The sequence below is a fragment of the Eleginops maclovinus genome, chromosome 20, assembly GCF_036324505.1.
Source record: "Eleginops maclovinus isolate JMC-PN-2008 ecotype Puerto Natales chromosome 20, JC_Emac_rtc_rv5, whole genome shotgun sequence".
NCBI classification, from domain to species: Eukaryota; Metazoa; Chordata; class Actinopteri; order Perciformes; family Eleginopidae; genus Eleginops; species Eleginops maclovinus.
The window spans coordinates 1,295,539-1,367,627 of NC_086368.1; the positions used below are offsets into that span (position 1 = coordinate 1,295,539).

At 41.7% G+C, this 72,089-nt stretch overlaps 1 protein-coding gene and 1 long non-coding RNA gene across 2 annotated transcripts; one reads left to right on the top strand and one right to left on the bottom strand.

Annotated features, from left to right (window-relative positions):
• Window positions 1-1,433: 1,433 nt before the first annotated feature.
• Window positions 1,434-25,541, top strand: LOC134883047 (uncharacterized). The gene is given in 9 exon segments (XM_063911153.1): window positions 1,434-1,517; window positions 3,292-3,659; window positions 3,858-3,972; window positions 24,088-24,216; window positions 24,517-24,710; window positions 24,799-24,946; window positions 25,037-25,241; window positions 25,356-25,401; window positions 25,403-25,541. Coding segments are annotated over 9 exon segments (1,428 nt in total).
• A 375-nt stretch (window positions 25,542-25,916) lies between these two features.
• Window positions 25,917-43,111, bottom strand: LOC134882425 (uncharacterized). The gene is made up of 3 exons (XR_010168153.1): window positions 42,968-43,111; window positions 26,245-26,435; window positions 25,917-26,049 (listed from the first exon to the last, which is right to left on the bottom strand). It is a non-coding gene; the product is annotated as an uncharacterized LOC134882425 (long non-coding RNA).
• Between the last annotated feature and the right edge of the window lie 28,978 nt (window positions 43,112-72,089).

Consider the following 72,089-nt stretch of genomic DNA (forward strand, 5'->3'; position numbering starts at 1 on the left):
CAGCCGCCTTGGATCCAGCCTTTCCTCTGCTGTGGGTGGAGCACCATGTACTGGTCAATCGTGACATCAAGGCAGAGGTGGCACAACAAGTTAAAGGTAAATATTATTGACTTCAATGCAACTTTTGTTCTCGTAGTCTGATCTTATTGACAGCATCAATAATTGCATTTTCAGTCTAACACTGTATCACCAACACCAATGGTAATAAGGACTCTTTTGTTTCTGCTGTGGTTAAATGTGTTTCCAGAATTGATCCTGCAAGATGCTGCAGAGACTGAGCAACCTGTGCCTCTGGTTGATGAAAAAGAGCAAGAGGACCTTGGACAAGGAGAAGGGCTGTTTGCTGCATACCATAAGAGGCAGAAGAAGGATGTTGGGACCACTCCAGCACTACAGCTAAGTCACTACCTAGACACAGCCGAAGGACAGAACGCCCTTTTGATCTGGGCACTGAACATGAAGTCTCTTCCTTCACTCTTCCGAGTGGCCACCAGAGTCTTGGCAGTACCTGCCTCTAGTGCTCCAGTGGAGCGAGTTTTCAGCCATGGTGGCATCATACTACGTCCCCATCGTGCACAAATGACTGACAGACTTTTGGCCAATTTGATCTTTTACAAATGCAATGCAGCATAGGGCCCTGACATAGAAAAGCACAACTCTGCTCATTGTCATGTTCATGACACTTCACATCTGGTCCCCTTCCACACACACACACACACACACACACACACACACACACACACACACACACACACACACACACACACACACACACACACACACACACACACACACACTTTTTTGGGAGTGAGGATATCTTGCATAAAGTGGTGACATGTTTGAAAAGGTTAAGGTTCCACTTAGGTTTTGAAATTAGTTAAAAAGACTGAAAACATTTTTTATAAAGTGGTAACACATTTGGAAAAGTTACATTCAACTGTTTTTGTGATCCTCCAAATACCTGTTTGAGGGTGAAGACATGTTTTTTAGTTCAAGGCTAGATTTAAGTTTTAAGGTGAAGAGTGTTTTGCAAACATGAGGATCTTTTGAGACAGTTATAGTGCAATAAGCAATGGAAATACAATGTCAGCACTTTCTGTGGAAATTACATTTGCCTTTGTTTATTTCAAATGTGTTTGAACAATGTTCTTGGTTTGATAAATATATACAGATCTTAACCCATTTGTACCGGCTGCAGCGTAGCGCAGCTTTGAAGCTCCTGCTGGCTGCAGCGTAGCGCAACATTGTTGATTTGTCGTCATTTTTATTAGGCATACAGCATATGCACTGTCATTGGTTCAAATACACATGAGGTGGGTTTTGTTGGGTTTTTTAAACCACGTGACCACCCAAATGTCGTGTGGTTGGCCGAAAATCACGTCAATCAATCAGACATTAACGTGCGTTTGTTTTTAACTTTTTTAAAGGCAAAAATGGCTACGATCGACGAATACTTTGACAGCGACGGCAGCGATTTGGAATTGGGAGAGAATGAGGAGTTTGAGAGGGAGGTGGAAGTAGAAGTTTTTGTACCTGATGATCCTTTGGTAGAGGACTTTCCCACCCCTCCCACTCCTTTCCCACCTCTCTCTCATACCAAGGTGCCTTGGTCTGTGTGTTGGCATGTTTTAAAATGTTATTTGTGATTTGTTATTTTATCATATAAAATATTTTCCTACCAATCTGATTTAGAGATTTTTTATAAAAATGTGTTGGTATGTTATTGCTAAGGGAGCATGTGTTAATACAACCTGTGAGTCTTACCTTTTAATGGAATTTATTTCATGTTTCTATGTGCCTCAGAGGCTTAGATATTAAGGTTTTCATAGACGTTGCCAATTCTTAGTATTTTTTCAGAAAACCCTCAGGAGATAAGGACATTTATATCTATTATACATAGGGTTTTAGAGCCGTTTTTTGCAGGCGTTTTAGGAGTAAATGGGTTAAAAGCATACATGATTTGTGTAAATATTATTTCTCCGTTTTTAAAAGGATTCGAAAGGAGTTGAAACTCAAACGGTAGGACTTGGGACTTGTCGGTCTTGACTTGGGACTTGACTTGAGACTTGTCGGTCTTGACTTGAGACTTGACTCAGGACTTGCTTGTCTTGACTCGGGACTTGAAAGCAAAGACTTGAGACTAACTTGTGACTTGCAAAACAATAACTTGGTCCCACCTTTGGTGTATGTGAGTATAAGGAGAATGACTTGTGGAGTTACATACTAAACACACCGCCTCTAACTCTGACTCATCGACGCTGCATTACTACTAATTAGTATGTGTTTAATGACCAATAAACATCAGAAGAATGGTATAATAAGAGATGCATTACGACTACGTCATCAGAGAGCGACAGATGAAGATGACGAAACAGAATGCGCTTGGACCCGCCCCCGCAAACGTCAGCCAAAGGAAGAAGACTAAATATGAGGGGGAATATATAAAACACGATTTCAGATTGAGGAACGGCTTTTTTATTCATGAAACTGGTAGACAAATAACTGTGGACTGTGGATCAGTGAATTGGATAAGGAACCACCGCTGTGTTCACTTGTAAAGCTACGATACTATTGCATTAATAAATATTGTTATTTTTATTTACAAAAAGCTTCTGGTCTATTTCGGACCAACTATTGATCTTCAAACAAAGAACCTAACAGATGAAAAGCTCAAAAGACTTGATGACATGCACCGGAGTTACTGCCACCTGTGTTGGCCTTGGTTGCATCAAAATGGCAGCCATGCGGGGTGGCTCATTTCTTGTGCAAGACCACCACATCAGCATTTTTTGACATCCATATTTGCTAATTATGGCGTTTTTCTGGTGCTGGCTGCTGACCGGCTGATCCTGTGGCTCATACATTTTTTGGGGGTCTAGCTGATGCTCAATCTCATCCTCTTCTTCGAAGTCACCGTCAGACTCAGAATTTTCAGAAATGTGATCCTCACATTCTGAAACTTCTTCCTCTACATCATCATCAATTGTTCTCTCTCTTCCACTAGCCCCGGGCCAATAGCTCTAGAGAGGTGTGGGGAGGGGTGAGGAAGATCACAGGCTACAAACAGTCAAACACGGCTGTGGAGGGGACCCCTAAATGTGCGAATGAGATAAACCTGTTCTTCGACAAGTTTGATCTTCCCATCACCAGCTCAACAGGACAGCTGGGGTCCTCACTCTCTGGCACCATTTCCCACCTTCCCACCTCTTCTACTTCTTCTCCAACCACAACCAACACCACTCCACAGGGGACAGCAGCATCTCTCCATTCCCCATTGGGTGACACTTTCAGTGGCTTCTCACCTCCGATAATCACCAATGTGAGATAGCCAGGGGGTCAGACAACACCTACTCCTGGGTGCTCAAGGTGTGCGCCGGACAGTTAGCAGGAGCTTTTCAGCACCTCTTCAGTCTCTCTTTGAAGTTGATGAAGGTGCCTGAGATCTGGAAGACTTCCTGCATTGTCCCAGTGCCCAAGAAAACACGCCCCAGCACTCCAGGAGACCACAGGCCTGTGGCTCTGACTTCTGTCATGAAGATCTTTGAGAGACTGATCCTGCAGCATCTCAAACCCCTTGTGTGTGACTCCTCCATCCTCAGCTGCATCACAGATGACAACGAGGAGGAGTACAGGGCCCTGGTGGAGAACTTTGTAGGCTGGTGTGACAACAATCACCTCCAGCTCAACATCAGCAAGACTAAGGAGCTGGTGGTGTACTTCAGGCGGAGCACGAAGAGGTCTCTAACCCCCATCGCCATCAGGGGGGAGGAGGTGGAGGTGGTGAACAGCTACAAGTTCCTGGGAGTGCACTTGAACAATAAACTGGACTGGAGTGACAACACTGATGCTCTCTTCAGGAAGGGACAGAGCAAGCTGTTCTTCCTGAGGAGGCTCAGCTCCTTCAACGTGTGCACAAGGCTGCTGCAGACATTCTACCAGTCTGTGGCGGCCATTGTGATCTTCTTTGCCGTGGTGTGCTGGGGGGGGAAACACCAACAAAAGGGATGCTGACAGGCTGAACAAGCTCGTAAGGAAGGCTAGCTCTGTAGTTAGAGTTAAACTGGACAATCTGAAAGAGGCTGCAGAGGGGGGGACGAGGAGGAAACTGGACAGTATCCTGGAGAACCCCTCCCACTCCCTCCATGCAGAGCTAGTGAAGATGAGGAGTACTTTCAGCCTCAGACTCATCCCACCTCGGCACAGCACTAAGCGCCTGGGAAACTCCTTTGTGCCTGTAGCCATCAGGCTGCACAACAAGGGGTTAACCATGTGACCCACTGATAATAACCCATGCACATCAAGCCTGCACTCTTGCACAAAGACTTTTAGCTGTATCAGTTAATGTAAATATATTTAACAATCTGGATACAGAATGTATATATGTTCGTTGAAGTCCTTCATTCTCATTTTTTTGTCTGAACAGATACTTACCTGTACATCATTTTAATCATTTTATTTTGCTTTTATTATCCTGTGTGAACCACACTGTCCTGTTTTTCACTCTTATTCTGTTGCTGCTTTAACCACTGAATTTCCCCATGGGGATTAGTAAAGGTACATATTATCTTATCTTAACTTATCTTAAAGAATACACAGACTTCCCAGCATTGAATCTCAAATCATCCATGCACCAATGCGAGAAGTGCAACAGAACAGTTTTCAGAGGCAGACAATAGTAGCTCACACGCTGACAGCCCGTTGGTTGATTTAAAATAAACCAACATTTGTATACTGCTTCAAAGTGTTTTTAATAGGGTACTGACATATAGCAGCATGCTATCTATATGATGGATCAGGTGACTTCTCTCAACACGTTTTTTTATATGTGGGTCCACAAAGTATACGTCAGAGCTTGTCTGAGTGATCTTATAGACTGGAGACAGTGGTTTGCAAAATCCTCAGGCAGGTTTGAGTCACACTTTCTAATAATCAACAAAGAGGAATTTCATGCCCTATTACTTGCAAAAACCTTTTAACAAAACAACATTCTAGGTATAACATAAAATAGAAACATAATCTGTGGGATGTTCTTGCTGTTTCAACTACATAATAAATAAATGCATGAAAATGACATGCATTAGTATACTAATGCTCATTTCAACTGTGTAAAATGATGTCATTGGTATCTGAAACAGAAATGGTCCACATCACAATGTGATCCACATTTTAGTACATTGTATTTTCATGAGTTTATTATCTGCCCATGATGTTCCTTAATGGCAGTGATATAGTTCACATGTGTATGTGACAATCTTTGTCCAGAAGGGGGCAGTGTTGCTCCATGTCAAACAATCATATTTGTGAGTTTGTTGAGGATGGCGTTCTTAAAGTGAGGGCAGGAAGGTTCTTACTCTGGTACTCCTGATTCTCAGAAATGGTGCTTGGATGCTCAAAAGTATAAACCTGTGATATTTATGTTGTGTAATTGACACCAAGTATACTAACCTCTAAAGCCTGTTAAAGGTTTATTTCTTTGGTGTGACCATTTTTTGTAATGGTTGTGTTCATTTGGGATATGAGTTGGCTCAGCTCAAATAAGCCTAATGTTTGAGCTGAGAGAAGTTCCTCAGCTCTCTTTGTACAATGCAATGTGAGACATTTCAGGCAACTCAAAAATCTAATTTAATTATTTTTATTTTACAAAGTGACTTCTGAAAAATGTGCTCATAATTTGTGTGCAGTAAATAAGACAACCGTCAAAACCAGGGCTGGATCCCATCCAGCCAGCGGCAGCCTTCCTGTGTGGACTTTAGCAAGTTAGTTCCCAATCTGCATACCAGGCACAGTTCTGCTAAAGCTCCTTTCATGAGAACAGAGGGCAACAAAGCCTCTGCTCTCACATGGTCACCCATTTGGATTCAGGAAGCAATCTCTTCCAGGAATGGATCCCATCTATGACCGCTCCAGCGAAAAGGTCATCGAATTAAAATGAGGTTAAAAAAGTGAAGTTCTCATGACATACTTCTGAGAACTGAGGGTTGGTGCGGGGTCTGCCATGTCTTTTTTCTTCTTCTTACAGCTGAACAGGGTCAATACATTTCAGCTGGAGTGCTCGGGTCAATAAAACAGAAGAAACTTTCACACTTGCCTTTCAGTTGTGGACCTGCAGGGCCATTTCCAGAATGTTAGTCAGGGCTCGTACATTATTCCAATCTTCATGATTTGCATGGTAGGAATTGATTGTGTCGGAGCTATGCTGTCCTCGTGCTGCGTTCTCTAGCTTGCAGAACTAGACAGCTAGCTAACAATTTGTCGTCTAATAAATATAGCTGATGAACTCAAGCGAGGCAAGAAGCGTTGGTTTTCTTCCGTTTACTTTGTTCACCAAGCAAGTATTTATAAAGGACATGGATATTCTTTTTTGTAAAACTGAAACAAACAGAAACAAAGGGATACATAAATCTCACGAAGATAATATTACAGTACATAGCAGGTAGCATGATACCACGAGAGCTAGCATGGCTAAGTGACAAATTATCCTAGAGATGTAGAGACATAAATTCAACATAAACTCTTAATTGTCTACATGGCATTGAATGTGGTAACAAAGAATATGCACTTACAGACTAATAATGTCCAAAGCTCGCGCGTTAAAGGTAAGTCTTTGAAGAGGACTAACTCAAGTCAACTCGACAATGAAAAAGAACTAAACCTGCGCGACTTTGTAAATAGTATTGTCCGCTAGGTGGCAGTATTTCCCCACATATAATACGCAAGCTACCAAATGCTTAAGGAGGGCAGAACAGGAGCTGTCAAACATTAAGTTAGCTGACAGAAATCAGGAGTGTTTATAACCAGAAATGAAAAACACGACATCTGTCGAATAAGGGCTTTTATTTAATAACCATCTCCCCACACTGGCATAATCCACCCTGATCACATGACACATCCTCTGTTCTTATTAATTATATTGTCTTGTTTTTTGTTTTGTGTATCTTGTACAGCTACCTTGAGAGCCTTGAAAGACACCTATGTAAATAAAATAACTTATTATTATTAATAAAGGGAAACATTTTCACATTTATTTCCTTAATAACCCAAGTGATGGGTAACATTTTTACACCTGTGCTGTGTAATAATGCAATGGGTATAATAGTATGTTCCAAAGACACAAGGGGTCACTGGATATTAGATGCAAAATGTCATGGCATGTTTGAAATAATTGAGTGCAAACAGAAAATATTATAGAGCTGTTAACACCGTTAAAACAGCTAATAGTCAGCACTTTAAAGTGAATGACACAATAGTATAAAAGGTGTTTATGGAAAAATATGAAAAGCACTAGTATATTGATGAGTGTTGTTTCAGGCAAAATAAAAAAATGTTGCTTTGCATTTTCTTATGTCCCTGTAGTTTGTTTGCATTCTCTTTGTTGACTGCTATCTCCAAACATACGTCCCCTGCCCCTTTAAAAAAAAAAGTATAACCTTTTGTATCATCAACATAGCATCACTGTAGTTTATTCAGTGGCCACTTCTTCAACACCTCACAGTCCTTGCTAGGCCCAAGTTTGTTCAGTTTCTCGGTCAGATCTGATAGAAAGAACATATTGAATACATTTGAATTAAAGACAGTTTGATGCTAACCTGTTACAGTGACAAAATGAGCAGTTTCAATAAGCCATGCTGTATGTTATGAAGTATACAGATATAAGCATTTACCTTTCAGTGTGCCACAAAACGTTGTGTTCTTGCATTCCCTCAGAAACTTCTGGATCTGTGGAATCTTTTTCCACTGACAAACAGCTTGTTTCCAGAAGAGCTCGGCATCTTTTCAGACCTGCTTCTCGTTCTACCACCTACTACATTGCACTTGTGATGGACGGACAAAAAAAAAATGTGAGGCATGAATACACTAAACACCAGAGGCGGCTGGCCCATAGGGGGCGCTGGGGCTCTGCCCCACCAGCTGTTGAGGGGAACAAATATTTTTTGCATATTTTTTTTTAAATCAATGTCAGTTTTACTTAATAGTGTGTGTGCCTACATGCAATTTAAATCATTTAAACAACATTTCCACCAACTAACACTCATTAAACAGTGAATTTCCACTGACAGACAGTGTATCATTCTCTCATGGGGCGATCGGCAAAGTGCCCCTGACCGGCAGCTAAACAGCCAATCCGGTTATGGTTGCTAGGGAGAAATTATGAATAATTGGCCTATCAATGTCGCCAAATTTAACGCCGGTGGGGCGCTGGAAATTTAGCCCCAACTGCTACGTAAAATGCGTGAAGGTTTAGGATTGCTGTAGCTACATAAGGAGCCAGCGATAGTTTTTTTTCCTAGTGCGACTCCCAGACTCTGTCCTACGCTACGTGGGGAAAAAATACGTGCGACGACGAAGAGAGATGATGGCGATGTAATAGGTAATAATATTATAGTATGTAATTATAATATAGTTGTGGAGAATGCTTTGTTGTTTCTCTCAGGCTGTGACATGCAATGACAACTGTATGGCACTGATGCTGTTTTCTCCAAGTAAATGCATTTTTCCTTGAGAGAGGGTATTAAAATAATCTGTTTATGTAAAAAATTTTGAAAATAACTTGGTTCTAAATTCTTTGTATATGTTACATTTGAATAGGAAAGTTCTGTTTAATTCTCTCTTCTCAACCCACACTCACTCATTCACTCACTCACTGTTGATTTGTATAGATTCAGCTGAAATCATACCCTTGTTGTTCATTTATCCCTTGATTGTATTGTATAGTATTTGATAGCATAAAGTCTAATATAGCTGTAAATTGTTACTTTTTCTGTGAAGCTGGAAACTGTGAAATTAAATTATTATTGTGGAACTGTAGTCATTTTCCGACTGTTCATTTGAATGCTTATGCTAAATTAGGCAGGGAAATCTGTTGGCACACTAGCCCCACCAAGATTTTTTTTCACCAGCCGCCACTGCTAAACACATTTCTACCTGTTCGAGCCTGAGTCAAATTTTTGTTGCAGTTTTGTAAGAAACTTCATTTAGCAAACATTGCTTTCCTTTGTGGACACAAACTGTCCTGCCAGTTCCTACTAGCGTTCAGTTAGTGTACTGCACACGGTACGCTACAAGGTGTCTGTGAACGTAACAACCTAGCCACTCACATTTGTTTTGTAGTACTAAACAAACTGTTTAGTCTCACCCTCCATTCCACACAACCATGGAGTTCCCAGTGTAGAACAATCCATTTCTTCCATTGCTCAGAGCCTGCGCCCTGGCTGCCCTGACCCTGTCAGCACATTTAATTTTTATAGAGGGAAGGAAGGAAAATCATCTACTAAATGACAGGTCTGCTGGGCAGATGGCATCACACAATTTTTTTTATTTTAATTTTAGTTGTTCATAACCCAACCAGTCTATGTTTCCAAAGCTTTTACGTGCAGGTGTCATGGCTGCAGTGTTAATTTCGTTAGCGAAAAATATGACGAAAAATGTTTTTTAACAACCTTTTTTCTATGACTAAGACGAGACATTGACGAGCTAAAAATAGATCTTTGATAATAAAAACTATGACGAAATATATGTTTCGTTTTCGTTGACGAGACAGGACTAAAATGTGAGTGGTGTGCTATTGGACATTCAAAAGCAATGCATCCCTGTCATTGGTTGAATTGGTCGAGGGATGTGCGTGCGCAGCTTGAACGCCATACAGGTGCTGATGTCCCAATTTCTGAACTACGGTGAGTTAATACCCACAACGACGACCACATAATGGCAAGTTCAGCACACAGAGGGTTTGGTCCGAAACAAAGATTAGATATATGGACGCACTTTAGTTATAACTCAACAGAAAGGAAAACTCAATGCACTGTAGGCCTACTAACGGGAGAAGGAGAGACGCCCTGTGGCTTCAAGTTAAGTAGACACTTGAAGGCGCACCACCCTGCCATTTATGACACGGTAAATTAGCTAACTGTAATGCTAAATGATGAAAAGAAAGTCCTGAATGTAAACTAACGTTAAGTCAATGTTGCTGGGCAGTTGCTTTGTCAACTGGCAAATTTTCTAGCAAACCACGTTGGCTTAGCCTGGATGTCAGTCTGTCTCGCAAAAAAAAGCTGTTATTTCCTAGATTACACAGGAATATATTTAGTGTGTATGACTACTCGCTCTAAGGCCAGGTAGGCATAAATAAAGGCTAGTTGTATTGTGTTATCACATCATTTGAATCTTCAAAATCTGTACTTGATGTCTTATTATATTTTAATGATAATACTATTAGCAAAGTAATATCTTAAAGGGATTATCCTACATTTAATTAATTTGAATTCATCTGTAAACCTTTAGGAGGTCTGTGTTAGGAGTAATTGTATCTTTTTCTTTTTCTTCACATAGATCCCAGAGACGAAAAATCCTAAACAGCAAGCTGGTGCAAAAAATATGGGGGTGCAACTGCAATCATTGATCCCAGCAGTGTTCACCTCAATAACAAAATATAAAACTGACTCGCTGGAACAAAGTGTTAAAGAAAAGGTGATTGCCCAATGGATTGGGTGCACCGGTCTACCTGCCCGCACTATTGATGATGAAAATGTCGTCCTCATGATGGAGACATAGACAAGAGGCTGACCATTCTGAAGAAAACTAAAATAAACAACTTGTTCGACCAGCTTTATGATGATGAAAAACTAAAATTCAAAGAAAGACCCGCCACGGCACGCAGAATAACAATTGGCTTGGACATATGGACAAAAAAAGGACTTACAGCGTCATTCTTCGCAATTAGTGCCTGTTACTTTTGTAACCCAGCAACTCTGAGGAGGAATCCCAGGAGAGTGATGAAGACTCTGAGGTTGTCGAGGAACAAAGGTAAATTCTATTAGTTTGTAGATGTTAACATTTTCAGTAGCAGGCTAGATTATGTCTGTTGTTGAGCTATGCTTATTGTCTTTTTGCATTAAAGATGTGTGTTATACATTGTGTATTGCATTGTGCTGCTCATGGCAATTGAATTTCCTCTAGGGGATTAATAAAGTATCTGTCCTTTTCTGTGTTTGTCTTATCTATCTAGGTACGGAGCCATAGAGAGGACCCCCTGTGTTGTACATACACTGCAACTCGTAGTGAACATGATCCAGAAAGAAGTAAGTGTCAAACAACTCCTTGACAAAACTCGAGTACTCGTCAGGCTCTTCCGCAAGTCGTCTGTGGCAATTGAGCAACTGCTGCAGCTGTGTGGACTCACTCTGATCAAAGACTGCCCCACTAGATGGTCCAGCACACACCTGATGATATCACTTCTTGTCCAAGTGAAAGACTCACTTGTTCAGGTAGCTGATGGGATGGGCTGGGACTATCTACTACCAAGTGAGTGGCAGAGGCTGACTGCTCTCAGAGATCTGCTCCTCCCCTTTGCTGAGCACACCAATATGCTCCAGAGTGACACCATGTCCTTATCCCTGGTGCCTGCCCTCCTGGACCTGAGCGCTCACCTGTCTGAGTTCCCAGGGTTCGAGCTACAGGGACCTAGCTTCCCTGGCGCATAAGATGAAGGCAAACATGGACAAATGTTTCAGCTGCTTTCTTGATCCCAGTGATCCAAAGTTCTCACCCCTCACTACTGCTGCATGCTTCCTCGACCCAACAGTCTCACACTCATTGAAAATGATGACAAGCAAATTCAGGAGCTTCTGAGAAAAGCAGAAGATTACATTGCTCAAATGGTGTCACCAATAATACAAGAGGAGGAGGCTGATGAAAATGAGCAGGGAGAAGAAAAAAGAGAGGCACCAGAGGCAATGCAAAGCGGCTCAGATTTAGATTCCTCTCAAAAGCAAGTGCAAGCCGGCCATCTAGATCTAGCCTCTCAAAGCCCTGTGTCAGGCAGGAAATGCAGAAATTCAAGGAACAACTGTCAGAGCTCATAAACGAAGAGACTGCCCTTGACTTTTGGGCTGCACAGGGTTCTGTTTATCAGAGCCTAAAACCTCTTGCCTTAGATCTGCTGGCAATGCCAGCATCTGAAACATTTGCTGAGCGAGTTTTTAGCATTACAGGTGACCTAAAGCAGGAGTCATTTCAGAGAGAAGTACTTTCCTCAAACTGAATCGAGATCAGATTCAGTAGCCTAACTCTGACAGGACTCAAGTTTCTTAATGCTGTTACTGATGTTTGGTTTGGACTGCACTGCAGAGGGGGCCCCCTCTGATTGTTTATTAGGCCGTTTATTCAAGATTTGTCTTCTATTTTACTTTCAACAATAAACTGCAACTGAGCTAAATTCAAGTGTCTGTAATTTTGTGTTACAAGACTTCAAATGTCATGTTTGTTCCATACCATTTCCAAGTATGTTTAACCTTATATAACGAGAATGTATGTGTTTATCTTTCATTGCTCTGCTTTGGGAATATGTGTGTTCATTTTAAAGTCCAGAAAATAAACATAACCACATTAGCCAAATATAGAAAGTGTTGTTTCTTAACTTAGTGGAATGGTCTTTACTTCATGTCACCATGTGTAATGCACTTACTACCTTAGTAGATCAGAAAGGTTAGCACAGCAGCATCTCATAGATGGAAGAGTCTAGTCTACAGATATCCAACTAAGCAGTCTTTCTCAAAGAGTGGTCCGCAGACCACTGGTGGTCCGTGAGCGACCCCTAGTGGTCCGTGAGTATTTTGGTAAAATGTCACATTTGAAATTAATATATTATAAGTTTAAAGTGTTTCTCAAACTGTCTTAAAATGACTAGTATAGAGTGTAGCATAGATGTAGCGTAGCTAAGCAGGTTCGTAGCTACGTAGGTTACGATCTTACGTCATAAATGATTTGCGCGGTCAATTTGAGCTGTCAACTGACAAGATGGATCGATGGCTAAAGACAGGGTCAGTTAAAAGAAAATTAAATGACAAATCTGATGTGACAGTCAAGGTGCATCGTCCTGATGCAGGAGATCCAGTAACTACAAGTGGTTCAGCCGCAGCGACAAGTGATTTTGTGTGCGTTACTGAGTCCCAGGAGAGCGGTTCGCCGTCTAACCACCACCCGGCTGAAAGCTGTGAAACTCGGCTTGATCGCGGAAAGTCCAGCGCTAAAGTGAAGAGAAAACATCACAGCGACTACATAAAATTCTGATTTTTCTGGACTGGAGATGAAGAGGATCCCAATCCACACTGTGTTTTGTGCTACGAGTCGTTGGCTAACGAGGCTATGAAACCCGCCAAGCTCAAGCGTCATTTTGAGAGCAAACACAAGGATCACATCGGGAAACCTTTAGCATTGTTTGAGAGAAAACGTGATGAACTTAAAAAACACATGCCGAAGGCGCCCTCACATTTTTTTGCGACGGGGGAAAATGCGAAGGCTACAGAGGCATCATACAGGGTATCCCTTCTCATCGCAAAAACAGGGAAACCTCATTCGATAGGTGAGAATTTAGTCAAACCAGCTGCCAAGGTTATGGCTAATCTATTGTTTGGGGAGAAAGCAAGCGACGAAATTAACAGGGTCCCCCCTCTCCAATGATACTGTCCAGCGGCGAATAACAGCCATGGCCGAAAATGTGAAAGATCAGCTGATCACACGTTTACGCCAAAGCCAGTTTTTCATACTGCAACTGGACGAGTCAACTGATATCGTGAATGAGGCAAATCTGCTGTGTTTTGTAAGGTACATTTATGATGGCGTTGTGCAGGATGAATTTCTGTTTTGTCGTTCCCTGCCGACCAACACCACAGGGGAAGCCATTTTTGACTCAGTCAACGATTTCATCCTGCAGAATAATATCGACTGGACACGATGTGTTGGTATTTGCACAGATGGTGCAACTGCAATGACTGGGAAACTGAAAATACACAGCAGAAGTTTGTGTCGTACTAAATGCGGTGCATTTTGCGTATCTCTCTGTTTGCTCTGACATAAACTCAGTAATAAATGTAGTCTATGTTTCATATGATGTGTAAAATCTATCAGCATTTACCGTTTAAATCGCATGTGAACGAAATGCTTGTAGAATCCGTAGTTGTATTTGTATTGTTGATTTAATGTGTGAACGAGCGATATAGAGAAGGTCACATAAAGCTGTCATTATTAGGCTGTAATTTGTAATATACTGTTGGAGTAGTAAGCAGGCCCATTGTATTTATTCTAGTTTATATTTAGTTATATTTAGTGTATATTTCTCCTTCGTTCTTTGTATTGAACTGTTGCACCTCAATTTCCCTCGGGATTGATAAAGCTTCTTGAATCTTGAATTGTTGGGATATTGGGGGAGTTAGGTGGTCCGTGAGTATTTTTTTATTGGTTAAGTGGTCTGAAAAAGTTTGAGAAACACTGAACTAAGGTAAGAAGAAGAAGACGACATACTTTTATTAATCCCTTACAGGGAAATTGCTTTCTCTACTCTGTTGTGTTGACACACATTAAACACTCAGAGGATATACATGCACAAACACAGAGGAAATACATGCACACACAACCACATGCAGAGGAGAGGTGGCAGTACCCGGCGCCAAGGGAGCAGATAGAGGTTAGGCACCTCGGCAGTGGCCTAGGAGGAGAACTGGCACCTCTCCAGCTACCAGCTCACTCCATATTTTTTTTGGTCCGATCGAGACGTGAACCGGCGACCCTTCGGTCCCAAGACCAAGTCCCTACTGACTGAGCCACTGCCGCCCCTAAAAGTCCGTATATTACAGGTAAAAGTGTTCAGAGTGAAATCTTGCTTTACGAATTTCAACACTTGATACAACCTGTCACCTTCATTCCAATTCCGACACCTGTATTAGACTAATTGAATTAGTTTAAATAGAGAAAACATTTTGACTAAAAGCAATGACTAAAAGTTGACTAAAATGTAAGGACTTTTTGTCGACTAAAACTTGACTAAAACTACAAAGGAAAACAATGACTAAAATGTGACTAAAACTAATAAGCATTTTCGTCTAAAGACTAAATCTAAAACAGCCGTCAAAATTAACACTGCCTGGCTGTAATATAAATTAATCAAGTTTGAAACATGCCTTCATAACTCGATTGTGTCTCCCCCTATTAATAACAAATCTGGACAAGCATCTCTATTTGTGGACCCCAAATCACTCGAGTATGAAAAGAGTGAGGTTATAGAACCATGCAGACCAACCCATTAAAGTTTATTGCTCTTTAATCCTAAAAAGGTTTTTTAATTTCATATGAAGTCAAAAAAATTAATTACTGAAAGCGTAATGAGATTTTCCTGTGAATAGTGCAAAATGTGAGCACTTTCATCAGCGGAACGGATCACATTGTGTCTCAGGAGGAGTGAATTTCAAAAAGCTCCGTTGTCACGAAGGGTGGAGTATAGTCATAAGAATACTGTATTCAAAATCTTCAAATAGGAAGGTGCAGGCTGAATGATTTTACACTTTGCTGCTTCTCACTTTCACATGTAGTCTAATGAAAATCTCACAGCTAAATAATATATTCATTCCATTAGCTCATGCTTCTGTAGTTTACCGTATTTAAAGTACAAATGGGATGTATGATTTAATTTAATTTTGATGTAATATCATAAAGCAGATGTTTAGGAAAGTCTTAGCATGTAGTGTTGTTTGAGAATGCAAAAATGGAACTGAAAGGTACACACACATAAACACAAACGGACACACACACTTTTATAATTCTCTGACTGTAACTGATGTTGTCTACTTTACATTGTAGAACAAGAACAACAGTAAAAATAACAGTGTGAAGGGTGGACTAAAGTAAAGACCTTTAATCAATGCTATTCACTTTTGACAAGAACTACTTTATTAATCCCAGACTGGGACATTTTTGAACTAAACAGTCAAGTTTAAAGCATTGCACCTCATCCATTAAAGGCCATAATCCTATCGCAATCTGCTGTATTGTCCACTAGTGCTCAATAAGGCGGTGGAAAAGAGTCCGCCCTGCCTGTTGATGGCCACTGCGGTGCGGTTGTCGCTCCTCACCAGCACATGTTTTCCCTGTATTAAGGGTTTGAAGTGCTGTAGGACCATAACTACTGCCTGTAGCTCGAGAAGGTTGATGTGGCGGTTCTTTGCCCGAGGCCAGGCACCACCTATAGCTCTCTCTAGGCAGGTCCCCCCCCATCCTGTCACGGACGCATCTGTGAACACCGTGACGTAGGCGGTTACCCGCCCCTCGTGGAGTCCCCCTCAGCAGATGCTTTGGGGACCCCTAGTGTCTGAGGTTGCCCTGCACTGAGGCTCACCAGGCGTAGTTTGTGTGTGGGGGGGGTTCTGTCATGATCCTTGTTTCGTATCTGTCATGTCTTTGTGTTGTGTGTTTTTATTTTGAAATGTTTCCCCTCTTGTGTCATGTTAAGCTTCACTTCCTGTCTGCGTTTCCCTCCTGTGTCTGATTGCGTCATTGTGTTCACCTGTTGCCCCTGTGTTTCTCCTCCCACTTCCAGCTGTCTCTCGTCTTGTGATTACCCTTGTGTATTCCTTTACCTGCTAACTTCGTTGAGCTAAGTGTTTTCATGACTGTAGTTCCCCATTGCTTCTGTTTTGCAAGCTTTTGAATAAAGTCGCTTTGTTTGGCCCTTACCTGCTCCACTGGATTTACTGCATTGTCTGTCCACCCAGAAAAGACCAGGTACCGCTATATGTCAGAGCTTCACGTCGCCTGTAAATACTGAAGCAGATTCTGACATGCAGAGGCCGACTCGAGCAAATCCAGATACTCCACCTGCTGGGAGTATGAGCTTTTCCAATGCTCGCAACCCAATGGTTAGGTGCAAGATCAATGGCGTGTGTGGAATTGCATTGGAGTGGATGATATGAGGTGTGAGATAGAAGAAATGAGGAAACGAAACCCTGTCTCAAATGTAAATACTCAAATGGTTTAGAACCAACGGTTCATTTCAAAATTTTATTTACATGAAACTTTTTTCAATACCCTGATTCAAGGAAGAAAATGCATTACTTGGAGAAAACAGCATCAGTGCCATACAGTTGTCATTGCATGTCACAGCCTGAGAGAAACAACAAAGCATTCTCCACAACTATATTATAATTACATACTATAATATTATTACCTATTACATCGCCATCATCTCTCTTCGTCGTCGCACGTATTTTTTCCCCACGTAGCGTAGGACAGAGTCTGGGAGTCGCACTACGAAAAAAAACTATCGCTGGCTCCTTATGTAGCTACAGCAATCCTAAACCTTCACGCATTTTACGTAGCAGTTGGGGCTAAATTTCCAGCGCCCCACCGGCGTTAAATTTGGCGACGTTGATAGGCCAATTATTCATAATCTCTCCCTAGCAACCATAACCGGATTGGCTGTTTAGCTGCCGGTCAGGGGCACTTTGCCGATCGCCCCATGAGAGAATGATACACTGTCTGTCAGTGGAAATTCACTGTTTAATGAGTGTTAGTTGGTGGAAATGTTGTTTAAATGATTTAAATTGCATGTAGGCACACACACTATTAAGTAAAACTGACATTGATTTAAAAAAAAATATGCAAAAAATATTTGTTCCCCTCAACAGCTGGTGGGGCAGAGCCCCAGCGCCCCCTATGGGCCAGCCGCCTCTGCCTTGTGTATTTAGTCCCTGTTTCCCTTTTGTCTATTGTTCGGTTGTCGTCATTTCTTCCCTGATCTTGTCCATGATACCTGCCTGTACCTGTCACCCTTCATGTCTGGAGCTAAGTGTTTTTCATGTCCTGTATTCCCCTTGCTTCTTGTTTTCGTCAACAACTTTTGAATAAAGCTCGCTTTTTGTTTGGCCCCTTACCTGCCTCCCCTGGATTTACTGCACTTGGATCCTGTTTCCCCAATCCAGACAAGACCCAGGGTCCGCATGATGGTCAGAGCTGTCACCGTCGCCCCCTGTAAACTACCTGAAGCAGGGATGTCTGTCTGTGGCATGTAGCCTGCCTGCATCGAGCAAAATCCCCAGATACTCCACCTGCTGGTGAAGTATAGGACTGCTCTTCTTCCAATTGATCGCAAACCCCAACTTGGTTAGGTGCAAGATCAATTGGGCTCTGTGGAACATTGCCCATTCCCGGAACGTGGCCATGACTATGAGGTCATCGAGATAAAAGAACACCCTCATGCCACGGTCAAGGAGCGGCTGAAACGCTGTGTCCACACATTTGCTGAATGAAGTCGATGGTTGTGAACCAATCGCCCGGCTGCACCAGTTCCAGTAACCATTTTATGGTTAACATGTGGAACTTTTTGCGGGCAATGCACTGATTCAGGATGCGAAGATCCAGAAAGGGCCTGAATTCTCCTGTCTTCTTGGGAACCAGGAAGTACATGGAGTAAAACCCCTTTTCTCTGTCCTGAGAGTGCATGACAGACACTGATTTTAAATAAACAAAGTCTTGGCTTTCAGAATATGAAACTTTTATTGCCAAATTCACATGATAAATAATTCTTTGAAGCTTGTAAAGGGAAGATGACAAGCACCTGTCAACTCTGCTACTACTCAGAGCCGCTCCACCTCCCTCCCCGCTAAAATTATGAATGAAAGGTTTATAGTATTCATAGATAAAAATGACCCCTCATGTATGCATAATGCTGTGCTATAATTTGACGCTACACCCCGCTTCCAAGCAACGCTTATTGTTTTGGTGTCCTTTGATAAGCAGGCATTCATTCCATTAGCTTGAACTTGCTAGATCTGATCGATATGGACATAAACGCGAGTGAAGTATAATCTGACGAGAGAGAGAGAGGGATCAGTGATCAGGATCAGCTGCTGATGACGGAGAACACGCAGCTCCGCCCGGATCACCTGCAGCTCCGCCGTGGTACTGACCGGTGAGCGGAGCAAAACACACACTTCAAGTTAGGCCCTACACATGTAGCTTTTTTATCTACCTCTGCAACAAAATGAACTACTTATGAATACATGTATTCTTCACTGTCCTGATATCATTAGAAAGTTAGGAATCTCCTCTTTCAAACACTATATAACTCAAAATATGGTTTCGGGTCAATGCAACTGATTTCGATAGAGCAAGTCACATATAACAGCACAGTTCCATCCAGTGGTGGTTCTAGCTGATACGGTGCCCTGGGTGGTGCACCCCCCCTGCATCAAATTCAGAATTAAAAAACTTTATTGCACAAATTTCACCTCCACACACACACACACACACACACACACACACACACACACACACACACACACACACACACACACACACACACACACACACACACACACACACACACACACACACACACACACACACACACACACACACACACACACACACACACACACACACACACACACTTTTTAAAGAGAAAGAATCCTGCTGAGCAGAGGAGGAGGCAAAAAGATCTTCATCTTCAGGATCTGACATACTATGTGAGGGCCAGAGGGTGCTCCAAAATATTTTAGAAAATTCCCTATATTTGCAATTAACAATTCAACATTAGTCTAACGCACCAAGCATCTGTCACACAATCCAGTTGAATAAAGCTTTCATTTCAGCATGGACAATGTAGGCCTATTACTTTTTCAGAATAGGAACTGTTAGAACAATAACACAACTTCCACACACTAATTCTTGGCATAACATATCTCCAAAAAGATGGGCTACAACATATCAGAACTGTAGGCTTATATTACAGATGTCTTTTAATTAAGCCTCCAGTATGGAAAATTACACAAGGGACTTGTTATATGACGGTGACTAGATCAATAACGGTTATGGTGGTTGTTTATAAAGTTTTTATTGCAGGGCTACACCTTATCGTTCTGAAGTAAGTAATATAGCTCAACTAAATAAATGAGATGTTACAGCTCCTTTATCTTTTGAGCTCTTATTCTATTTTCCTTTTATTTCTAAACTAGGCACCTGATGCCCTTTTTTCTCCATCACTGTAGATCCTTAAGAGTCGACCGTCACGCCGGCGTGATCAGATCAGGTGAAATGTTCATGCCGGCGCTGCATAAAAAAAACAGTCTGGACAACATTGCCGCTGCTTCTGTCGAAAGTACTGGCTTGAAACTCTATGCCAGTCTTTTGTACAGTATATTGGCTTGTGTATTTTTAATAATTATCTCTAATGATTAACGTAGTGTGACCAGCACTCTACGTAAGCTATCAACTCGAAATATACCTTTAATAAAATATGTTGATAAAACGATTTAATAAGGTTGGGGCACCACTGTCTAATAAGAGAGAAAATTGATAGCTTTATTACTTTATATCACTCTCAGATTCTGAAAGTCGAAGTTTACTCGGTAAACAGTGGCTGATTTACCTCTCACACAAAACACATAAACAGGTTCTTTATAAATGAAACATTTATTAACTAACTAAGATTATACAACACTAAAGAAAACATATGTATCATAGAATAATATGAATGGCGAATGTAGGAAAGGAAGATTACACAATATAAATACATGGACAGTGAATCAGATGGTTTAGACCAGGGGTTTTAAAATTGGGTGAATGTGAGCCTCCCCTAGAATATGAAAGGACAGCCGAGGCCCCCCTTCCCCAAAATCCCGTCCGCCTGCCCTAAGCCACACACATCTTTGCAGTAAATGCCATCTTTTGTGTGTTCCAGGCAATGACGAGTTTCATTAAAAACTGATCAAATGTAAATATTTTTTAACATTGTATTTGAAGACATTTTATTTTCACAACTTTTTAAAAAGTGCATTCATAAACGATCTTTGCGATCTTTGTGATAATTATCACACTTTCCACTGAGGAGGATCTAAATTAAAATATTTGACCTTGTGCAGGTTGCTAAGGTTGCTACAGATCCGGTGTGCCAGCATGTAGCTACCGCTACACACTCTAGTGTTTGCTAGTGCTAACAATCTAATCAAAGGACGTGTAAATGCAGACATCATCGAATGCCTGCTGGATGGCCCTGGTGTCGCCAACTCGAAATCTGATTAGTCAATGCAGCAGTTTCATTGCCACTTGTTTTAAGCTGCTGAAGGCCTGAGGGCAAACTTTTTTCACCCAGCAACACATCCTGACTTCAATATGATTGGATAAAAAAGGTCCAACATTAACAATCATTACTGGTCGCAATGCAACCGAGCGCAATGCAGAGAACAGCTATAAGATGAAAAGAACAAAATTATTGGAAATAACTGAACACATGTTAATTAAAATCTATATTAAAAGGTTACTCAGTGATTCTGAGGGTTTAGGCCAGCAGAAAAGGCCTTGCTGGCCCTGTCGGCCCGTGACTGATCTCCATGGTTACATTGCCTGTCCGCACTGAACCCACAAAGAGAGGAATAAAAGATGCCCCCGCCCCCGAACCCCCCCCCCCCGCCCCCCCAGTTGTCAGAATCAATATTGGCATGTATGACAAAGACGGAGAGTCTCTAAAGAAAACTGCTCGATTGAATATGGTGCTGGAAATGACAAGTGACAAGTGAGCCGCCGTGTGAGGCTGACAGACGAGCTAACGACCAGAGACCTCCCTGACTGATGCTCCAACACATCAAGGAAAGAGCAGACGCTGGGGAGCAAGATGACAGCCCCCACAACCACATTAATTCCCTTAAAAAACAAAGGACTGTCCCCTGAGGAAAAGGAAACCCACGTTCTTCCCCTCTGGCTCTACACTTAGAGAACAAAGAAGCCTACTGCTTTCATCTCGATGAACCACTTTTTAAAATACGCATGATGTCTACAGCAACTTTTGGAGGCTCGGGAAGTAATACAGATTCCTAAAGGCCATATTTTTTTCTGCTACTGCATAAAGATTTGTTGTCCGACTTTTACTTTCAAAAGACTCAAAACACTGAATAAATACATACAGGGCTCCAGACAGGAAAACAATATCAATATCACGTTGTACAATTGTTACATTTTCAATGTTTTATTCATGTTGTGAAGATGTGTGTAATGGGGAATTTTTTATTTTAATGTTCCGTTAATATTTTAGGAAATAGGCTGACGCAATCTATTACATTATATGATTGCATTGGAGCATGTGGTCAATTAGATTTGGAGCCAGAAAAGGCTAATGAGATGAAATGGACAGATATCCTTTGGGGAGCATGATGAGGTTTCAAAATGCAAGGTTCGACATCTATTGCTGTTTATTGTCATAACATACAAAGCTACGGTGTAATAATGTAAACACTTAGATTGCAGGTTCCTCTTATTGCCTGTGGAATGAAACTGTCTCTCAATATCTACATACATAACATATGATATTATGCATGTAGATATTAACCAAAATCATTGTGTGTATAAAGTAGGATGGATTAAGGCCATGCAGTTGCAAAATAATACTTTAGAATGTTATATCTAGATCTATGCAATGGCGGCTACTGAAAAAAATCTCAGGGCGGGCAATTTTTTTCTGACAATGATTAAGGTGACCCATTCTATAGGTACATTAAGCAAGACCATATCAATTTGTTGTTAGATGATTAACTCAGACAGAGATCCCTTTTGTGTCCACTAGATGGCATCACACAACAGAAATATTTCCCCTATAGCTACATACGTTACAGGTGGAAAGCTATGGAAGAAAGTTGCATCCAGGAGTCCTGGATGCAACTTTCTTTTGGAGAGATTGAACTTCAGTCTCTCCAAAAGCACATTGGCGATTGAGATTGACGTCGACTCCATGAGAGGGATGAACTCAAAAAAACCTTCCTGGACTACGTGGTTGCTGTCGATATTATCTCAGCACAAGCACCAGCTGTGTCTGTGTGGAGACGTCTGTAGTCTCATCAGCTTGGATGGCTACATAGTTCGCTGACTTCACCTCCTCCACAATGCGTTCCCTCAGGACCGCTAGCATACACTCCAGTAGCTTGTTTTGAACAGTCTTTGATGTGCCCCTAAACACCGTAGCATGTTTTAGATGCTCATCAAAAACTTCATCTAGCTGTGCCACGAGGACGACCAGTCCTAGAAAAATGCCAGGGTTGGTGGAGCCCTCAGTTTCATCTTTGCCTCGCATAGCTAGCTCAAACACCCCGCAGAATTTCACACACTGGACAAGGCGGTTGAGGATGTGGCGGTTCTTGCTCACCTCATCATTGTGGCAACGAACAGTTAGCCTGTATCCCTCATCCAGTTGAGTGGCAATGTTCACCCTCCCAAAAGACGAAAATCTCAAGCAGCTATCCATGTGGCTCTTCGACAGCTCATGTTTCTTTATTTTTTCAGAGAGATGCTGCATAGCTGTTACACCAGTCGACGTCCAAGCATTGCTGTCTGCCGTGCCAGCTTCAGGATGAAACAGTAGGCAGGGATAGCAGAAGACTGCGTTGGCTACTTCACAGCCATCTTGTGAGGTACGCACTGTTTGTTTACCTGTGCCTGCGTTACAGCTGTTGTGTTTGCATGGTTACAAAGTGTTGTTTGGTAAAAAAAATTGACGGAGAAGGGAAGAGATGGAGAAGGGGAAAGTGAAAGAAAACCGACCGTACTGGGAGAAATTAAATGTTCGCAACGGTATTTGGACATACAAACACATTGTTACTAGGCAACGTAACTTCACATTCTATAGGCTACCCTATTATAACGCCTACAGATGAAAGGAAAACGGAGGTTAATGAGATGACGTTAGTATGTTGATGTTTATTTACCTAGCCTAGTCTACAGAACTATGGGCAAGAGGAGGTATCCACTATAACAATAATAAACCCACTACTAGTAAATCTAGCCCATTATAGACCCGTTCATTGTTTGTACACAAAGAGAACTGAGGGACGTTGCGCACGCTGCATGGGGTCAAAATAATAGTTCTGCTCATACACCTGCATGTAGCACTGTCCAAGTAATACACTATCACTGCCAACCCCACTGCTTAATAAATTAGTCTTAACTAATGGCGATTGTCTGCCCAATCCTGGGACGATAACAGAATGGCTACACAACATTATCAAGTGGCAAAAATTATATTACCTCCATATAGCCTAGGCTGGCATGCTACTGTGTTTGATTGAGAAGCCCTGTATATTTAGCACTAGCCTACTGGTGGAAAAAAATATGCGCCTGCAGATCGCGAGACAGACAGGTACAATTGTGTAGCCTAGTCTGTGGACATGTTCAGGCAAAAACTTTTGCATGCTAAAAGCAGACGTTTTGCATGCTTTAAATATATGCACCTTTAATAAGTAGCCTAATAATAACCATAATAATTTCAAAAACTTCCTTCAGAACGGACCATCCTTCGGAAGGAAGCTGATGACCGGCTACCTCTCAACAAAGGGGGTCAAGGCTTCGGAGGGCAGAGTGGGAAGAGTCTTGCGGGACACCTATCAGCCTTACCATGCCGCAAGACAAACAGTAAGCCACCAGTAGGCCTCCACTGCATTGTTCTTGTGACATTGACAATAGCCAATTGGAACTTTGGCTGATTGTGTTGACCATGTCTAAATGCAAAAAATGCACTGAAGTTGCTGGCAAGTGAATGACTGATTTGATATTTGAATTAAGGAGTTATTCAACAGCTGTACCTAATTTTTTCGTAGATGAGTGTATACCCCAGAGATGCATAGCTTTCAGAAAAAATATAGTGAGAATTTGCCCCAAGTGGTAGTGACGACCCCATGTGGCTCATGGACTAATATACTTGAACTTCCCTAGAACTCCAGGAACCTAAACCCCGTGCCATACCACGCAGAATATGTGGGACACAAGATGCACATGGACCTAAATGAAAAGTTGGTCATGTTTGGTGTGACCCATGTCATGGCAATTGACGGGTACAGCAAGAAGGTGGTGGGACTCTGCACCATGCCTGTGAAAAACAACCTACGCATCTACGAGGAAGTGTACAGGTAAAGAATTTTACTATAAATATTTTTTATATGAGTATTTCTCAGCATGATGGGTTTTGCTTAGTGTTCCTCTGTTAACTGTCCTCAGACCTGCTGTAATTTCTTATGGCATGTGGGACCAAATCCGAGTGGATTGTGGACGGGAGTTTTACCTGACCCTGTGCGTTCAGGAGAAGCTGGCTGCCAACCGATACAATCAGGACAGGCAGCCATATCTGCAAACTCCCTCTACAAGGGTAAGGGTATGAAAAGATAATCAATAACCAATAATTATTTCTCATTTGTGACGATGGTTGTAAATTGAACTTGTGGACCTTTCAAAACAGAATCATGTCATTGAGCGCATGTGGGTGGAGATTAATGAGAGGGTCAATTATCCCCTCAAGAGAGCCCTCATCCAGATGACAGACAATGAGGAGCTTGACATAGAGGACAACCTCACAAGATATTGTGTCTCCAGCCTTACCTGCCAGATGGCCAGAATTGGCATGGAGAATGTAGTTAATACATGGAATGCCCACATAATCCCTGGTAGGATTTAGCCTTGAAACTTCATGTGAATCTTCACTGTATTGGTTGTACTACAATGTTTAACTTTTTATCTATTATGTAGCCTACAATGATGCATTTTCCTTTTGCATACAGGAAAGGGGATTCCAAACCAGCTCTGTGGGCAAGGGTCCCCAGCTAAAAGACCTTCTTCCTCTTGGTGAGGTGGCAGCCAACCGCTACGATGAAGAATTTGGAGTGTCACTTGTGCGGGAGTCGCATTTCGCTACAGACCCCTTCCCCAACATTGAAGACCAGCAACGGGCTGAGCATGAGTTCTGATCACATTTGGCAGACCTGCGGGCTATTCCCCAGCAAGTGGTGAACAAAAACTTTGCCTCCTTTCAGGGTGCACTTTGGTGTCTGATAGACGTCACGAGGCGAAATGTAGTGTAGGTGAATAAAAAGGTATCACTCTTACCTTTTCTTGTGTGTGCATTTGTCAACAAAGTAGATAACACGTGTTTTTGCCCAATAGCTACATTAGTACAGCAACAGGAGCAAAAGGTGGAAATAACCAGCGCCGACCAAATCTAATCAAGGTTTTATTAAACCAAATTGAAGAACAAAAAAAAACTGACTAATAATAAAACTAATAAAAGAATCTAATCAAAGTGTTTTAAAAAATACAACATTTCAGTCAGGCCCGTGACTGGATGGACTTTGTCGGCGAAACTGATTGCCCGACACTTGAGGCAGGTGTCTGCTGTTTCACACCACTGGTCGATGCAGGTCCTGCATCCCACCAAGGACCCGCAGCAGGTGGCAAACACTGGGTCCTCCATTACAGCTGCCGGGGTTTAGAAAAATGATTTGTACAATAAAAAGTGCCCAAACAGGGGGTGTGACTATACATACAGTTGAACCTGAAATTATTCAACCACTTCTAATTTTTTAAAACCTGCGTTCATAGTTTAAGTATATTTTAAGTGTTCTTTCTGAAAACTCAGTCGACACTACTAATACGCGTTGAATACATACATACCTTTGCACACAAGGCAGGCTATTGCCTCCTTGGCGCGCTGCAGGCCTGGTCTGGCCAAATGGCTTTGTGCCACCTCAGACAGGTGGTGTGCGGTGGTTGCGATGGTTTGGAGGCCTTCAGCAGCCTGCTTCAGGTCCTCCACCTTCTCCAGCTGCACGTCTTGGGCTGCTGTGCTGTCTTCGGCCTTCCGACTGAAAAAGACACAAATCGTTAGAAGGAATTCGGCAAGTTGTGATTGAACCATTGTACAATTACTCTTCAAAGTACTTCCACATCCATAGTAATATACAGTATTAGCTACTGCTATATGTGCTGTATCAACCTACAACCTACCAATTACAGGCTGGCAATAATGCCCTCCACACTGGCCTCGATCTCCATGAACCCAGGCTGGGACTCTCTATATTGGTTTATTTTTTACTATATGTGACTTGTATTTATATTGTTTAAAGATTTAAGTTAATACTGAGTTCAATTTGGCCCTGGAAATAAAAGGGTATTGCTTTTTGACAATTGTGTGTGAGTTTTCGTTTTTTTAAGTACCGGGGTACCGAGAACCGTTTCGGCACCGTTTCAAAAATACCGAGTAGGCACCGGTATCGGATAAAACCCAACCCTACCTGTTATGCATGGATATTTTACATTATTGATATAATTTCTTTCATATATTTATTTACAAAGCGACATCACCTGAAAAATACGCCCAATTTGATCTACAGTCATGTCCACGTCCCGAATGACAAGTGGTTTCCCCCCACGAAAAAGAGTGAGCGAGTCCATTTTTTGTATCTTTTTTTTGGTACAAGAAATGGCGGTAATACGTGTATGTGAGAGGCTCATATGTACATTTCTGTGAATATGTAAATTTGCGGATGAAATACCTTAATGCAAAATCGGGAATGAAAAAACGACCCAGGTGATCATATTCCCTATTTCCATTCATAAACTCAGCAAAGACAATCAGATAATGGATATCGATTAGTTTCCCGTTTTTCATTTTCTGATTTCCAAAACGAAAATCGGGAAACGAGTCGTTGTCGATTTTGGATTTTCCACCTCAGAACGGAAATCGAATGGCGGCGACGCAAATTTCCGTCTCGTAAACAGACGTTGCCTTTCAGAACGGTCGTTGCCATTTCGCAGAATGGTCGTTGCTATTTTGAATGGTCGATGCCATATCTGAGCGACCGATCTTGAATGCTCGTGGAATGTTCGTGAAGTTTTCGTAACTTCTCAGAATTCTTCGAATTATGGGTAATCACATTTCTCGACTCTACTCTACAAAAAAGCTCCTACCTAACCGAAGACTCTACTCTACTCACTCTTACTAGGTCTTACTAACTCTACATACACTATACACATTACATTATTAACATGTCAACTTAATAACAACATATATTCCACGACTCGGTTCTAAACAAAAGAAATAAAAGTACCCGGGATTTTAGTCAGTTATGGTACCCTTGTTGGCACAGTAGATGGAGCTCATATTCCCTCCACACGGCAGATCCATAGACGTATCTCCCCGATGAAACAATCCCGCGTAGTCCTCCTGTTGGCCCGATGTCCTTCTTCTGTCAACGGGCAGCAGGCAGGCACACGAGTCTCTTAAGATTACGTCTATACTGTTCAACTTCTAAAACAATAAACCCGAACAGCGCAGCTAAACACGAGGCTTAGCCGTTGCTACAGTTAGCATACAGTCTTAGTTTTGCAAAGTCTTGTGAGTATAGTCTTCTCCCAGGCACTCGAACACACAACAGTAATTCTATCTTATTTTAACATTGGTAACCCCAAAATAAATAAAGACGTTTTCCTCCAGTCTTAACGAATGACTGGAAATGTAAACAGAAATGAGTAGGGCACCACACTAAGAATTCCGAGAAGTTACGAAAACTTCACGAACATTTCACGAGCATTCAGAATTCAACATCGGTCGCTCAGATATGGCATCGACCATTCAAAATGGCAACGACTGTTCTGCGAAATGGCAACGACCGTTCACGAGACGGAAATCTGCGGCGGCGACGTAAACGGACCCAGTTAGCTGTCTCCCAGCAGCGTGGAGGAAAGGAGAGCGACCTCCTCTTTACATCAGGCACCTTTACTGTGTGTTCTTTCCGGTTTCGTCTTCTCTCATTGGTTGGCAGCGGGGCCGGATCCTGTTGGCCCCTTGTCGTCACATGGGTGTTTCCCAGTCTTTTCTATTGGCTGACGTCGTCTGAGGCTTGCCCTCTTATGATGTCACCATCGCTATTTTGTTAGCGTAGCCATGTCCAGCAGTGGCACAGTCAGTAGGGGCTTGGACTGGGAATCGTAGGGTCGCCGAACAGACTTGAAATATGGAAGGTGGACTGCTACTTGGAGAGGTCCCAGTTCACCTCCTAGGCCCCCTCAACCCATTGCTCCCCGGGCGCTGTACAATAACTGCCCACTGCTCCTAGCACTAGGATGGGTTAAATGCAGAGGACCAATTTCACTGTGTGTGCATGTATGTGACTAATAAAGAGGGTTTCATCCTCAGATTCTATCTTCTATGAAGCTTCCACCTACGATATTCTATTATGCAATCCTACTGAGGTTTATTGGTTATTAAACACGTAATAGTATTATTGCAGTTTCAATGAGTGAGAGATAGAGGCGGTGTGTTTAGTATGTAACTCCACGCGTCCTTCTCCCTCTACTCATATATACAATACAATATTAGCTACATGCTATCTTAGGCTAAAAACAACATCCAGTAGAACTACCGGAAGTCCAAAAATATGGTCCGTCCAGAAACAGTGAATTAAGTCTTTTAGGTTCCGTCACAATATATTGATTATTCTTACAGAAGCACGACTTCAGTCTGATTGGACAATGACGTTTTTGCCAGATCTAACGTCTAGAACAGTGTTTCCCAACCACTGTGCCGCGGCACACTAGTGTGCCGTGACAAATCATCAGGTGTGCCGTGGAAAATTATCCAATTTCACCTGATTGGTTCTAAGTGAGCGGCATGTAGTGACAGCAAAACAATTCGATGCTCTTCCAATAGAGGGCAGTGTATCGATATGTCGTGACGGTAATGCTAGTTGTTGCTGGTTTGGTTGCCAACGGTCTTAAAAAATACAAAGAAGAAGAGTGATATGTCCCGCAGCAGCCGGAAGTTCATAGCCATGCTTCGAGTGAGACAGTGCAGGTGATAACTATGGAAAAATATTTGAAAAGAAAAAGTACTCAATCTGACCTGGGTCCTGAAGAAAATTCCGACCCAGATGAAAGCCCTAGCACGAGTACTGGTCAGAAGAAAACAAAAAAGGTGAGCCCAAGACAGTACAGTGAAAGTTATCTTGCCTTTGGATTTACCTTTACCGGGGAACCAAGTGCTCCAACTCCGCTATGCCTGGTGTGCGGGGAAAAGTTGTCCAACAGTGCCATGGTTCCAGGTAAACTCAAACGCCATTTAGAGACAAAACACCCGTCACTTCAAAACAAGAATACAGACTATTTTGTTAAACTGCGTGAACAGACTGGGAAACAGGCAGCGTTATTGAGGAAAACCACCAAGACGGGTGAAAAAGCTCTTAAAGCTAGCTACCAAGTTGCTGAACTCATCGCCAAATCAAAACAACCACACACCGTGGCAGAGACATTAATAATGCCTGCATGCAAAATTATCTTGCAAGAGATGCTCGGCCCTGGCGCCATTAAAGAATTAGCCCAAGTCCCTCTTTCAAATAATACAATTTCCAGACGTATTCAAGACATGTCTGCAGACATTGAAAAGATAGTTTTGGAAAAGTTGCGCATCAGTGCTAAATTTGCATTACAACTTGATGAATCTACGGATATCAGTGGACATGCGCAACTTATGGCAAATGTGCGCTTTGTAGACGGAGACACCATCAGAGAACAGTTTCTGTTTTGCAAGGAATTGCCAGAAAGAACAACAGGAGAAGAAATTTTTCGAGTTGTGTCAGAGTACATTGAACAAGGAGGACTGAAGTGGCAAGACTGCGTAAGTGTGTGCACCGATGGAGCAGCTGCCATGGTCGGGCGCACCAAAGGATTTGTTAACAGGGTGAAAGAACAACATCCAGATGTCATCGCGACGCATTGTTTTCTGCACCGGGAAGCACTCGTTGCCAAAACATTGCCAGAAGACCTAGTTCCTGTACTGGGAGATGTTGTGCGCATGATAAATTTTGTGAAAACGAGGCCTGTGAAAAGCTGCATGTTCGCATCATTGTGTGAGGAAATGGGAGCGGAGCATAAAGTGTTATTGCTGCACACGGAGGTCCGGTGGCTGTCCCGTGGCAAAATTTTAGCTCGTGTGTATGAGCTGCGGGAGGAACTTAAAGTGTTTTTGACAAATGAGAAGTATGATGACGCTAAGTTGCTCTCAAGTGATGAGTGGTGTGCAAGACTAGCATATCTGGCAGATATATTTCAACATCTGAATGACCTGAACACACGAATGCAAGGCCGAAATGAAAACCTGCTCACAAGTACAGATAAAATACAGGGATTTCGTTCAAAGGTGCTGCTCTGGAAACAACATGTGGAAAGTGCCAATCTTGAAATGTTCCAAAACACACAGAAATGGCAAGAGAAATGGCCGAGTGTCAACAGTGCTGCACTGTGTGAGACAATAGGTAAACATCTGCAAAGTCTTGAGCAGAGGTTGTCATTTTATTTCCCTTCACTTTCCACTGATTGCCTTGACTGGGTGAGGAACCCATATAGCTCAACTGCAGTTGGAAGGGACATGACATTGCAGGAGCAGGAAGAAATAACTGAACTGAGACAGAATCGTGGTCTAAAGCTGAGCTTTGCTGATCTACCTTTGGACAGTTTTTGGCTGACTGCTGCCAAGGAGTTTCCTATTCTGGGAAACAAAGCAATTTCAGCTCTTCTCCCTTTCTCCACCACCTATCTGTGTGAGCTGGGCTTTTCAAGCATGACTACTTTAAAGACTAAGAAAAGAGAGAGACTCAGAGCTGTTGAGGAAGATCTTCGTGTTTGCCTTTCTTCAATTCCTGCAAGAATATCAGATTTGTGTTCAACTAAACAAGCCCAGGTTTCACATTGAGTAAGTAAAATGAGACTACATTTTCATTATATTTCATTATATAAACTTTTTGTGACATTTTTATTTGGTGGTGTGCCGTGGGATTTTTCTAACGTGAAATATGTGCCATGGCTCAAAAAAGGTTGGGAAACACTGTGCTAGAATACTGATTACAACTACTGCTGTGTTAGAAAAAACAAATCCCTGTTTTTCCCGTTGGTAGTGCGCCTAATACACAAATCGCCCCTGAATCTATGTCAATACTTGTAAACAATATTTAGAGATTTGTATATGTGCAGGCTTGAATATTTTAGTGTTGATAGACAAGATGTAGAGTGTCAGTGTGATTTCTTTAAGTTATCTAAAAAATGATTTGCATTAACAAATACACTAATATTATAGTCAATATGATGTTTTGTGTTTCCCTCTTCGATTACCGTCCCTTCCACATACTGTGTGTATCCTGTCAAAACATGGTGTTTAGAAATGTATTAATGTGAGTGCTGGTAAATCTCTGCAATGAAATGTCTGCACCCTGAATTGTAGAGTGGCAATCACTTTCAACTTGCTAAATAGGTTTAACCTAGGAGAAGCAGCATTTATATTCAATTCCAAACTGGCTCAGCAATTTTAACTGAAGGAGGGCTGTTATCTGGAGTTGGCTTTTTAGAGGAAAAAAAAAACCAAATGCTTTGTGATTCCTCACGAGATGGTTGAGTGAATAGTACATACTTAATCAAATATATCAAGTCAAAGTCCAAAAAATGTGTTGAGCTAAAGAGTGAAGATTTCTGTATTCCCTTAGATTGTGGTTGTTAGCAAGTATTTTCAAATTGATATACTGTAGTTATCTGTATAAATGAAAAAAAAAGAGAAGCAATCAAACAATCAAGAGCAGTCATCTGAGTTCTGCAAAGAGTGTTAAATTAAACGGCCGTGGCCTACACATTCCATCTGTATTATCTGAGCAGCAACACTTCCTTTGGCTCCTTTGGTAACAGATACACAAGAGGGCCATGGCCAAAGTTGATGCATTGAAAGTGGGCTCCACAAACCAGTGTGTCTTTTATACAGTCTATGATTCCTCCCATAAAGCACCTTGTTGCATTATACACCAAGCAGTTATTGATCAAATATTAGCCAAAGTTTTGCCAACATTTTCAGCATGCAGACCCAGCAGCATAGCCAGGGATGGCAAAGTAAGTCTGTCAGTCAAAACAATGACTTGGATTTATTGCCACAAATTTTTTTTGTTATGGTTTAAAGAAACATCTACTGTTCAGCTTTGCTTTACTTCTTCTTCTGCTTATTTCCCTGCTTACATAATGATAGGGTCTAATCGGCAAGACTCAAATTAAACAAGTTTCTGAATGGAATCTATAATGTCAAAGCCGCACATCCTTACCTAAATCTTTGATAGTTTCCCAAAAAATGTATTATATAAAAAATAAAAAAAATGGCAGGTTGACATGAATCTATTACTTCACGATGTATCCTCAATCCACGTACTCCATTTGTGGAACCTTTGGAGTGTGCAGCGTTTAAATGCGGCGGTGAGGCTGCAGTGATAATGACACCTGACAGGGCAGATAAATATTTGAGAACGTAGGAAAGGATTGTAACAGTCAGTAAACATTATGCGCAATGTCTCAAAAATTCATACATTTGAGGCGAGTTGAGTAAGTTGAATTCGCACTTGAGGAAAAAGGAGGCATTTTCCCCTCTCAATGCAAAGATGAAGGTCAGGGAAATGGCACATATGAAATTCACTTAGTATGCTGATTTGTCTGCATCCTTTCAGGCAAGGCCTTTAACAGCTTTCCTCTTCCTCCTATAAAGAAATTCAAAGCCTGGGCAGACAGGCGCTAGGGGCCGGCAATAATCATGCTGCTTCTGAAGCCCTTAAGCTCATGTGATGATGAAGGCAAACTGTCAAGTGCTAAATAGAAAAACATTATGGTCTCTCTTTTCGGAAATGCAACTGTCATTCTATATTGGTTTCATGCATATCCTGGAACACGCTGGAAACATTATCTGTCACTTTTATTCTCCCAGCACATATCTCTTAAAAGGTGGAGAAATAAAGCAGTGCATTAAATGGTAGAATGGGGGGGTCACAACTCCTAACCAGCATCGAGCATATTCTTTCTGCCTCCCAGCTGCCACTGGGAAAAGGGCTTTGAGTACAATTTATGATTACAAGGATTAGATTGGCTGCTTAAACCTGAAGGGTGAGTCTTAAATTGTTTCAGATTACAATAAATGGTGTTTCCAAAGCAAACTGCACAGACCAAGAGGCAAAGGGGTGAAGAAATGTGACAAATAGCATAATGGATTTCCCTGTGATACAGCCAGGTCAACAGTAGGGTTGGGTATCGGTTGGGTTTTATCCGATACCGGTGCCTACTCGGTATTTTTGAAACGGTTCCGGTGCCGAAACGGTTCTCGAACCAGTACTTAAAAAAACGAAAACACACACACGTTGTCAAAAAACAATACCCTTTTATTTCCAGGGCCAAATTGAACTCAGTATTAACTTAAATCTTTAAACAATATAAAGTAACATATAGTAATAAATAAACCAATATAGAGAGTCCCAGCCTGGGACTCTTCTATTTGTCCGACACTGGCTGCTGCCGTTGAAGTGCTTGGCCTTTCGTCACGTAATTTATCAAACACGGTGCATTGATCGGCTTTTAAATAAACTCCATGCACCGTCAGATGTTTCATTAAATTAGAAGTGATACCTCCCTTGCATGCTATTGCTTAAGACATGTGTTGCATGTCGTAGAATCTGCATCCTTAGATGTGAAATGAATCCAAACCTTGGAGCGTTTTACTTTCGGCATCTTTATTGATCCTCTCACTCAGTTCTGATCAACAAGTGTGCTGAGTAGCGGCACTGACGTCAGGTTCAACAACTTCAAGTTGACGCCGGAACACCAGGGGGTAGTATAAAAAAAAAGTCTGGCACCGAAATGAGGCACCGAAATGTTCGTTCTTATTCGGTCTTGTTACTACCGTTTATGGCGCCCAACCCTACTTATAATGTTCCTTGTTCATGTTCACTAAATAAATGTTCATTTATTACACTGTTGTGTTCCTTTTCATGTTGCATTTTACAGTAGTAAAATTAATTTACCTCTAAATCGGTCTGTCAGCTCTCCAAGCTGCCACGAGTCGAGTTTTTCTCTAACAAAACTATCCATTGAGACACAAACATGAACCAGAAAAAAAGCCTGGAAGATCAACAAGACATTAAATCATGTATGAATATACATATCTAAATGTATCTTGTAATGATATGTGGCATGCCTTATGGTATGTAAGACCCTCTAGCTCACAGCATGTTATATTCATGCTTTAGTTGACTTTGTTAGGTAACAATTCAAGGTAAATTCAACAAAACATTGTTGTGGCACACTCAGAACTTCATATGCAAAGGTTTATGTATTGTATGGAGGAAGATAGGAAATGTCTAAATGAATGTTATAATACATCTAGAGGGTATATGCAACCTTGAGCCTCTAGATATTATATAACATCAACTGAGACTTGCAACATCTTTCGCCATGTCGTGCTCAATATATAGATTCTAATTTTATATAGGTGAAGCAGATGAACAGCCTATTTTTCAACCTTCTTCTATGTCATTATCATGATCAACACTGGTAAGTTCAGTTGCTTCCCTAACGCAAATCAAAATATTGCTGCATGGATGGCCATTTCTTTAACAAGGTAAGGTTAGCCGTAGCAAAGGCTAGCTAAGGTAAAGCTACTGACTAGCTGCGAGGTGGTTTAACAGTAAACATAACTTACTTTTGTATCGGCTATAATGGAAATCGGGACACTAGATTCTTGTAAACATTTGCAGCTAACTATATTATTTTAATAGACGTCATGGTTATTTTCAGCTGTAGTTAGTTACTTTTACTTATCATAATGCTGGACACAAACCTGTAATGTTTCCCGGTCTTGAGGAGTCAAAAAGACTGCTCAATGCCTGACAACCTCTTATGTATTATACATTAACTGCTCGGTACAATGCAATCAATGGGCGACTAGCTATCTTCAAGCTTGCTAACTGGCCTTGGATGGTAACGCAATGTCATGCATGTATCAGATAACTCCATCTCGTTTTATCAACTCAGCAGCTGGGTAGAAGTTAGGTACCCAACATTACCCAGCAGTTGGGTTGAGAAAAAAACCCAGCATTTTGTGTGTAATAGCAGTAAAATCATATGACTACACGTATGCCAATTTACATCTTAGTGATCTGTTTACATGCTCTGCTGGGTTTTACAGTTTGAGTAACAGTGGGATTTTAACCTTTTGGAGAAAACATTGGAATGTTCTTATTGCGGAGGAAAAGAAAAGGCCAGAGAACAGAGGCCGTACAAAGGTAATGTGTGAAAATATGGTTCCTGGATGTGAATTTATGGAAGAAAACTGTTCCCTAAAGGAGTTCATTTGAACACATTTGAGTGATAAGTTATTAGGAGACATTAATTTAGTTGATTACAGTAGATGGGATTTAACAAGCAAGACAGATGGTATGTTAAGAGGAAACAGTGAAAAGTAAGTGGATTTATTTAACCAGTGTGTTGAGCTTTCTAGGTTAAGTGTGCTGCAATCTGGACTGTCCCTCTGCAATCTGGTGGAGACAAGACCCCCGACCATCTACTCATCACCAGTCCCTCTGATAAGAGCACAGAGATCCAGAGCCACAAGTGCTGGCTAAGAGCACAGATGGTGGTGGACAATAATGAGGCACATGAAAGCGGGTTCCGCCCCCCATGAAAGACATCCAGAGACTGATTGAGCAGACTAAAGCTGAAATATAAAGCAGTACAAGGAGAGAAGCTTGAAGTGGACTACAGGTTCAACTGGGCCAATCAAAAGTCAAAGACTGTCAATAACCACAATCAGAGGAAGTGGCAATAAGGTCAACAGGCCGAATGTGAGGAGGTCGGGGTCATCAAGCTAGAGAAGCAGAGGAGGCAGAAAAGGGATGTGGAGATTAGTGAATTTGTACAAACACATTCTCTCACACACGCCCATAAGTGGACAAAATTTAAAGAATTTAAATTGGCTTTTTTTAAAATATATAAAATTAGATATAAAAATGTTTTGGGCAATGGGTTCACAACCATCGACTTAAAGGACGGTTACTTTGATGTTGAAATTGCTCTAAAACACAGAAAGTATTTCCATTGTGCCTTCCAGGGGATAGCCTACGAGTACAACAGGCTACCGTTCGGCTACACCCTGTCCCCACGCACATTCAGCAAATATGTGGACTCAGCGCTTCAGCCGCTTTGCGACCATGGCATGAGAGTGTTCTTTTATCTCGATGACCTCATAGTCATGGCCAAGTCCAGGGAATGACCAATGTTCCGCACAGCCCAATTGATCCTGCAGCTAACCAAGTCGGATCGCGATTAATTGTAAGAAGAGCAGTTCCATACCTCACCAGTAGGTGAAGTATCGGGGGTTGTTGCTCAAAGCAGGCAGGCTGCATGCCACTCTGTCAGAGAACAGACAGACAGACACCCCTGCTTCAGGCAGTCTGCAAACTATGACGGGGCGACGGTGACAGCATCATGCAGACCTGGGTCCCATGGCGGTTGCTCACCACGTGGAACCGCTGGGACATACGTTGCCTGCAGAGGTGGTTTGCCAGCCTTCGTTTCAGGAGAAGCGAACGACTCCTGCTGACCATCCGCAACCTCAAATACTGGGAGTCCCCAAAGCATCTGCAAAGGGGGACTCCACGGGGGTGGGTGACCTCCTACGTCACGGTTTTCTCAGATGCGTCTGTGACAGGATGAAAGGGGGGGACCAGCCTAGGGAAAGCTCTAGGTGGATCCTGGGCTGGGGCAGAGACCCACCCAGGGTGCGATTTGACAAAAAAACAGAGGGGGGGATGTTTTTTTAAATTTATTCATAGACAAGAACATTGGACTTTTAACTTGCATAACTAGGGAGAAAAAAACGCAAAAAGTAGACATGCCCTTTTTTCGGGTCCGTGGATTAGTCCCCATCACAACATGGCAAAACTTTTAATAACCCATACATGGATTTCTATTCAACGTCACAAAAACATGCGTACGCACTAACAGGCAGAAAGCACCATTGAACAGCATCAATGCTCTCCATGAAAAGACCCTCCAATTAACTTAAATCAAACACTCAAAATAATTCACTAAATAGCACAACGTGCTGTCAACACTCAGGGACAGGTCTGGAAAACTAGACAAAGTAAACAGTCGGCTCTGGTGACAAATTTGTGGTGGCTTTTTCGTTTTTCCTATCGGGGCATTGTCTGCAGCATTTCGGCCCTCTTCTATCCACAATTCTGCAAATGGGTCCTGTAAAGTAAGATGATATGCTGCTCTGAACGCGTTTCATGTTTGGTTCAGCGCTGTTTTTCCTGCGAAGTTCCCGCACAAAAATGTTACAATGTTTTTGTGTTCGATGACGTTCAGAAATATGCACCGTCTGCCAGAAGGCTGCTGAATAGCCTACTCTGATGTAAAGACACTGAAGATCGTTAGATTTCAAGAGTTTAAGTAGGCTAGCAGTTAAGTTGCATTCATCGCTATCAAGGGGGGGAAATCCTTGTCCCCACCGGAGATAAAAATAATTTAGCAGAGGTAGGGATAGGAAAACCAGAGGGGGGGAAATCCTCACCATCCCCCCCTACAAATCGCACCCTGGACCCACCACAGACAACCTTATCGAGCTGAAGGCAGTATTCCTAGAGCACTGCAAACCGTTAATACAGGGGAAACATGTGCTGGTGAGGAGCGGCAACCGCACCACAGTGGCCATCAACAGGCAGGTGAGAGTATCTGACCCCCCTTTGTGTTTAACGTAATACACTTACTTTTTGCCAGGCCCCTTTGGGACCCGGGAAAGGTGGTGTGCAATGTGTTTTATCAGTTGCTCCAACATCTGCAGGGATCAGCTAGGGGCTTACCCAGGCCAATTAGGCTGTACCCAGACAGGTGAGCTATGGCCCGACTTCGCTACGGTCACAAATGGAGAGTAAGAATTAGGGTGTGGCGGCTGTCAACCAAAGGCCGATCAGGAGCAGTGTGGTGGGACGATGTTGTGAGGCGACAGGGCGTGCATGCATCGGGGCTCCAGCCACTGTACCCATAGAGTCCAGTAGAGGGCGGAGCCTCTGTGAAATAGAACGAAGGTTATGTATTGTAACCCTAGTTCTATAAGTACAGGGGGAGCCCTCTACCTAGGGCCCCCGTCTTTCCTATGCCGGTCGCTGAAGAGGGTGTAGAATGACAGACAGCGGTGTAGCTGCGTTATATACTTTGATGCCTACGCGTGCATTTGGGTAGGTTCGTCCTGATTGGCCGACTACGTTGACTTAAATTCAGTCTGTGAATGCTTGCGTGTCATTAGTGAAGGGTAGTACCCATAGAGTCCAGTAGAGGGCTCTGCCTGTGCTTATAGAACTAGGGTTACAATACATAACCTTTGTTATTTTTCATGCATACCTTTTCAGGAAGAACACCCAGGAAATGCATTCATTATGGCTGCATCATGGTTTCATTGGTTTCATTCCATCCACATCATTAGTGTTTTCTTCTCTAGAAATGACAGTAGTTGTTAACTATTACATTTGGATTTTTAATTGGGATTTTTTCTAGATCTAGGAATAACGTAGACACTCATTAGGAATTCAGAGTTAATGAAATATGTAACATAATTCACCGAAAGATGTTGGAGTTTTATTTTGTTTGTATTTATGGCACAAGCCAATTAATAACATTTCTGAAGCTACGTTAGACCATAAGGAAGTTTTTCAATGACAGGAAGAAATGTTAAATTAGAGATAATAATAGACTGGGATTAAAAATGATGAGCACAACATTCATCATTTAATTATTTAGTGTTTTGACACACATAAGATTAGATGACCTAATGAAAATTGCAGGGCTATAACTCAATTTAAATTTGACCGGTGAAGTAAGTTCAACACTCTACATAAACATTTGGGTAAAATAAATGATTTGGAAACAAGCTTTAGAGAGTTTAAAGAAGTTTTAAACTCAGATAATTCTTAATGTTAACCCTTCAGTAAATAGCTCAAGGACACATTTGACCTAAGGGGGGTTGCATAGTTTTAAAATGTTTTGATTTGATATCAGTTTTTGATATACTTGTTGTGTGTTTTATTTTAACATGTATGGGAGCTTTACTTTACAGCTTAATAAGAGGATTAGTAAGACAGTAACACCCATTTGGCAAAACTATGTACAGTGGGGCAAAAAAGTATTTAGTCAGCCACCAATTGTGCAAGTTCTCCCATTTAAAAAGATGAGAGAGGCCTGTAATTTTTATCATAGGTATACCTCAACTATGAGAGACAAGATGAGAAAAAAAAATCCAGGAAATCACATTGTAGGATTTTTAAAGGATTAATTGGTAAATTCCTCGGTAAAATAAGTATTTGGTCACCTACAAACAAGCAGGATTTCTGGCTCTCACAGACCTGTAACTTCTTCTTTAAGAGGCTCCTCTGTCCTCCACTCGTTACCTGTATTAATGGCACCTTTTTGAACTCGTTATCAGTATAAAAGACACCTGTCCACAACCTCAAACAGTCATACTCCAAACTCCACTATGGCCAAGACCAAAGAGCTGTCAAAAGAGACCAGAGACAAAATTGTAGACCTGCACCAGGCTGGGAAAACTGAATCTGCAAAAGGTAAGCAGCTTGGTGTGAAGAAATCAACTGTGGGAGCAATTATTAGAAAATGGAAGACATACAAGACCACTGCTAATCTCCCTCGATCTGGGGCTCCACGCAAGATCTCACCCCGTGGGGTCAAAATGATCACAAGAGCGGTGAGCAAAAATCCCAGAACCACACGGGGGGGACCTAGTGAATGACCTGCAGAGAGCTGGGACCAAAGTAACAGAGTGGACAGGTGTCTTTTATACTGATAACGAGTTCAAAAAGGTGCCATTAATACAGGTAACGAGTGGAGGACAGAGGAGCCTCTTAAAGAAGAAGTTACAGGTCTGTGAGAGCCAGAAATCCTGCTTGTTTGTAGGTGACCAAATACTTATTTTACCGAGGAATTTACCAATTAATCATTAAAAATCCTACAATGTGATTTCCTGGATTTTCTTTTCTCATTCTGTCTCTCATAGTTGAGGATTACCTATGATAAAAATTACAGGCCTCTCTCATCTTTTTAAATGGGAGAACTTGCACAATTGGTGGCTGACTAAATACTTTTTTGCCCCACTGTATCTGTGAGGATGGAGAGTGACAGGGCATTTAGATGATATAGAACATAGTTCACTAACAGGCAGACCGCGGACCCTGACGCCGCCCTATATGGACCCGGACCTATAGTCAATATATTAATAAGGGATTTTCATTTTGACGGGGCAGTTCCATTTTAACCGGCGCCAACAGGGGGCCAAAGAGACCAGTGAGCGATACAGAGAGATACACACAAAAGAAGAGACAAGCAAACGGGACACAGAGAGAGAGAAGGCGGAGAGAAGAGTGAGTGAAGAGATGAGTTAGCGGGAGAGAGAAGATGGGGAGAAGAGTGAGGGGAGAGACGAGTTAGCGGGAGACAGAGAGAAGAGTGAGGGGAGAGACGAGTTAGCGGGAGTCAGAGAGAGAAGACTGAGAGAAGAGTGAGTGGAGAGACAAGTTAGCGGGAGAGAGAAGACAGAGAGAAGAGTGAGGGGAGAGACGAGTTAGCGGGAGACAGAGAGAGAAGGCGGTGAGTGGAGCACCAATGAGCACCTTCACATGTGTATGAGATGGCCCTGACACCATTTCCAAATCCTGGCCGGACAGGCTAGAGCTCAGTTCTCTCACTGAACTAAAGACAGGCAGTGATGGAGTGGGATATAAGAGGGACAGAAAGACAAACCTTAAAACTGTTCCATTGTTATGATGTGTTCGGACTGATATCTTATATAATTGGCTGAAACTGTTAAGATGTGAAACAGTTAACAAAGAGAAAGGGAAACTCAAGCTGCTGCTACTTTATTTAATCTTTCTAAAATTAAATAACATGCATTAAAAATATCTACAGTATTATTCTGCATAGCTGTATATTTCAAGTGACAATAAATGTTGTTGTTTTTGAATTGTACTTTGTTTGAGACAGTCAGTTGTTGATTCCATGCAGACGTTGATACAGCTACTAGGTCACAGCTAATGTATATCACATTCATTCATAACGCCAGTTAGACATTTTGATATTTTTCCGGACCTTTGATGAGGACATTTTCTCTGACTGGACCTCGTTGAATACCCCTGATATAGAACATAATAACACAGACACACAGGAGGGAGAATAACTTTTCAAAATTCTAATTTAGACTGAAAGAAGTTTGATCAATGTTAACTTTAATACTAAATTCTGATTAATGATTAATAAAGGAACAATCCCAATTATTGATGTGGTGGCAAGATGATCCACCCTCTTATTCCGATCAGGAAGAAGATGAACTTGTTTGAATAAAGAACTTCAGATTATGTATTTTCTTTCATATTCTATAATTTATCACAGTGTCACAGATTATGTATTTTAATAGTTAACCACGTGTAGTATTCACATCATTAATGATGTGAAAGGAGGGATTGAAGGATATTATTGAATTATTATTGCTTGCCCATAAAGACATGTGTGGCAGCCGGGTGTGGTTAGAGCGCCGGCTGCTGGGATGAGGGGAGTGGCTCGGCCGGAGACCAGACAGCTGATCGGAATCAGGTAATCAGTCAGTTAACATAAAGCATGTTGGTAACCTGGTTCTGGTCTGTCTTGCAGTAGGCTGGGTCCTGGGAAGCCGACACACCCCGTCCTGGCCTTGCCCGTCCTGGAAGTGCCGCGGAGCTCTCTTTTGTTTCCACGTTTCTGACGAAATAAACGCTATTGTTTTTGCCCAACCCCGAACCCTTCCGTCTCTTGCCTTCTACCTGAGCGATACTGCTCACAACATGTTTATGTATAAATGCTACCAGAGAGGGTTTTAAACTATGAAGAGAAGTGAGCTCCATGACAGAGCTAAAGGTGAGCTAAAAACAGGAACTGCATTCTGCTACTTTATTCACAGTGAATACTAACGGCACATTCCAGAATTGTGGGAGGAGGCCTAGAGGCCGAAGAGAGGGCAGAAGGAGATAGTGGTGCCATGCACTTGGGTGCTGCATGTGATAGGTAATAAAAGTGTAGAGAAGGATTAGGTGATAGGATGCAGACCCGGAACCCAATGGATCCAGGAGGCGAGGACATCTGCCCGTCCTCCAACAAGAAACCAACACGCACCACCCTCAAAAATATACATCTAATATGTAATAAGGGACTGCCCCTTTTCTCTTTCACAAAGTATAAATATTATGTGATGTCACATGTCGAGGCTCTGGGTGGAAGGAAAGACAGAACCTGCTTGCAGTCTGTGGCTCACTAAACCCAGAAACCTCAATACAGAGAATGTATATCTTCATCACAACTGAAAATAAATCAGCTTTATTATAACCTTACTACTTCGTTTGGACTCTTTGCTTCGTAGAGAAATTCTAGAACACAACACCATATAACTGCATTTTTAAAAATGTACCAGTAATCTTATTTCATATTTTTTTGTGTAAGTGAAAGGGAATGCACTTACCCGTTTTTGTATCCTGTTATCCCATCACATGGAATCCCAGATCAGAGTTAGAAATTGCAAATAAACAATGTCTTGTTTATTTATTTCTTGCTGAGTGAATGGCAGTTAAGAAATCATTTGTAGGCAGCTGATACTCTGACAGGTGTAGCCAGTGCCGGCGCTAAGGGGGGGCATTCGAGGGCCGTGCCCCCCCTAGCGGTCATTGATGCCCCTCCTACCAGCTGTGAAGCATATTCTCGATCTGTCACAATCGACTATAATTGACGCTGAGTTCGAAGTTGCTAAAGAGTTTTTAATGTCACAAAAGCAAGCAAGCCCCCCCCCCCCCCCCCGCCGCCAATGACCCAATGCCCCTCCAGTAGATCTGCTATGGCGCCGACTCTGGGTGTAGCCTGCTGGTGACTTTAACATATTCAGCACTGTGGAACACCTGAGGCCTGTACGACGGAGCCAGTCCAACAAACCCTGGATATGTTTGAGTTGTCTGGCTTAACTAAACCTAACAAACGGGATCTCGCTAAGCGGTCCTACGACACTGGTTATCAACTCGGTAAATCAACCCAGGGTTTTTCTGTCCGGCTGATAGCACGTTCAAGTGAAAGGGGAGGGGTTAGCAACATTTGACCCATCACAAACCTGGTGAAGCATCCTGACAGCGGAGCGTCATACTTCATGACTGAAAAGTAAACTATCATGTTAGACAAATAAGAAGTTAAACTTAAAAAATCCATGAATTAAACACTTAATCCAGGATAAAAGCCACATAGTTGAAGCTGCAAGGTGCAGGAAGACCAGCTAGTAAAATGAATGCACAATTTTACAGGTTTATGATATCACTACCCCCCTTGCTCTGGAAATGGACAGAGATTCTATTAATTTTCATGTTCACACAGTCAGTGATTTTGGCCGGCTGTCTTTCACGCATACGGCAGTTTAAACTTTGTTTCCCTTACCCTCTTGTTAATGCAATCTAAGTTCAATGTATTGAATTATATAAAACTAAAGTTATTCCGAAAGTTTCTGTAGCAACAGGTCTAAAAGTACGCACCATATGTCTGCAATTCCTCAAACATCTTTGACATGTATGACCTTAAAAGATAGTAAGGCGGACCTGTCGCCTCCCTAGGTCAAAAGACAGAGATCTATGCATCTATTAATATGTTAACTGAGCAGGCTTGAGGATTGGAGGCTTGTGTGTGCGTTGAAGCCAGGGAGTTCTAACCTGTTCAATTCTTCCAAGCCGGGGAGACCCCACGCGTTTCACTGCTGGAAGCAACGTGGTGTTTTTACATATTATGTTTGTTACGTAACAATATAATATTTAACCTCATCCATTTCTGTGTCCATGTCTTAATGTGTTTCTATTGATTAATGTTGTGAGTGTTAAGATCTCGGATCCACGACACTATTATAACATTCATGGCTTCAAACTCTGCAAACACAGCTGATTGGTCAGCAGGTGGTAGGCTCTGATTGCTCTGCAGGTTATGCATTCAGCATAAGTTACCTTGGAGATGTACCCTGGCAAGAAGTGAACCGGTGTCATAGGACTGAAAACACAGAGTTAACCCTGAAGTTACCTTGCTAACCCAAATCCTGATTCATCGTACAGACCTCTGTACCATCACGACCAGTGTTGGGTGTATCACGTAACAAAAGTAGCGGAGTTACAGTAATGTGTTACTTTTTGCTGTAACGCAGTAATATAATGCATTACTTCTGAAATGTGGGTAATATAATACCAGTTACAATTCTCAGTAACGCAGTTACAACACATTTTAACCTGAAATGATGTGTTTTGTTTCTAAGAAATCACAAACATCGCAAGACATTCTGACACCAGAGAAATAATTGTGCAGGTAGAATAGTAACGCAGTAAGTCTGTTTACTATCGGTTAAGAGGGCTGCAGAAACAGATTCACAATGCAGAGCTGCAGGCTCACAATGCAGAGCTGCAGGCTCACAATGCAGAGCTGCAGGCTCACAATGCAGAGCTGCAGGCTCAGAGAAAAGAAACAGACAGGAGTGTGCGCAGGCCGAAGCAACAGAAGGTCACTTTCTCTGGTTTGCCTCTTGAACCCCGAGAAGTTCAGAGACTCGTGGCAGAGTGTTGAAGATCTGCAGTCTCTGTCCTCTGTGGAATCGCTGGCTTTTAGAAAGCTAGTCATCCAAATCCCCGTTAACACACTAATGACCAGGTGAGCTAACGTTGAATAGAGACTCGTTCATATACAGCAGGTCACAGGGCCGTGCAGAGGCTCCACTAACATGTGATTAATAACACACAGAGACGTAATGTTACCGGTATCACATATTATTCAGCCCACTTAAACGGGGCATGAGTTTAATTTCTAGGTATTTCCTAATGTTCAGCATGTACTGATAGATAGCTTTAATTAATGAGCTGCAATAAACTACATTTCAGCATTTAAAGCCATACTTTTGTAGTTATTTTGGTGAAAGTAACTCAAAGTAACACAAAGTAGTGTAACGCATTACAGTTCAGAGACAGTAATAATGTAATGTAACTTATTACTTTAAAAACACAGTAATAAGTAATATGTACTGTATTACATCTTGGAAGTGACTTGCCCAACACTGCTTACTACTGACTCTGGATTCTGACAGTCAAAATCAATCATCAATCATTTGAGTCCACAAGCAGTTGATACAATCTGCTGTCCCTGTTTTTATTAGTAATGCAGTAATTAAAATCACACACAAACACACACACACAAACACACACACACACACACACACACACACACACACACACACACACACACACACACACACACACACACACACACACACACACACACACACACACACACACACACACAGACACTGATTCATTCCCTGCAGTATTTGACCTTAGAGGACTGGACTGTCTAAATTAATAATCAAAACAAGAGAGGAATAAAAGAGTTCAAGATCTTTACAACAGATCCTGTCATTTCTCATTTATGAGCATGGTGGGGGTAGGTTCTGCTCATCAACCCCTATTATATTTATTTTAACATATTTCTCTGCAGAGAACAGCTTTGTGTTGTAACTCTAAGTGATGAACACACTGAAGAGTGTCATTATCCCTGTTGAGTTCCTCGCTGCCTCTTATGTAGGGTTGGGTATCGGTTGGGTTTTATCCGATACCGGTGCCTACTCTGTATTTTTGAAACGGTTTCGGTGCCGAAACGGTTCTCGAACCGGTACTTAAAAAAACGAAAACACACACACGTTGTCAAAAAACAATACCCTTTTATTTCCAGGGCCAAATTGAACTCAGTATTAACTTAAATCTTTAAACAATATAAAGTAACATATAGTAATAAATAAACCAATATAGAGAGGCCCAGCCTGGGACTCTCTTCTATTTGTCCGACACTGGCTGCTGCCGTTGAAGTGTTTGGCCTTTCGTCACGTAATTTATCAAACACGGTGCATTGATCGGCTTTTAAATAAACTCCATGCACCGTCAGATGTTTCATTAAATTAGAAGTGATACCTCCCTTGCATGCTATTGCTTAAGACATGTGTTGCATGTCGCAGAATCTGCATCCTTAGATGTGAAATGAAGCCAAACCTTGGAGCGTTTTACTTTCGGCATCTTTATTGATCCTCTCACTCAGTTCTGATCAACAAGTGTGCTGAGTAGCGGCACTGACGTCAGGTTCAACAACCTCAAGTTGACGCCGGAACACCAGGGGGTAGTATAAAATAAAAGTCTGGCACCGAAATGAGGCACCGAAATGTTCGTTCTTATTCGGCCTCGTTACTACCGTTTATGTCGGAACCGGTGCCCTATTGGCACCGCGTTTCGGTGCCCATCCCTAATTATAAGTGGGAAATAACAGAGATTCATTTTGATCTCGCTAATTAAAAATCACATCTGACATTAAATTACAGAATTAAATTCAAACTAAGATCTGGCAATAGGTAATAACATTTTTACAACGGATTTAAACAGTATCTCACTTTCTTTGTCTTTCCTGAATATTTTGTCTTACAGATGAGGTGATAGATACAGAAAGCTTTTTCCTTTTAAACGAGGCATCCATTGAAGCCCTTATTCCCAGAATTGGTCTGAGGCTTAAATTCACAAGGTGCTTCAGAGAATTAGTAAGTCTTATTAACTAAGAGTAGTCAGGACCCATTTTCAGTATGGCACTTAAATGCTTCAAATGCAAACGCCAAATTGCATGACATTCTAAACAATTAATTATACGGGGGGCTTGCTTGCTTTTGTGACATTAAAAACTCTTTAGCAACTTCGAACTCAGCGTCAATTATAGTCGATTGTGACAGATCGAGAATATGCTTCACAGCTGGTAGGAGGGGCATCAATGACCGCTAGGGGGGGCACGGCCCTCGAATGCCCCGCCTTAGCGCCGGCACTGGGAGGGGTACTGGGATGATCTTGATGAAGATGGAATAAGTGGGAGGGTTGCGCTTTTTATAGCGAATCTCAGATCCAGGTCAAATTTAACATTCTCTAATATGAAATTCGTTGTCAGTAAAACAGCAGACCTGAGTGGTGACATTGTGGAGCGCCTCCAAACAAAAACCATTAAATTACTCAGTACATTAGGGTACGCACACGGTCCAGAGGTATAACCTCAAACAAGAATTCCTGTCTTGCTGTACTCCATTCAATGGCCTTGATACAGCCTACAAACAAATGGAGTACTAATTACCAGCCTCAAAGTTCAAAATTCAGCTTGGTAAACAAATTGTGGGAATTAGCCTGTTCACCGACTTTTCCTCAAATTTGCCATCAGGACTTTTACAAATGTTTTCTAGAGAGCTGCTCTCCCTCTATTATACTCAAATACTGAGTGAGCTAACACAACAAAACTCTTCAGTGCAAACTGCCATGGAGTGCAGGAAAACTACAGCTAAAGACAGGGCCACCGCTCCCATTACTCAGACTGCTGCGCAGGGCACAAAAGTTCCGAGGGGGCACCAAAACTTACCTCCAAATAGGAGTAGCTGAAGTTCATTTAGGCTCATTGTTTTGCTAATTACTCTACATTAATTTTAGCCAGTAATTTACTAAATTACTCATTAATATCAACAATTGCATGACTGAGTACTATTGCATCATTGAAAGTCTTGGAACAGGGCTTTTCCCAACTGTTTCACAACTGTTCTTACACTTTTAACAGGTTGAAAAGAGCCGCTTTCAATTTTGTATTGGATGATTGTACAAATACTATTAATACATAATATTAGAAATTACATTAGTACTGGTGGGCAGCTGTTTGCTATGAAGTAGATCTGTCACATACAGTACACGCCATTAAAGCACAATTCTGTTTTTTTTAAAATATAGAAACCAAGACATTCTTGTGTCTAAGGATACTCCCAGCCTTAGTTCCAACAGCAGTGTACAGAGTTGGGAGTAAGACCATGAGGCACACATCCGAAGAGGCCCGGAGAGCCTTCCTGGATGTCCAACCAGTAAGTTCTTTCACTCCTTTTTTTAACATGCGCTACTGTTTTAGTTAATATTCCTTTGTAACTGTATTATGTCCTCATACTTAAAACTATTTCTGCCTTCTCCGCCTTTCTTTCCCGTTCTTTAGATTGGAATCAACATGGTGGAATACTTCAAGGAGGCTGCAGCAGCAAGAGCCTATCCCTATATGCTGGTTCTCGGGGAGGAGGAAACATGCCACCAGGCATTTGTGATTTTTGTGGGGAAGGCACTGGAGCAGCGCACACTCCTTGGGGCTCTAGACTTGTAAATGACTGCGTATTTCACTGTCATTTGTTTAATTTGTATTTGTAAGTACTGCAGACATTTGCACATGTTTTAGTTTATTACAACGATATGGTTTCCTATTTGGCATGTAAAACGCAGAAGAGATTTTATTTTGAAATTCCTTTAGCGGAAGAAAAAGACAACAGTATCCTGGCGGCAACAGCAGTGTTGGCTACACGTGAAGAGACGGTTCGCGCGTAGATGTATATTCTATTTTACTTCTCCGATTAGGGTTTAATACTTAACAACGTAAAACATCTACTGCGCGTGAACAAAGAACAAAATGACATCAAACTAAAGGCAGTCTGCCAGAGCTGTGCGTTACGGGAATGAACACTTTATTTTCTTCGTCTTAACATCAGTTAAAAAATGCAGTTGCAAATGTCAGGACTACAGTGAAGAAGATACTATAAGTCCATAATATAAGGATGTAGCGCCTCAGTTGGAGAGAGAACAAGGTACGAATGTGTAGTTTAATTTCATGGTTTATTATTTTCTTTGACACTAGATTGACTGTTTGACGGCTGCTAGCGTAATTACTACATAACTTGAATCAAGGTTTTGAGGCTGTTTGTTTACATGTATTGTGCACTTTGATTCCTATATGTGTAAATGGGTTGTCATTTGTAAACGTATATTGCATTAATGTTTATTGTGTGTTTCACTCAGCTCTTACGGTGTGGATGGATTTTAATAAATTTGTGAAACATCAGTCCAAGAGTCCCACCATCGTTTTCTGGGGATGCTACAAGACTTATGTTTCAAGACATTTTATGATATGGACATTAATTACCCCAAGGAGTGTGGTCATGTTTGGGAGCTGCTCCAGACCGCAATTTACAGATCTGAGGGAGTCATTGCCCCCGCAGTCTCCCTTATAGTGACACAGTTGGCAGCTCACTAGCTACAGGGGTTTATTATTGCATAAACGTAGCTACTGATTATTATTGATTGGTTATTGATGTATGTAGGTTTGATTGATTGGATTGTCTGTTGAAGTTGATTGTTGTTTGATTGTTATTGTTAAGTTATCCTTTATTGTCCCTTTTTGGGGGAAATTCTTTACCATACCATATAAACACGTTATCTCTCTCTCTCTCTCTCTCATATTGTGTGTATGGATTGTTTTTAATGATTGTTTTGAACTGATTTGTACATAATAAAATGTTTTAAAGAAAATAAGTGAATTTAGGATAATCACTGAATTCTAATGACATTAGATTAAGGAGAAAATACGCAAATAGACATAACTCATAAATTGAGTCAATTTAACCCAACTAGGTTGACCAGTTAACCCAATTATGTAGCCAATACAACCCAAGTACCGGGTTAGCACAGTTACTCAACTGTAGTGTTAATGCAACTAACAGCTTAGTTAAAACAACCCAGTGTTCTGGGTAAACCGGTAACCCAACAAGTTGGGTAAAAATGGCAACCCATTTAGTTGAGTTATCTTTACTAAATGCTGGGCCGGTCCTATATTAAACCAGCAGTTGGGTTATGGTTGGGTTCTTTTCAACCCAATGTTTTTTAGAGAGTATAATTACTAGTGTTAACAATATATATATATAAAATAATATAAGATAAGATTCCTTGGGGAAACTCAGTGGTTTAAGCAGCAACAGAATACGAGTGAAAAACAGGACAGTGTGGTTCACACAGAATAATAAAACAAACAAAATATATATATATAATATAATATTTGCTAAATGTATTATTCTAATGTAGTACCTCAACTATTCACTGGGGGCCCTATATTATTTCTTAAATGTAGTATCTTGACTATCCTCTGGGGGGCCAAATTAATTTTCAACTATAATACCTAATCTATCCACTGGGGGTGAATGAATTTGAGTGGGTTTTACTTTTACTTGTATTACTGGCTTGTCCACAAGGTCTAAAAATATTTCACTTTGTTCTTAGTTGGTGCATTATCTCCCTTTGCCTTATTTAATTTTGCTCTTCCACCTTCCTCCGTTATCTCTATCTCGGCCTCGCCCTTTTATTTTATTTAATAAATCTGCACTTATAACTCTATTCAACACCTATGCACTTCTCCTTTTACTAATATTCCCACAGTTTTAACAGCGTTAGCGACACACATTCGCCTGGGTATGCTGCACTTCTGACTATTTTCACTCCATTCAGCATCACACGCACACATCACACAACAGACTCACCATTAACTGTATCTCAACTCTTTTAACGTTGCCCTTTAAGCTATCCCAGGCAACCGCTATCTACCTCAATCATTCAACATTCCTTCACTCTTACATTTTTTAAGCTGCGCATACCCCACATTCGCAGTTTCCACTCGTTAAAAAAAGTTCTCCACTGAGCTCTATGTCTTTGTTTTTTGAGACTATATTGGCGACTATAGTGAGCAGTCGCGTCCCTTCTTTCAACAAGCTACGTAATTCCTGCAGTATTAAACTCTCCATGGTATTAACACTGGCTCTAACGGACTTTGTCGAAGTGTCTCACTAACGTTTTAACCCAGCTGGCTCCGGTTACTTTTCCTAAGGCTTTTCTCTTTTATTTTTCTTTCACACCACAAATAAAGCGGCCAGACAGCACCGGTGCCTCAGCGAGGACATCTTTCTATCTAAACTATGCAGAATTTGGTTTTAATAAACAACAGGTTTCTGCTTACCTATTATATGGCGCCTGTGTGAGTGAAGAGGGGGTTTCCTCAGAGGGGTCCAGCCAAGTGCTGACCAGGTCAAATGCCTCCTCTGCTCGGCCTCGCAGAGAAATCACGTCGGTGGTCACACATTGTTGTGTTTCAGAATTTGTCTATGAGGCAAGGAGTCCAAACGAAGTAGTAAGGTGATAATAAAGCTGATTTTTTTTCAGTTGTGATGAAGATATACATTCTCTGTATTGAGGTTTCTGGGTTTAGTGAGCCACAGACTGCAAGCAGGTTCTGTCTTTCCTTCCACCCAGAGCCTCGACATGTGACATCACACAATATTTATACTTTGTGAAAGAGAAAAGGGGCAGTCCCTTACTAAATATTAGATGTATATTTTTGAGGGTGGTGGGTGTTGGTGTTTCTTGTTGGAGGACAGGCAGATGTCCTCGCCTCCTGGATCCATTGGGTTCCGGGTCTGCATCCTATCACCTAATCCTTCTCTAAACTTTTATTACCTATCACGTGCAGCACCCAAGTGCATGGCACCACAATCTCCTTCTGCCCTCTCTTGGGCCTCTAGGCCTCCTCCGACAATTCTGGAATGTATAGTTACTGTTCACTGTGAATAAAGTAGCAGGATGCAGTTCCTTTCCGTTTTAGCTCACCATGAACTCTGTATGAAGCTCACTTCTCTTCATAGTTTAAAACCCTCTCTGGAGCTTTTATACATAAAGATGTCTTTATGAGCAAGCAATACAAATTCAATAATATCCTTCAATGGTAATATATGATATGATATAAGTCACTATTTAAGGAGAATACATCTAATTTAAAGATAAACATAATGGCTTTGTAGGTGATACTTAATATCTAGTTTTTTTACTCTTTAAGATAACATCGTTCAATAAGTTTATGTATATAAATATTAGTTTTTCCTTTATTTATTGGCATTGCATTTGATAACAATCCAAACCTAACAGAAATGAATCATTTTACATTACTTTACTGTACTTAGCAAATACATTAATGGAAAGAAAAAACAATGACAATGTGTTTCATTTGTATGAGCTGACATGCCCCTATGGAATAAGATGGCAGTTGAGCGGGGGATAAAAGGCACCAAAGGAACATTTCTGCATCAAATGTGTGGCTCACCAGCAGCCTCTGTATGATCCACCTCTCCCTTCACTGGGTGGGATGAGACAAACTGGCCGGTCATGCATCAAATCTCCCCATGGCAAATCTTGGAGTTAAGTGGACGAAGCAGTATTTCCACTTCCACCCCCCCAGGGGCAGCTGTCAATATGAAGGACAAGGCCGATCAGTCACTGCAGTTTCCGGCCGATTCTGGGCTGCCAGCTCATCTTTAGTAACATCACAGGTTCTGTTATAAGCTTTGTGGAGGAGCATTTCTCTCACTCTTAGCAGCCCCAGTTATTTTCCACAGTTCACAGTTTATCTGGCTTTGGGTTGGCTTCCTTTCTGGAGTGCTGATCTCCTGTAGACCCTCGCCTGGAGGGGACTTATTGCACCTGTCAGTAAAGGGCCCCGGGCTGTGCCAACAGTCCTCACCGAGTCTGAGACGCCCAGTTGTCATTGGTCAAATTGTACTGCAGAGGTGTAAGAAGTACTGTGTGGTCAAAACCATTGAAAGGAAGATCTGGCTCCAGTCCAGCAGGGGGTGACAGGGATAAAATCTGTGTTTCAACAGAAAATGTGGCTCAAAGAACACACATTTCATGAGATGGATGCAAAGCAGCTGCACTCTCTCAGTGTGAACACAGAGGAAAAAGACAAACATTTCACTGTGAGTGACAGAAAGGAGAGGATTGACTTTAAGGATTCACCCAAAGACGCTACTGGGTTTCAACCTAAAACTGTAGCTGGAGCTCACCCTGATCTCTTTGAGGAACTGAAGATGACAACATATACGTCTGAAACACACTGCTTGCTCCATGCGTACAGCCGCAGTGAAATATGAGGAAAACCTCAGAGCTGAAGAGGTTCAGGCTGAAACAAAAAGCACAGTTGTTGACAGAGTTTCTGGACTGGTGGAAGTGGGACAGTATTGGAGCAGCCTGTGAACCAAAGTGTGGAGGATGTCGGTGTTGTCATTGTCAGCCTGGAGGAAAAGAAATGACATTAATTGAGGAGAAAGAGTTGGAAATCATAAAACAAGGCCTTACCTATGTTACAGTGGATGCTCACATCAATTCTCCACACTGGGATACAAACTCCCTTGGATTGAAGAATCAATATCTCTTCCCAACAACAGGACTACAGTGGAGGCAACTTTTCTGAGGACAGAAAAACAACTCAAGAGGGGGCCAGATTGGCAAGCACAGGTACTGTACATGAAATGGTGGAGAGAGCAGCAAAGAAATTCACTAAAGAGATAACGAACAGTTGGACAGGACCAGTATGGTATGTGAGCCACTTGGTGGCACCAAATTCTTACACTGTGACAACACCAGTAAGACTTGTGTGGAACAGCAGCCAAAAGTTTAAAGGGTTCAGTATAAACAATCTTCTACTGAAGAGGCCTCTTGTATTGAATCCAATCCAAGCAGTTCTACTCCGGTTCAGAAGAGGAGTACATCCAGCTTTCGGGGACATCAGGAAGATGTATAATTCTGTGTGCTTTGAAGACCTGGAAATGCATCTACACTGAAGGACAGAAGGATTGCTACGTGGATGACATCCTGACATCCAACAATGAACAAACAATGTTAGAAGAGTGTACTAATGGGGTTGAGGAAATCCTGAAAGATGGACGATTCTTTCTCGAACCTTGGGTCCACTAAGGGCAAAGTGGGAGACAGGTGCAGGAGAACCAAAACCAAGTGACATCAGCAGGAGAAGATACAGTCTTGATACTTCCCAATCACATGAAGGAAGAAGACAATAAGGCCCAGGTCAGTTACCTCGTGGAGGAGGACAAATGATGCTGTCCTCCATCAACTTCTCAGGGAGAAAGAGGAAAACGAGAGTAGGCCAAAACCTCCTGGACCGGTAAACCTTGGGGAATAACATTCTCAGACAGAAGTGACAAAAGCTTTGGAGTTGTGGTATACTTCAGGTGGGAGACAGAAGAAGGTATCCAAATCAGACTGGTTGAATCGAAGGCAAAACTCAGACCACTGAACCAAAAAGGCGATCCTGTAAGGCAGTAATCTGTAGTGCCGTTTTTGCAGCTCGTCTGAGAACGCACATTGAAAAGGTGTTTGGTTTCGCCTCCTGGACAGTCAAACTGTGTTGGGAGCAATCCAATGTGACAGTTATGGATATCAGACATTCTTTGTCAACAGAGTACACTGTACATTATTACTATGATTTCAAAATATTATATTTAGCTGTAATATTTTACAATACATTACTGTTTTACCACTTTACATCCCTACCTGTAATGTTCCCAATATAATACTGTGATTTTGAATTTTACAGGGAAATCCATGCAGGCACAGTTAATTATTGTGAAATTTACAAGATAAATTATTACCAGGATTTCACAAGATGTTACTGTATTATTTCCCAGTAAAATACTATATTTCGACTTCCGGTTATTGCGGCCACGTGAGAAGACGTATATCAGACAGGTCAAATTCAAGCTGTGACAATTTCTACTAAAAAAACTCTAATTTGCAATGTAAAACATTAAATAGAGTTGGTGTGGGGGTTGTGATGTCGAGAGCTGGTAATTAAGCAAAGAAAAGAGCAAAGTGACTAGGCAACCGAAGCTGACAGACTACCACACTCGTGGTGAAAAGCAGAAAGCTAGCGAAGACATGGCGGCGGAGGTGGCCAGCGGAGAATGTGGACTTGGAGGAAAGAATGGGGGTGCAATACTGGCAGCTTTAAGCTCCTTAAAAACAGAGTTGTCATCAAGATTTGATGGAATAATGTCAGCTATCGAGAATATGAAGAAAGAGATCGTGAAGTGATTGTGCTGAATGAGTCTCGCAGTCTCGAGTCTCGCAGGCGGAGTTGCGGATATCAAGCGCAGAGGATGAGGTAGTTAGCTTGCAAGCTAAAATACACACACTGGAGTCAAAAAGTAATACTGTGGAGCAGGGGTGCCCAACCTTTTTTGAACCAAGATCTACTTTTAAAGTTGATAGTGTGTCGAGATCTACCAAGCCATATCAAAAGCCATAGCGAGCCACAATTAATTGTGCACCTATATAATAACACAATGTTCTGACACAAAGATCAAGTTTTAACAATAATGATACATTTATTGAAGTAAATGTACGTCATGCAAAGAATAAGCAAAGTAGGCCTGGGACGGGCCCGTAACAACACAACAACATACAACCCAATTAATACATTACAATTCAAGTTGGAAAAGTGGTTCTCTACCTTAGTGGGACTTCTGGCACTGAGAGGAGGAAGCTAGTCTCTCATAGTCCGGACAGTAGGAGCTCAGTGCCAGCCGTAAGCAGGCCGCACGGTGGTCATCAGTCATGGTGGATCTGTATTTTGACTTAATGATTTTCATATGTGAAAAGGCAGACTCACACAAATATGTTGATCCAAAAAGTCAGTCAAATTCTTTGCAGTTTGTCTGAGGTTGGAGTACTTCTCTTTCTGCATTAGATTCCAGAATTGGACATTTGTGTCAGGTGTAGCTCTTGATTTGAGCTCAATGTCATTATTTAGTGTGAGGATCTCATTCTCAATAGCAGCGCTATCCAGGTTGAAGAGTGATGCCACTTTGGACGTTATACAATCCACATCTATATTTTCCCCAAATGGAAAACTGAGAAAACTGACAACAGGCTCAATGGATGCAAAGTCAGTAAGGCGCCTGTCAAATTCTGACAAGATGCTTTGCACTTGATCATCATAACGTGCACTCTCAAGCTCCGCACAGTCTTTGCCCTGATGCTTAAGTTCTGTGTCCATGTGTGGAAAGTTCCGCAGATCACACTGTTGCAACCTGCTTGATAGCAGCTGTAACTTGCTTTTAAAGGTGTTCACGGAGCTGATCATGTTGATGATGTGTTTGTTCTTACCCTGCAGCTCTAGATTCAAGTTATTGAGCTTGTCAGTCAGATCAGTAAGAAAGGCTAAATCCAAGAGCCACTGACTGTCTTCTAGCTGTGCATGTTCAGCATGGTTTGAACGTTTCAGAAATTCCTTAATTTCGGGCAACAATTTAGAAAACAGTTCCAGAAATGTACCTCTGCTGAGCCACCTTACGTCTGTGTGCAGCAGCAGATCTGTGTGTTCTGCACCGGTCTCCTCCAGTTGCGCACGGAATAATCGCCTCTGCAGACTCCTGGCCCGAACAGAACAGGCAATCTTGTTAGCCACATCCATCACGTCTTTCATATTTAAAATCTTCCCGCAGCACCCTTGCTGGTGAATTATACAATGGCGATTCAGACTGTTTGCACAATCCAATGAACCCAACAGTACGACCAATCATTGCTGGAGCCCCATCGGTTGTAATGGAGATGAGTTTGAAGAGGGGCAACTTGCTCTTACTAACGAATTCCATAAAAACCTGAAAAATATCTGTGCCTCTTGTGTGCCCTTTCAAAGGCCAAATGGTCAGCATCTCTTCTTTTATACTCATATTGTCGAAAACCATTCTAATGAACACACATAGCTGAGCCACATCCACAGCATCGGTGGATTCATCGACTTGCAGAGAAAAACACTCACATGAGTCAATATCATTCCTCAATTGCAGTTCAACATCCTCCGCCATTCCCTCGCATCGCCGTGTAACAGAATTTCTTGATAGCTGCACATCCTGAATAGCAGACACAATCTCCTTTCGATTTTAAGATCGTCAAACAGCGCATCTGCGGCTTCCATGAACGCTTCTTTCACAATCTCACCCTCCTTGAAAGATTTCTTTCCTTTTGCAAGAACACGACAGACACGATAAGAAGCTATGGTTGCAGCCTTACTCGTGGTATTGCTGGTAAAAATGGACTGTTGTGCTGCTAGCTGACTTTTCAATTCCTTGACTTTTCGGGCGCGCAGTGGAGATTTAGCTGGGAAGTTTGTATCGTAGCTCTTGTGGACCGTCTTGAAATGCCGCTCCAAATTCCCTTTCTGTGGTAAAGCCACATTTGCATTGCAGATAAGACAGATGGACTTGGCATTCGAATACACGAAAAAATAATCCTCCTCCCACTCTGAATGAAAATGATAGATGTTTTAGCTTCTGCTGCCATGGTAGTATCCACTCGCTCTAGTCAAGGTTCTCGCGCCCTTCCGAGTCCTTAGTTAGAACCTAGCAACCATCCCCTGCGCGCACAGATAGAAAGAAGTGCGTGAGATTTTTTATTTGATTATGCCTGATCTACTTTACTATAGCTGTACAAATCTACACACTGCTTCACGCGATCAGCAGTTCATTTTGCCTATTTAAGAAGTTTTAATTTAGGCCTATTTTACACAACAGTAGGAGGATAGCTTACACACAACATTTTCTCGCGATCGACTGGAACTCAGCCCGCGATCGACTGGTAGACCACGATCGACTGGTTGGGCACCCCTGCTCTGGAGGATAAACTCCTGGACTTGGAAACCAGATCTCGATTGAACAACATGAGACTGGTAAATCTGCCGGAGGGGGCTGAAGAACGGGACCCGTCTGCTGTTTTCGAAAAGTGGATTCCGGAGGTGCTGAACATTACGACTCGACAGTCCTCCGTGGTGATTGAAAGGGCGCACCGTATTGGACCGATGAGGGATACCAAGGTGCCTCCAAGGACTCTAATCATGAAGTTTCTCAACAACAAGGACAAGCAGGCAGTCATAGCTGCTACACAGGCTAAAAAAGACATTCGGTACAAGGACCAGCAAGTACGGATTTATTCCGACTTTGCTACAGGAATACACCAACTGAGGAAAAAATTTGACACGGTCCGCCAGGAATTACGCAACCTAGGGATCCGACATGGAGGGACTCACCCAGCCAGAATGTTGGTAACTCACAAGGAGCGAGTCTACACCTTCAACACCCCTGGCGAGGTACAAGAGTTTAACAAGAAGATTCAGAAGGACGCTGGTGGGGACTAAACAACTCTCACATGCATACACATCCATAGACAGACAGACATGCACACGTATGAAGAATCACACACCTACTATTATTGGGTCAGATCAATCTCATAATACAGAAATGCACACAGAAGGATTCCCACTTGTATTTCATGATCCACAAAAGCATTCACACTTGTATTTTCAAAGCACACACAAATGTGTTCCGTTTCACATACATGTAAATAAAATCCCAATACAGAAAAAAGTTGTACATGTGTATTTTTGATCCACACATATTTGTTTTCCGTGTCAAACCGCTGAACCTGCATACACAAAGCGCTTTCTGTGCATGGATCGCTGTGCATTCGTGTGTGGGTTTCTTGAGACTCCCCTGACGCTCACCCGATTCGTACTTGTAATGTTTCCCATCTATAGCCAATCAGATGTCTCCTCCATTCTAAGCCAATCACATGAGCGCGGCCCCACGAGGGTATGATTTCTTGCGTTTGTGACGTAGCGCTTCATATACGCATTTTGTGCTGTCCGGAGCTGACAGGTCAACTTCAATATGGCGTCTAGCACAGTGTTGTGCCAGTTCACAGCTTTTCTGAACTAGTTCAAGTTCAGTTCATACATGCTCAAAGTGAACAGTTCACGTTCAAAGTTCACAATTTTAATTCTGAACTAGTTCAAAGTTCAGTTCATTTCACTTTTTTCGTGAGATATTCAAATAAATACTTTTTTTCACACTACGAGCTAGAAATCACTATACGTTCTTTGAAACTGTTCATTGTAGACATTTGCGCATAACACTGCTATTGTGGGTTTCTTAACAGGTGCTGAAACTTGTAGCAATACAGACAAGATAGACCAGTTCTATACTTAGTGCAATGAAATCTACTAGCATTCAATTAAATAAAGAATATATAATATGAAATATGAATATATTATTTGATATATATGATATTATATAGACCTATGTGTGTGTATGAAATGAGCAAAACTCTTGAATGAAGGTAATGAAGGCAAATCTCAAAGGCACAACAAACTTTATTTTTAAGGAAACTGCGTATCTTTATTTGATACAATGATTTTTAAGATGTAACTTTGTGTAAGATGGAACTTAAAGCAACTTTAGGTAGGTAACTTCAACTTTCATGCACATGGTTCATGGGTCAGGAACATGGTTAGGCCTACACTATAGTACGAACTGAAAACTGAACCCCACCCCCCCTGGATACTTCTTTGTTCTTTCTCCCCTCAGGTCAGTCCAAAGAGTTTTTTGTTGGCATTTAACACCAACTGTTTTTCAAAGTTGGCATCTCCCAATCTGTTTGTCCTGGGCCTAAATATCTGGCCACCAGTACTGAACAATCTCTCCACTGGAGCACTTGAGGGAATTGCTGTGTTGTATTTCACAAACAGCTTTTTCAGCTTGGGTAGGACTGTGTACTCATGGAAGTTGTCAGCAGTTGGGGCATCCAAGTACATGTCCACCTCGGACTTGGTGACTGTTGCTGGGCTTCGAGTGAATTTAAAAAAGGAAGAAGGACTGCTTTTCTTCTCTGTTGCAGAGGTTTGCGCTTGTTCAGACTCCACCACAGAGATTGATTGCACTTCTTGCTTCAGCATCACTCTGTACTGCAAGCGCTGAATGTCATCCGACACCCAGTCCAACTTGACCATTGGGAGTAGCACAGCTGCCAGGATGCTCTCTTTTTCTTCAAGCCTGCCATCCAATCTTTTGCAGATTGCCTGAATCATGGTTTGGATGAGAAGACGACATGCAGCCAGACCTTCTGTAGCTGTAGGCTTTGAGCTCTCATCCAGCAGCCCTCTCAAGTCATTTTTCAGCTGCACAATTGTAGGTACCAGGTATCCAAGGAATGTGTTTTTCTCCCCTTGAAGAATGTTTAGTGCAGCGGCTAAGGGATGCATCACATTCACAAAGTTATGGATGAAATCAATCTCCTGTGGGGAAAACCGCCGAAGGCCAAACTCATCACAGACGGAGTGCAGAAGCAGCCGGTCATATTCAGGAGCTGGATCTTCACCTGGCGCTATCAGGTCGCTGGCCTGTGGAGTCAATGTGGCTATGTGGCTCAGGCGCTGCATGGAGAGGAACATTGAGTTCCATCGTGTGTCATTTGGAGTGACAAAGCCAATCTTTAGCTTTTCCTCAACCAAATCTGAGGCTTTTGAGCTCCGTTTTACTCTGTTCCACAGAGCGCATGCTTGGAAAACACAGGCCTCGCCAGTGTGTTGTACTGCCTGTCAGTTACATTCTTTGTGTCTGCAGCAACAAGATTTAAGGTGTGGGCCATGCACCTTCTGTGAGGGGGGAGGCAGGGATCCTCTAAGGCTGAGAGGGGTGCTGGCTCAAGCCCATCATCATCATCACCATCATCCAAACGGTCAATTGCCTGGACAGAAGCCTCTTCCACTGTGTCATCAGCAGCTGCAGCCGCAGCTGTAATAGCAACACCCTCTCCAAAACAGTTAAATGCCTTAACAAAATTTGAGGCATTGTCTGTCACTGTGCACACAATTTTGTTCTGAATTTTAAATTCTTTGTACACCTCTGCCAGTACTTTTGCCAGTACATCATATGTGTGTGACCCCCTGACACGACGGCATGCAAGTGCAGCTGATTTCCTGAGTGATGGATCATGTTTGTCAAGCCAATGAACTGTAATGCCCATGAATCCCTTGTTGACAGCAGACCAGCAATCAGCTGTTGTGCAAACAAAATCAAGCTCGGCAAGTTCACTTTTTAATTTATTGATAACCTCCTGAAATTCTCTAATCAGTAGTCCTGCACTTGTTTTCTTGAAGGCACATGTCTGGTTGGTTGCAAACCTGTCACTAGTCTGATGAAGGAGGGTTTCTCAACTTTGCTTAGAGGTTGTAAATCTTCCACAATGTAGTCGATTATCAGTTTATCTACCGTCTCCTGTGAGACCACGGACCTCTTGAAGGCTGCTGACAGTGTCATTTGCGTCTGGGGTTGGCAGGGGGTCTTTTTTCCCTTTCCTCCCTTATGACCCTCGAGGGCTTGCATATATGCATTCACACTGGATGGATGTTTTAATGCATTGCGTATACAGTGCCAACACTATTTCTGCGTTGATACATGATTTAAGCAGCACCTACAGGAGGGAGGAACTTTCTCGTTGCGTTTCAAAAGAGAAAACAGATGTCACTCAGTTTTCAATGGAAAACAAATGCCAACGTTCATTTACAGTGATGTCTGCCGTTCATGACACATAATGTGAACTAATTCACGTTCAAGTTCTTTATTGAAAAACGTGTTGCGTTCAGTTCAACGTTCACGAAAAAATGAGCATGTTCAATGAACGCGTTCTTTTGAACTCGTTCACGCACAACACTGGTCTAGCACAGGTGTAAGTGATGAGTGTCTCTGCGTGAATGATTCAATATGCTTTAGGTATGAATCCGTTTGATACGCATACATCCATCAAAAAGTACAAAATATGTCACAATTATTACATAACTATACATTATTACTTCCCCCAATTCTAAGGGGTCTTAATTTTTCTTGAAACTGTCGTTAATTTACAAAATAAAAGGACAAATAAATATATATTTACTTGTTCTTTTACTTGTGTCATTCTGTTTCTATTCAACTGCTCAGTAAACTTGCACGCGTCACTCGCTCTCTTTTCTTGATCGCCCACCAGTGATGTCGGTAACGCGCTACTCTAATCTGACCACTTTTTTCAGTAACAAGTAATCTAACGTGTTACTATTTCCAAACCAGTAATCAGATTAAAGTTACTTATCCAAGTCACTGCATTACTATTTTTTTCATTTTCCTTAGTAAAGAGGTATATTTTTGCTTTCTTCTTGTGTCTCGGGGGGTGACGTCTATGCGACAAGGACCACTCACGTGTAATACCACGCAGAGAGACAAACTTAAGCAACAATGGATGGAGGAGAGAGATGCGCATTTTTTAGCTGCAAATACAGTCACTATTTTTCAGTTTGTGTCAGCTAAAGATGACAATATTAAGGTTCGTTGTTCTCTCTGTGCTGGAGACAAAGTGCTATCTAGCTTCAAACACTACATCAAATCTGAAGAAACATTTGGAGTAGCAGCATGGCACAGTCAAACTTACAGAGCAAGTCCCACCAGGTGGTGTGAAGCAGAGCGCTGTGACTAAAGCAGGAGGTCCCCCACCACCCAAACAACAAAACCTGGACTGGTGCAAAACCAGTAAGTGGGGGAGAGTTGAAGAGGTTGGTCGGGTTTGGACTCATTTTTATGTTGAGGCAGCTGCTGTTGGCAGCTGCTGAATGTAACTAATAAAGTAACTTGTAATCTAACTTAGTTACTTTTAAAATCAAGTAATCAGTAAAGTAACTAAGTTACTTTTTAAAGTAGTAATCAGTAATCAGATTACTTTTTCAAGGTAACTGTGGCAACACTGTTGCCCACACATGTACCTGAGAGCACTTCATGCCCCACTCAACTGTATGAATTATGCTTTCTGCCGCTTTGACACATTTACATTGACGTTGATTTTTCAATACTGTATTTAGCACTGTGACGTTCTAGGTGATTTATCTTTTGTGATTTGATTAATAAATATTTTAAATGTTGAAAGTTGAAAGTACGAATCGGGTGATGTATTTGGATTTTATTTACATGTATGTGAAATGGAACACATTTATGTGTGCATTGAAAATACAAGTGTGAATGCTCTTGCGGATCATGAAATACAAGTGTGAATCCTTCTGTGTGCATTTGTGTATCATGAGACTGATCTGACCCCATATACTATATTCTCCCACCTCGCGTTCCCCTGTCCTTTTGCCAAAGAAACTTTGGTCTTTCCTCTTTGAATGGTAATGGCATTTTGTGTGACCATTGCTTTTTTGTGTGATGGTTTCTATCATCGTCGACAGAAACTTGAGATCTTCTTGAGAAACAGGATCAGCTTCTCTGGCTCTTTCTGAGAAGTCTGATTCTAGGACCTTTATGATGTCTGAGGGAGTAACTTATTTTACTTTAGTTAGGCTCACATAGTGTACTTCAGTTTTGAGATTAACAGAAAGCTTCTCATCTGGTGTCACTTGTCTCACTACTATGCGATGGCTGATTCAGATGGTGTCTCCGTAGTCTACACTGGGATTCCCTTGGCCAATAATACTCCATCCAAGGTCTGTACGCTGAGCATAAGGCTGCTTTTCTTTGCCAGATACAACTTGTCTTGGAAGTAGGGCTTGTGAGCAATTGTATCCAATGAGCAGACCTGCTTTACAGTCCTTCAGAGGTGCTACCTCTTCTTGGAGGTGCTCTAGATGGGACCACACCTTTGCAGTTTCATCGGCTGGTATGTGAGTTCTGTTGACTGGAATAAACTCATGCGTGTAGACTGTTGGTAAGGAGATCCTTTTACTGGAGTAAAAGCCTCTGACTTGTAGGTCGTTTACTCTTTGAGAACTTACTATTGTGTTTCTTGTGGTCATGGTAGAGATCTTTAGCTTGAGCTGTTCTTTGTTTGTTTCCAGAGCTTCAGCTACTTCACTTAGAACAAAGATTGTGTCGCTTTGAGAATCTAACAAAGCATATACAAGGACTTCTTGTGCTGGTTGAGTTGTGGATGAAAGCCAGACAGGAATTTTTGCAGCTGTTTGCAGGTTAACTTTATCAAGTATCACTCTATTTGAAGTAGTGGCTGTGGTTGTTTCATTGTGTTGTGTTGTGTTGTGTTGTGTTGTGTAGCTTGAGGTCTTTCTTTGTTCTTTTCTTGATTTGTACTTGGCTTTTCTTGACGTGGATTTTGCTTAGCTTGTGGTGGTCTTTGTTCTTCTTTGGCTCGCTCTTTATGCAGACAGCTAGGATGCCGCTTGTGGCACATGTCGCAAACACTCCTACAGTTGCAGCTCTTTGAGAAGTGACCAGACTTTAGACAACCAAAGCATAGCTTTTTGGCTTGAACAAATTTGATTCTGTCTGAGACTGCTTTCTCCATGAACTTCCTGCATTTGTGCAAAGTACGCCCGGTGTTCTTACAGAAAATGCATGATGTGACTGTCTCTTCATTGGAACTTGTAGTCAGTGTCTTTGCTCTGATGCTTTGATGTCTTTGGCGGTTTGGGTTTTCAGCCTCCCCTTCTTTCAGTGACTGCAATGATGTGACAGGGTTGCAGGCAATTTTTGCTTCTCTTGTCAGAAATTTGACAAATTGACTGAAGGAGGGGAATTGGTTACTCTCTTCTTCGGCCTCGATAACCTTCCTGTTCCATCTAATAGCGAATCTGGTAACTTCGAAAGGATTTTCCTGTTTTCATTACAGTCATTCAAGATTTCCAATGCTTGGATGTGGACCATGGCAGCCTCGCAACACGGAGAAAATCGACTTACTCTCTGAGCTCAAAGCTGTCCTTAGATCCCTTCTTGGGCCACGCTTGGAGCTTGTCTCTGTATGCTTTCGCAATTGTAAATGGGTTTCCGTATCTCTCCTCCAAAATCTCCCATGCAGCAACATAGGCAGATTCAGTTCCAAGTAGAAAATAGCCATCGGGTGCGTTCTTAGCTTGCCCAATGTCATATCTACGGAGTTAATATAGCTTCTCCTTGTCTTGAATGTTTTTCTGGCCGATCAGTGTTTCAAAGGAGAGCTTCCAGTCGTTGTACTTCAATGGATCCCCACTGAATACTGAACGCTTAGGAACTGGAATTCTGTTGTTACTTAAAGCACCTGCTAGCACCTTAACAAGCTCTGCTGTACTTACATTTGAGGAAGTGGTCACAGCTTGTGATACTGGAGACATATACAGGGGCAGACGACTTGCTGGATCTGGCACCTGGCTATCTGTTACTATCACATGTTCCTTCCACTCTTCTTCTATGGCCTTCCCTTGATTGTAGACCTGCATTCTCACTCGTGCTGCATTAAGATCTTTCACTGCCTCCAAATGCTGTATCTTTCTTCGTTTTTCATCCAGAGTCCTTTGTAGAGCTGCATGCTCTTCTTCCAGTTGAGCTTTAATTTTAGCTTCATCCTCCTCTCTCTTTATTCTTCGTGTCACCTCTTCTGCTTGTTGATCTAAACAACGCTTCACAACTGCTGCCTCTTGAGCAGCTATCGTTTGTTTAGCTTCTGCTTCTAGGCGCTGTATTTCCAATTGTTCTCTTTCTTGTAACGCTTTCAGAACAGCTTGGCTTGCAGCAGCGTCAGCAGCAGCATCAGCAGCAGCATCTTGTCGTTTTACAGAAGACCTGTTTGAATGCTCCGAGGCACGTTTCAAGATAGAAATGACAGAACCTGACTAAAGATGCTTGAGTTGAAGAGAGAGCCTGCTTCCGGCCAATCTTACCCTTCTCCTTCTGGAATCCTTCCATCCAGTCGACTTGAGGCTCTGAATACAATGAAATTAGAAATCTCTACACACAGATCCACTCTTCAACTCGTATTCTGGTCTGGGGTTGAGACTTTGCGTAGTTCATCATAAACACGCTGGACACCTGCAGAAAGGCCCCTGACATCACCAATGATATCATTAAGCAGATCATCCGATAAAGGCGCTTTTGATTGTGACAATGGCTGCTTAGAAGATTTAAGTTGTATTTTCCATTTGTCGTAAACATAATTAAACCTTTGTTGAAGCGCTTTCATTTTGTCCTTTGCCTTCATTTACCCTTTTCTGTTAAAGTTCTGGTTCTTTGACTTGGTCTTGGCTCCTGCGCATCCTCTTGCTGCGCTTCAGCACAACCCACTAGACCTCCTACAGGTTGGTCTTGGGAATTTTCACTATCCCTAACATTGTCCCTTACCTGAATTGTAAGCTCACTTGGCTCAGACATTTTTCAGAAAACTGCTTTAAATTGACCCTATTTGTAAATAAATGTTCTACATTAACCTTTGACAAAAATGTAAATGTCACTTAAATGTAAATGCTTTAAAACTTAAACAAATCAAAAGTTATAATTGTCAATAACAGTATTTCAGCACAGTTCAAAATGTACTTAGAAATGGAAAATGTATAAAACAACAAAAGGCTTAGTTCACTCAATATATAGAACTTCAAAACACTTAGAAAACTTTTATATCAAATGGCAAATAGCCTTCAATTATTACTTACAAAACACGCTTTATATTGAAATATAGGTTAAATGACAAAAAGTATTTACCCTCTAACTTTGGCACCTTAAATTACTTTTATTGACTAATAAATGACAATTAAATTACATGAGCAAATAAGACAACCATTTACCACACACCATAGTAACTTCACTATCTTTTGGCAAACCTTAGCAAAAGCCCTCTTTTTAGCCACTCTTGACTTCTTAGTGTTCCAAGTTCTTTAAGGCTTTGTCCTGAAAACGTTGCTTTTTAAAACTCTGTGCGTCTTCTTACTTCTTTATATGTGTGTGTGTGTATAGTGCGTGCTTTTGACTCATCTGTCACTCCTTTGATGACCGCTTGGTGCACCGTAGACACGTTGTGAACTCGTGACAAGTTGGCTGGTCCTCCGAACCCCCTACATCGCCCACTCGCTTCGATGAACAGTCTGAGTTTTCACTCTAACTCCCTCAAAGCACAGGGAGACACAAGTGGTTTTCTTGCTAATGGTTTATTGAAGACTACTCTCCAAATTTACCGTGAAAACTAACAGTATAGACAAGAATGTATAGAAATCATGTTAGCTTAGCATAAAATAACATCATGCACAGCATGTGGACTTAACATGTTACCAAGTAAAATACAGACAAAGAAAAATACCTCGTTGGCTGCATGCTACAAAAGGGAATTGTCTTTGGGTCTTCCTTACTATCACTCAAATCTGTTTTTTATCACTCAAGTTTTCAATGGTGCATACGGTGCTAGCTGCTTGCTTGCTGGTGTCTTTCAAAGTCTCACTCATCACGCGAGAGCAGCCCAATTGAGCTTACAAAATAAAAGTCCTTCAACTAGTACTAAATGTACGGAACCAGTAAAGGGACATGGGGAAATGAAAAAAAACTTAAATGTTTCTCGTGCGCACGCAAAAGTTTCCCGTGCTCACGAGAAAGAGAAAGTATAAAACATGTAGCCATCAGATGTGCTAACCATGGTAGAAGACATATACTTGTACATGAAGTCAAGAGATATACCTGACTGGGTAATAAACCAACTAAAAGCAGAAAAGGTGAGAATGAATGTTAACTTATATAAAGTAAACAATAGACTGTCACTATAGAGTAATATTTCTATCTATCTGGTGCAAGCACCTTCCGTTCAATGGATTTCCGACCCTGAAACAAAAATCAGAAAACAATAACGTAAGGGGAAATGTCAGCATTTTAGTTTTAACCAAATAGAATTTTGACTCGTTTTTAACTTTGTGAGTATTTAAGATCTCAACCACAAAAACCCAAAATGTAAAAAGATGATCCTTTTCGTGTTAGTGTACTTAGGCCTTCGGTTTGAACAACAAATATGTCGCCTATAGGCCGCTATTGTCCTACTACCTTCAATTTAATTTAAACGTGCTTCTGGCACAACCTTTTCGCGTAATGTGATAGGCCTACAAGCAACACCTGCGGACAGTTATGAAGAACGCCGCGGCCTAAAATTAAACAAATCAGCCGGTATATAGGTAGGCTATATCTGCGTATTCCATGTATATGTCCAAAATACAATCATTGAAGATCTCGAAAGAGACAAGTAGGCCAGTCTAGCCACATTAGTGTGCGTCTTTCACCGTATAGCCTACTATGAACAGTTAAAAAAACGAGTCAATAGTCTATGGTGTTTACATCCAAATGCTGAAATTGCCCCGTTTTTAGTGTGTAAATTTCTGTGTCGGAATTCAATCGTCTCCCCAGGGCTGTACCTGTTGATGTTTTTATACGTTTGCCTTTCAGATCGACATCGACGTCATAGGTGTTATGACTGATGAGCAGCTAAGAGAGTATATAGAACATTATGGGGACCGACTTGCAATCCATGCATTTTGTCGCCAAAAAAATGTGAAGTCAGGAGGAGTGGAGACAGTTAAGTCCTCTCTCATGCAAAAAGTAAGAGAGAGGCTAGGGGAAAACCAGAGGAAAACTCCTGACAACCCAGAAGAAGGCCCTGGTATTGGAAACCAACATGCCGTCAAAGATACCCGGCGGGTTGAGATGGGATGGCTCCACTCTGAGGACAGCACTTTTCACCAAATAAAAGCCAAAAAGGGAGGTGGAACACGGCACATTTCGGACATTCCGGAAATCAATAATGATGAGAACTGCTGGAGACAGGCAAAGGCTTGTTTTTTCCAAATGGACATTCGTCCAAAGGGCCGATGGCAAACTTTGAATTTGATATTTGTGATTATAGTCACAGCGCTGTATCCCCTGAAGTCACAGTGGGCCAGCTGTACGAGCAGACCAAACTAAGGATGTTGCGCGTCTACACAACCACACTGGCTAAAGATGTGACACCGGTATCTGATGCATCATCGGACCTCGAGCCCCCAGAGGAGAGTCCAATGAAGGTAATATATCTTCTGCCTCGTATCAATACTATATTGTATTTATATTGATAGGCTATTAATTGTGAAATCTGGGGCGGGAGGTGGTTATCAAGTGGTAGCCCATTGTGGACAAACATTAGACTGGGTAAACCCGACCCGATCTGCCGGCGATTTGATTTCGCCCTGCAGCTTAAATAAGATTGAGCTTGGTCTGGTTATAGCCAGGCTAGACAAACATGTATTTCAGATTCTAAAATGAAAATAACGGAGTAATTACTGAATAGTAATGGGCCACAGAATTTGATTAAAGACTCGTGTATGCGTGTATGATAAGTGAAGGTGCGCCGCCAGAGAGGCGCTTAGCTGCTGCGGGCCTTTCTCACTTAAAGTGTCATTCCGGAGGACAACAGTGAATATAGGCTACTGTTGGTCTTATTAAATGTGCACTGTACATTCACTGTTATCCTCAGTGATTTGTGAGGATAAATGTAGTGTCTTAATTCAATGTTGAATCTATTAGGAACAAGAAGCTTGCAAAATCAAAAACTGAATCAATGGTGATAGTTGAGTTGCAACAAGAGGTTCTATTTGCTCCACTGAATTCTCCCTACACTTATAACAAGTTCCGGAATTTTTTTGAACAGTTGGACAATATGTGGCTGTATATAATCTTATAATTTGTTGATCATCTGAATTCTGTATAGACTAGGACAAGGCTGAGACGATCCTTGAGGAACAAAACCAGGAGAAGTCATCACTGGAGGACTACAACTGATTATCAAGTGGATCATCCAGAGAGCTCCGCCGATTTAGGTGCAGCACCCAGTGGTTCAATGGAGGAAAAACATGAAAACGTAAGCCCCATTTCGTGGAGCCAGTCTGTGATAGAACTTGTGTTGTATGGAGATTAATTTGTGAAGTAATGTTCAAAAATTACTTTTCAACATTCTAACAAAAAAATATGTATTGAAAGTTATAGTTTCCTGTAGTGACATTTAAGTTACACCTGCATGACACAGCAGCTATGTTTAGAATAAATCACAGGGGAAATCTGTGAGGACAGAGAGATGGAGAGATCATGATTTCGTTGCAAACAACCAATTGGTTTTCCATTCAATGCCACATAAACTCAATGCATAAACCATAACAAACCTGCTCAGGTGCAAGGTGTGAAAGTGATAGTACACATGACTGCTTGGATCAGATGATGCAAAATCAAAGATAAGGTAATAATTGCACGTTTGTTTGTATGTTTTTTAATTGAATTATCAACAGACAGGAGAACCAATCAGCCAATCAAGACAAGCAACTCCTGTGATGAGTAACACAGAGGTTCTGCATCCACCATCTGCCGATACTTGCCAATCAACAAGCAGCCATGGATCTGAAGATGAATGTTTAATGGCTGAGTCAAATCAAGATGCAAACCAGTCGTTAAATGATGAGGCAGATCTTGCCCTTGCCATCCAAGCATAATTGCCTTTTTTTTAAATCTTGTAGCACTCTACACTGAATGACGGACCTGAATCATCAAGCAGTCTTCCAGCTGCTCCAGACCCATCTGAAAAAGAATTTCTCCTTAGGAAAGTAAGACGAGTAAACATAGTCGATGATGTCCTTAATGTCTTCATGGAACCAAAAGTACTGAAAGCTAATTTAAAAAGGGAGTTTACAAATGAGAAAGCTGTGGATAGTGATGGTTTGTCAAGAGAGGCACACTCTGCGTTCTGGGAACATTTGTTGGAACAGTGTGAGGGGGAAGAATGAGTACCCAGACTGCAACCAGACTATTCCGAGAAGAAATGGCAAGCTCTTGGAAGAGTGTGGTTGAAAGGATACCTGGACCACAAATTCATGCCAATCAGACTGTCACCAGCTTTTGTTCTAGCCTGTTGTCAAGGAGTTAGTTCGGTGGATGAAGAATTCTTGATGATGTCATTTGCCAGATTTCTTTCAGGGAATGAGCGTGCATCGCTTGAAAAAGCACTACAGGGCAACATTGATGAAACTACTGAATGGGACTTACTTGAGATCTTTTCAAGAATGGGCTCACACTGCCTGCCCTCTAAACACAACTTACGAGCTGCCATCTTAACAATGGCGCACAAAGCTCGGATTCAAGAGCCTAAGTTCATAATTGACTGTTTCCACTCCAGTATTCACAATGCTGTGCCAGCACTCATAACCAAAGAGAGCATAATGGAGCTTTACGAATCTGAGGCCAACTAACAAGAAAGTGGCCCAGATGATAAAGCCATCAACTGAAAGTCTAAATCCACAAGAGCAGACAGCTCTTAACCACCTGTTACGGTATGTTAGAAGCATCGACCCAAAAAAATTGGAAATGTTCTTACGCTTCTGCACAGGATCAACTGTGCTGTGCAAAGACACAATCGAAGTAACTTTTAAAAGATTGTGTGGTTTAAGTCGCAGGCCTGTAGCACACACATGTGGAGCGGTTCTTGAGTTACCATGCACCTACAGCTCATACCCTGAGTTTCATAAAGAATTGGACAATATCCTGTCTGGTGACTGCTTTACAATGGATATTGTGTAGTGAATGTAAGGGAACTTACACATGTCCATCTTCCACAGATATTGTTATGACACCATCTACACCATGAAGTGTAATAAACTGTGTCACAATATGTAATATCATGTATGTAACCACTGACCCTTACCCTATGTACACTGTAAATGCATGGTATTAGTACACAGTTTGTTACACTGCACTTAGTGATTTAGATACATTTGATCATTGTAAAATAAAGTTTTACCTATTTGGGTAAAACTTTATTTTAAGGGGTCCCTGATACAATGTATCTACACCATTAAGTAGAGGGTGACTACTAATATGTAATGCCACGCATTTACATTGTACATACATTGTGGAAGGTTAGGGGTTAGGTACAATTTAAATACATGATATTAGTACATAGGTTGTTACACTGTACTTAATGATGTAGATTCATTGTATCAGGACCCCTTAAAATAAAGTGTTACCCCCATTTCTTTGAAACTATTTCTACAGTACATTTATTTACATTCAAAACCCTTTTGTTCATACATGTATTACACAACCAAGAAAACACTGAACGGAGAAGAGATCTAGAGAGATGAGATCAGTCAGATGAATTATCTGATGAGACTGCTGTACACTTAAAACAAACACATTTCAGTTTTGACCGTTTTTGGTTTTATCTCCTTACTCTAAATGTTTTTGATGTAGGCCTAATATGAGTTAGGAA